This window comes from Oreochromis aureus, linkage group 11, assembly GCF_013358895.1.
Source record: "Oreochromis aureus strain Israel breed Guangdong linkage group 11, ZZ_aureus, whole genome shotgun sequence".
NCBI classification, from domain to species: Eukaryota; Metazoa; Chordata; class Actinopteri; order Cichliformes; family Cichlidae; genus Oreochromis; species Oreochromis aureus.
The window spans coordinates 11781488-11851275 of record NC_052952.1 but is presented as its reverse complement, the minus strand read 5'-3'; the positions used below and the strand labels follow the sequence as shown (position 1 = coordinate 11851275).

Sequence of the window (69788 nt, the reverse complement as noted above, 5' to 3'; positions counted from 1 at the left end):
ACAGGCAGCCACCAGTGTGGTGTGATGTTTCTGTCAAGGTTGATCAGTGACTGAATCTGTGCATCAGACTGTCTCCTTTAAACACACTGTATAATTCTACATATGTCTTGTGCACAGCAGGATACCAGATAATAATAATAATGGCTCCATAAAAGACTTCAGATAGTAGTTGAAACTTCTTCATACTTTTGTATGGAGAGAAATATTTATATTTGTAATAAGGCTCAAAGATGTGTACATTCTGATTTAGAAGCATAAACAAAGATTCACAAATGTAAATTGTATAATAATAATTAGTATTATTGTTATTTTTATCGTTTTTGTTGTTATGTGAATAATCTATTTACAGAACAGTTGTCTTGCTGTGCTCCTGAGAGCTGAATAGGACCCCAGTTTAAACTGAGTAGCTGCTGCATCATGGCAAAAGTCTTATATTATAGTATAATTCTACATATGTCTTGCTCAGCAAGACAAAACATAGTAATAATAATAATAATAATAATAATAATAATAATGGCTCTATATGTCACGGCGAGTGAGATGAGCCGTGTGGAAAATAAAGGAGGATCCAAACGCAGGCACTTGTACAGGAGTGAGGGTGGTTTATTAAACACAAAAATGAAATGGACAAACGGCGAACGGAGCAAAGACTAAACTAAACTGGGAACAAACTGACTACAGAACACGAACCTGAACATGAATGAGAGCGGGCAGAAACAGATGACGGTTGACAGCAGGGAAACACACAGATGAAGGAGGGTGGATACGCAGACGGACCAGCAACTACAATAACAGAGGACACAACTTAAATACATACCGAAAAACACAGGGAGATTACACACAGGTGGGAGACAGCTGGGAGTAATCAACAAGACGAGACAGAGGTAAAACTGAACACACTCACATGAGACGCAGACCTTCATAATAAAACAGGAAACAAGAACACTACACAAAGACGCAGACCCGACACTGAGAGACAGACAAAAAATGACACATGGAGCTAAACCCACACAAAACATGAGAACATAAAACCTGCGAACAAAAACCCTAAACCAGAATCACAGTAATATAATATATCACAAATAATCAAAACCCTAGACAACCCCAAAACACTCAAACATGCAAAATAAACCAAAACATAAGGAACTCAAAATACTGGGTCGAAACTGACCCAGAACCATGACACTATAAAAGGCTTCAGATAGTAGTTGAAATTTCTTCATAGTTTTTATATTGAGAAAAATTTATTTTTAAAAAGGCTCACAGATGTGTACATTATGATCTATAAGCATAAAGATTCACAAATGCAAATTATAATAATAAGTATCATTATTATTATTATTATTATTATTATTATTATTATTATTATTATTATTATTATTTAATGTTTAAACATAGAGGAAGCTGAGTAGCTGCTGCATCATGGAGACATGTACTTCTCTGGCAGTGACTGACTGAGCAGCATCCTCTAACAGCTTCATGCTGTGTAGTAAAGTTGTTCCTCTCTGTAGTGGATTTGTGACAGTGCTGCTCTGGATACTGAAGATTCTCTGGAGAAGCAGAAAGTCTACAAGTTCAGAGGTGACCTGGCTGTGAGACAAGCAAACTATCAGGTACTGTCACTCATTCAATTTAGTCTGTGCTCTCTTACATCAAACACTTCCTGCAGTAACATCCAGCTTAGTTTCAGTGAGACGTGGAGTTCTTTTGTAGCTGGTATTTTTATAGCTGATAAACAAATGTCCATTCATGACCATCAGTTTACATTGTTATCAGCAGCATCAGTATTTGAATATTTCCATGAGACTTGAACCTAGTTTGCTCATTTCCATGTTTCCTATCCAACAAGTCGTCATCAAAAAGGACATTTCTGTCGTTTCATTTCACGCAGCCAAAAGTGCACAGATGTAGTCAGCACTGTGTTACACTGTGTGTATTTATTGACAGTTAAAAACAAGCTGACAAATTTTCTTTTGCCTTTAGTTAGTCATCTAGTTTGTCTTTAAAAGCTAATAAAGTTAAATGTTCAGATTTTTTGGATTTTGTTCTAAACACAGAAGAGGGCTCACACACACAGGCTGAATAAGAAAAAAATAAAATAAAAAAATACTGAAATATTACTGGGTACACATGAGGAATGGGCTGTATGACAATAATAATGATAATAATAATCAAAAATGCAAGAAGAGATGAGTAAGAGTCAGTCAGGGTGTTTGTGTAAGCCAATCACATGACCACTTCAAGATGACAAAGCAACAAGGTGATATATACCAGTTTTTAAATTGTGCTGGGCCACGTAAAACCAGAGTCATGATAAATAATATATACGTGGTGTTTTTTCCTGAATAGTTTCGTCACGTTTACTGTCTAAGGACAGCGCTAGCAAGCACTCTCTGCTTATGACCAAAGCATAAAAAAACAAAACAAAAAACAGCCCATTCGTGTTGGTGGAAAAATGAACAGTGTCGACCAATCAAAAAATGATATGGCAACATGACATTTGGTTGTTTAGGAAGAGGAGCTCTGTGAGCCAGAGCCGGAATTCGGCGAGCGAGAGGAGTGCCCGCCATCGAGAGAGGGGCTCGGCAGGCCGGAGGAGCGCGCACAGCCATCGGAGGTCGGCGGGCGGGAGGAATCCGATCAGCCTACGCGGGGGGTCAGTGTGCAGGGTCCACGCCCTCCACGCCGTCCACGTCCGGTGCGCCCCCCACACCATCCACGTCCAGCGCGCCGTTCACGTCCAGCGCGCCCTCCACGCCGTCCACGTCCAGCGCGCCGTTCACGTCCAGCGCGCCGGGCATCATGGGCTGTTCTACTCTGTCGCCCGCCAGAGCTGCAACACTGCTGCTACCGGATCCGTGGCCACCCGCCAGAGCTGCAACACTGCTGCTACCGGATCCGTGGCCGCCCGCCGAAGCTGCAGCGCCGCAACCATTGGACGCCTGGCAGGCCACCAGAGATGCAGCACCGCCGCCACTGGATCAGTGGTAGGCCCCCAGAACTGTTTCGTCGCTGCTGCTGCACCCATGGCCGTCCGCCGGAGATCCAGCGTTTCCACCGATGGACTGAAGGTAGGCCTCCTGAATGGTCGTCGGCCTCTGCCTATCCATAGCAGGTTTCACCTGTTTTGCTGTCCACTGGGTCAGCCGCCAGAACTATGTTTGCTGCCATTAGGGGCGGGGTTGGCCTGATGAACTGAGTTTTTTCGTTTTGTTGTTTAGTGGTGTGGTTCGGAGGGTTTTGGGGCCCTCCGTCCTGGCCCCCGCCGCCCGCCCTGGGGTGGTTTTCCTGTTTTGCTTTTTGTTTTGGGTCGCCGGGAGCCGACCCTTAGAGGGTACTGTCACGGACCCGGCTCTGGAGGACTCGGGGGTCCGTGAGCAGTTATGGACTGTTGTTGTTGTTATTATTATTATTATTATTATTATTATTATTATTATTATTATTTTGGTGTGTTGTCTGCACTGCCTCTGATCTCTGTCCTCATCTGTATGTAGGCAGGTTTGTGTGTGTTTGTGTGTTGCTGTTTCTGTGGCCAAGTTACAGGCATCTTCAGGCCTGAGGGGCGTGGCCTAGCTCGAGGATTGGCCACACCCAAGCCCTTGCCACACACCTGCTCCTCATCAGGGCTCGTCGGTGGAACTATTTAGAGGAGTGATGGAGCTTCCACCGACGTGGGATTATTGCGTTTGACTACACGTCAGTCTTCTAGCTCGTAGGAAGTGTGAGTGTATGCCTGCTAGGATATAGTGTGTTAACGGCTGCCTCTATTGTTTTCCCTCAGGAGGAATGTGGAACGAGAGAGAGCAGTGAGCACGAGGAGTGCTCGAGACACTGGAGCAGAGAGCACTACACGGGGACTTTTTGGGAAAGAAGACACTACACGGGAGTCAGGGACACTAGGGGATTTATTGTTGTTTACTTCACCACCTTTGTAAATAAACACTGTCGCATTGAAGAGTCCGGCGTTTGGGTCCTATTTCCCCATCTCCCCACGGTCTGCCAGCTCAGACCGTGACAAGTCTTTTATAAGTTTTTACAATTTTTTTCCATATAGGTATGGAACTAACTAACAAAACAAACATTTTGTTTATTAATTTGAATACCCTGAAATTGTATGATACAGTTGAATATAAAATGGCACAGATAATGTATAAAGCACAAAATAACCTGCTTTGCCGCAGTACTCAGAAGCTGTTTGAAGTCAGACAGAGTCAATATGATTTAAGGGGAACAGTTGTTTTTTTTTAAACAAAACAAGATAACGATAAACATAAAGCAGAGATGTGTTTCTGTTAGAGGAGTTAACTTGTGGAATAGTTATGACAGTGATTTAAAAAGGTGTAGTTCATTTTGCTTGTTTTAAAACATGTTTAAAACTAGAGTATTAGAAAAATATATAAATCAAGAATGAGAAGAGTAAAAATAGTAATACTGAAACTCGGTTGTTTTGCTTTGTTATGAAATTTTATTTAATGTATTTACTTATCTAAGGTGGAAGGTTTTTTTGTTTTTTGTTTGTTTGTTTGTTTGTTTTGTTTTACTCTTGTGTTTCGAGCCCTATGTACATGAGCTGCATGCTAAATAATCTTTTGTTAAAAGGGTTGGCACAATAAGCATGTGCTTCAGCCAATACCTTTTGATTAGCCTTGTCTCGTGCTTTCTTACTTTGTGGTAGATCTTTATTCTGTATTCATTGAGATATCTGAATGCTAATCAAAAAAATAAATATCATGAAAAAAAATCTAGGGACCAAGAACAAGTCTGATTACACAAAGAGGAAGATGTACATGAAATAATATAAACCCTAAGACATTTTTAAATTGTCTAGATTTAAAGAAAACAAACTAAAAAGTCCAAAAATCTCAAAACCGCTCTGTAAACAGACCCAGGACCACAACAAAAGCAGAATAAAAGGCAAACATATGAGAGAGAGTGTAATAATTTTTCATGTGTAGTAGAGGTTTATGAACACACTGAGAGTGAAGAAGAAAGGCTCAGTGTATCATGGGAGGCCCCCGTGGGAAGTTTACTATTTACATGTGACATACAGAATGTGAATACAGAGGTTATAGACACGTGCTGTATCTTGTCCTGATGAAATACAACAAAGGGAAAATGTTATATTTTTGATAACCTGCTGAATAAAAGTACAACAGAGTTAATTTAACATGGTAATAAAAATAAAAAAATAAAAACTACTCTTGACTCTCATGTGTACCAAGTAATTTTTCCAGTATTTTTTTATTTTTCATTTTTCGTCATTCAGCCTGCCTGTGCCATCTTCTGTATTTAGAACAAAATACAAAAAATCTTAACATTTAACTTTATTCAATTCAATTCAATTTTATTTATATAGCACCAAATTACAACAGCAGTCGCCTCAAGGCGCTTTATATTGTACAGTAGATCGTACAATAATAGATACAGAGAAAAACCCAACAGTCATATCACCCCCTATGAGCGATAGTGGGGAGGAAAAACTCCCTTTTAACAGGAAGAAACCTCCGGCAGAACCAGGCTCAGGGAGGCGGCCATCCGCTGCGACCGGTTGGGGTGAGAGAAGGAAAACAGGATGAAAGACATGCTGTGGAAGAGAGACAGAGATTAATAACAGATATGATTCGATGCAGAGAGGTCTATTAACACATAGTGAGTGAGAAAGGTGACTGGAAAGGAAAAACTCAATGCATCATGGGAATCCCGGCAGCCTCACGTCTATTGCAGCATAACTAAGGGAGGATTCAGGGTCACCTGATCCAGCCCTAACTATATGCTTTAGCAAAAGGAAAGTTTTAAGCCTAATCTTGAAAGTAGAGATAGTGTCTGTCTCCTGAATCCAAACTGGAAGCTGGTTCCACAGAAGAGGGGCCTGAAAACTGAAGGCTCTGCCTCCCATTCTACTTTTAAATACTCTAGGAACAACAAGTAGGCCTGCAGTGCGAGAGCGAAGTGCTCGGTGCACGGTGGTTAGCACTGTTGCCGCACAGCAAGAAGGTCCTGAGTTCAATTCCACCATCAGGCCGGGGTCTTTCTGTGTGGACATGCAGCTTGTGGGGATGCATGAACTAGTTTTCCAGCGTCACTCCGAGACAGGATATTTCTAATTTTAGAGATGTTGATTGATTGATTGATTGATTGATTGATTGATTGATTGATTGATTGATTGATTGATAATACTTTATTCATCCCGAGGGAAATTGGGTTAAGGCTGCCAGCCGTGCCAGTGGCATCTTACCCTTCCTACCATACATACATTACACAAACATCACATGGGGTAGACAGGTCAGAGAGGTATAACAATGGAAAATGCACAACATGAGGAAAGACGAGGAGAAAAAAGAAACTCCCCCCAGACTGAGCTCCAACAGGGAGATCAGTTTGAGAACAGAAAAAAAACACCTCAGCACATAGCACATGAATCATCACATCTCACAACGTAGAAGAAATAAGCTTCAAAGGAGTTTGGAGGGGGTGGGGGGGTGAGTGTAGGTCTGTGTCAGTGTACATGAGTATGTGTGTGTGTGTGTGTGTGTGTGTGTGTGTGTGTGTGTGTGTGTGTGTGTGTGTGTGTGTGTGTTCCGTGTTCAACCGAGGGAAAGTGTCCCTTCACCCGGTTAAGCAAAAGTCAACAATCTTCGATCAACGCGGATGGCCTTGAAGGAGGGACAAAGAGTTCTGACAACAATCCTGTTATCATGGAGAATTTTGTGGTTCCAGTCAGCTTCGACCTTGGCAGGCCTTCAGCTTGCACCAGTGGGATAGCTGCATGAGTGAAAATGGTGAATGTTTGGGTTTAGTGCGAACAACTGCATCCAATTTTTACAGTTGGTCTAATGTCCATCACTGGTCACCAATTCTCTCAATTCCTGTTGTTCTTCTCCAAGATGTTATCCATATTGCGTTCAAAACACAATCTGAGTACTCACAGCCCTGCCCATCGTCTATCATGTCGGCCAGCCTTATGGGATTTTGAACAGCTGTAGCCACTTCTTGTACTTCGATAAGCCAGGTCCGAGCCAGCTCCAATCAGCCAGAACTCTGTTATCGTGGTTCCGAACTGGTAGATGTCATTCAATGTCCTCCATCAAGAGTGTCGCCAGACACACGACGCAACCGACCATCGAGTATCCGGCAGCAAATATCTCCACAGGACAATCGGGCTCTCCCAAGCCCAGGAAGGTGTCAATTCCGTTGATCAAATCCATAATTCTTTAGGTTTTAGAGAACAAGACTGAGAAACTCTTTGAGGGTTAGAGAATAAGCGAGACTATACAAAAGACATGAGAAGCCAAGCAGGAAAGATAAGGGAGAGGGAGAAGGAGAGAAAGTGCGACCGCCTCCGTCAAGAGCCAAGAGAGTAAATGGAAGAAAACAGTCTTACATATTTGTTTAATATGTGCATTGAAGGACATGTCTTGGTCAAAAATGACTCCAAGGTTCCTCACAGTGTTACTGGAGGCCAAGGTAATGCCATCCAGAGTAAGAATCTGGTTAGACACCATATTTCTAAGATTTTCAGGGCCGAGTACAATAACCTCAGTTTATCTGAATTAAGGAGCAGAAAGTTAGCGGCCATCCAGGTCTTTATGTCTTTCAGACATTCTTGCAGTTTAACTAATTGGTGTGTGTTATCTGGCTTCATGGACAGATAGAGTTGGGTGTCATCTGCATAGCAGTGAAAATGTATACTATGTCTTCTAATGATACTGCCTAAGGGAAGCATGTATAATGTAACCAGAATTGGTCCTAGCACTGAACCCTGTGGAACACCATAATTGACCTTAGTGTGTGAAGAGGACTCTCCATTTACATGCACAAATTGGAGTCTGTTAGATAGATATGATACAAACCACTGCAGTGCAGTACCTGTAATACCTACAGCATGTTCTAATCGCTCTAATAGGATATTATGGTCAACAGTATCGAACGCAGCACTGAGGTCTAGCAGGACAAGCACAGAGATGAGTCCACTGTCAGAGGCCATAAGAAGATCATTTGTAACCTTCACTAAAGCTGTTTCTGTGCTGTGATGAGCTCTGAAACCTGACTGAAACTCTTCAAATAAGCCATTCCTCTGCAGATGATCTGTTAGCTGTTTGACAACTACTCTTTCAAGGATTTTTGATATGAAAGGAAGGTTGGAGATTGGCCTATAATTAGCTAAGACTGCTGGGTCTAGAGATGGCTTTTGAGTAAAGGTTTAACTACAGCCAGCTTGAAGGCCTGTGGTACATAGCCGATTATTAGAGATAGGTTGATCATATTTAAGATTGAAGCATTAATTAATGGCAGGACTTCTTTGAGCAGTTTTGTAGGAATGGGGTCTAAAAGACACGTTGATGGTTTGGAGGAATTAATTATTGAAGTTAACTCAGAAAGATCAATTGGAGAAAAAGAGTCTAACTTAACATCGATGGTACTAAAAGTGGCTGTAGATAATATTACATCTGTGGGATGATTATTGGTAATTTTTTCTCTAATGATTAAAATTTTATTTGTGAAGAAGTTCATGAAGTCATTACTAGTTAACGTTAAAGGGATGGTTGGCTCAGTAGAGCTCTGACTTTTTGTCAGCCTGGCTACAGTGCTGAAGAGAAACCTGGGGTTGTTCTTATTTTCTTCAATCAGTGACGAATAGTAAGATGTTCTGGCTTTGCGGAGGGCTTTCTTATAAAGCAGCAAACTATTTCTCCAGGCTAAATGATGATCTTCTAAATTTGTGACACGTCATTTCCTCTCCAGCTTGCGAGTTATCTGCTTTAGGCGACGTGTTTGAGAATTATACCACGGAGTCAGGTACTTCTGATTTGAGGCCTTAGTTTTCACAGGAGCTACAGTATCCAGAGTCGTACGTAGTGAGGAGGTAAAATTATTAACAAGATGATCAACCTCTGTTGGAGTAGCGTTCAGATAGCTGCTCTGCTCTATGTTGGTACAGGGCATTGAAGATGATAACATTGAAGATGATAACAGTGGGTGGATTATATTCTTAAACTTAGTTACAGCGATTTCAGAAAGACATCTACTGTGATAAAGTCTACTCTCCACTGCTGTGTAATCAATTATTGTAAATGTAAATGTTATCAGGAAATGATCAGACAGCAGAGGGTTTTCAGGAAACACTGTTAAATGTTCAGTTTCTATGCCATATGTTAAAACAAGATCTAGAGTGTGATTAAAGTGGTGGGTGGGTTCTTTTACATTTTGAGAGAAGCCAAGTGAGTCTAATAACAGATTAAATGCAATGTTGAGGCTGTCATTTTTAGCATCTACATGAATGTTAAAATCACCCACAATAATTATTTTATCTGAGCTGAGCACTAAACCAGATAAAAAGTCTGAGAAATCAGAGAGAAACTCTGTGTAAGGCCCAGGTGGACGATAGATGATAACAAGTAAGACTTTATTGGGTCTTGAAGACGAATTAAATGACAAAATAAAGGCGAAAACAAATTGTCAAGTTGTTTTGAACTGTCAATAAATACACACAATATAACACACTGCTGACTACATCTGTGCACTTTTGGCTGTGTGAAATGGAACCACACAAATTCCCTTTTTAATGAGACGACTTGTTGGGTAGGAAACTGAAATGAGCAAACTAGGTTCAATTCTCATGGAAATATTCCAATACTGATGGTGCTGATAAAAATGTAAACTGATGGTCATGAATGGACATTTGTTTATCAGCTATACAAATACCAGCCACGAAAGAACTCCATTAGCAAAGACTAAATTGAATGAGTGACATAGAGTGTAATAGTTTCCTTGTCTCACAGCCAGGTCACCTCTGAACTTGTAGACTTTCTGCTTCTCCAGAGAATCTTCAGTATCCAGAGCAGCACTGTCACAAAACCACTGCAGAGAGGAACAACTTTACTACACAGCATGAAGCTGTTAGAGGATGCTGCTCAGTCAGTCACTGCCAGAAGTACATGTCAACATAATAATAATAATAATTATTATCATTATTATTATTATTATCAGTAGTAGTAGTAGTAGTAGTATTACTATTATATTTATTATTCCCCAAAGGTTGATTCTGTTCATCTGGACGTAGCGTTTTCAGTGGGAGAAACGTTTCGTCACTCATCCAAGTGACTTCTTGAGTCTCAGCTGACGGCAGGTTTCCCCAATATTATAAACAGTACATTTGCATAATGACTGAAACCAGCCCACTGAAGGAACAATGGGCTGGGAGGTCAGTTCCTTCGTCATGATTATGCAAATTCTCATGACCATAAACTTACATCTGTAAGCCTTTTTAAAAAGAAATTTCTCTCCATATGAAAACTGTGAAGACATTTCAACTGCTATCCGAAGCCTTTTACGGAGCTATTATTATGATTATTCTTATTATTATGATTATTATTATTGTTATTATTATTATGTGTTGTCCTGCTGTGCACAAGACATAGGTAGAATGTGTGTTTAGAGTGTGTTTAAAGGAGACAATCTGATGCACAGATGCAGTCACTGAATAACCTTGATAGAAACATCACACCACACTGGTGGCTGCCTGTGTTTCCCCTCCAGCCTCCTCCTAGGAGATGCAGCTGTGGCATAGACTTGAAAATTCGACATCACCTCATTCTTGAGTTACAGTGTTCACGAAGTTAAGTGTCCACACCACAAATCCACCAGGTAATGACCAAGGTTATTATCGTTAACTAAAACTAACGAAATAACGAAAACTAGAAGTGAAAAAACATTTTCGTTAACGGAAATAAAACTAAAAAGGAAAAAAGGAAAACTAACTAAAACTGTAATGAGTGTTCACAAAACTAACTAAAATTAACTGAATTTATAGCAAAAATGTGTTTAGTTTTCGTTGATGTGTGCGTGTCACACAATAGTCAAGGGTAAAAAGAAGTTTAGTTTCAGGTTTTTCTTGCTGTGTCTCATTATGCCAGCAGGTGGCAGTACGTTTGTCGAGTCGTCTGTGTTGCTGCTCTGTCCACGCCGCAGAATCATGTCAGGAAAAGTCTGGAGAAAGCACCAGCTTCCAATTTGGGATTACTTTGAATATGACTGTGTTTTGGATAAAGCAAGTGTCTTGTAGTGGAGCGAGACAAATTATGAGGACATTTCTAAAGGGAAAAAATCCCACAAACCTTAAAGTGCACTTGAAAAGCTCACACAAGAAGGCTAACCTAGCTTACCTTGAGAAGGTAAGGAGCACACTCCACCCTCATCCCCAGAAACAGAAGCTAACACCAGGCAAGGCAGCGTGATGCATCCCGAGACAACAGGACTGGGATATCTACATAACTGTGTGAGTCAATTGCCTTCCAAAGGTTTATCAATTCACTTGAACCAAAATTACGAACACCCGGTGCTGCAAGAGTTAATAGTCTCATTGGGGCCAAGATATACCTTTTATAGTTGCCTGGTATCAACGGTTGTTCATCTGCCCTAATTTATTTATTTATTTATTTAAAGAACCCATAGGTGGGAATGTGAGTTGTCTGTCTCTGCGTGTTAACCCTGCGACAGACAGGCGACCTGTCCAGGGTGCAGGGTATGGTAGCTGGAATAGCAACATACCCAAGGATAAGCAGAAGAGAATGACTGATATGATGAAACTGGGATTTTGTTACACTTAATTATTGCAAACACAACTAAAACTATGACTGAAACTAATCAAAACTAAACGGAAACTAAGGATTTTCAAAAAAATAAAAACTAAACTAAACTAGCAAACAATTGGTAAAAACTAATTAAAACTAATATAAAATTGAAAATCTGAAGTCAAAACTAAATAAAAATAAAAACTAATGAAAATTGCAAAACTATTAAAACCCTGGTAATGACATGGTGAGGTGTGAAAACTAAACTGACAAACATTTGTGTCCATTTACAGTTTTATTTTTAAAGCAGGTTCACACATGACAGACACAAGGAAATCACGTTTTAATAAAAGAATATATAAGTTGAAAATAATATATATTTTATAATCTAAAGATTTGTGAGAAATACCTAGACTCTGATTATTTTAGTTTCACATAACCATCATATCAAAATAAATACAGCAGGAGTTTGTACTGTAACTTCAGACACAAAGAGGAGGCAGTGAGGACAGATTGTTAAAAAATAAACAATAACATGTTTCTCAGTGTTAATATGAAAGTTCTGCTTAATTTCACCACTGTTTGTCTTCCTGCTACACTGAGCCTGAACCCATCACCTTTGATTTAGAGGAAAGTTTGCTACAACCCAACAAGCCACTACTGACACCTGTCTAACTGAATAAACAAAACCAATCCATGGATCTTCTTACACTGCACAGATGAAATTATATTTATCATAATCAGACTTCTTGTACCACAAATGGTTCCCACTTGTATTCATGGCACCACTCATGCTACAGTCTGCTGTTCTTGTCTTGTCTGGAGCCCACTGATCAAAACCTACACAATGATCATCAGCCCAGAACCAGAGGTCCAGGGTGCAGCTGTAGTGAAGACCCAGCCAGACAAAGGGAGTGTCAGCCTTCTGAGCCTCCAACCCAACCCAGCCCTGGGTCTCTTTATCAAGGATGGAAACCAGATCCATGTGTTCCTCTCTGCAGTGGTACAGGGCGTCTTCCCATGCCTTGTTCTCTTTAATCAGTTTAAATGGCTCTAAAAGGATAAACATCAAAAACATGAAACTTAGAAGCATCAAACCAAACAGTGTTTCTGAGTGTCTAACATGCTGTGTTAATTCAAGCACATAATTCTTACTGTCAACATTTACACATTTATATTGACTCTACTGACTGACCAGTTAACTTAGTGGGTAAGAATGTTTTATTGTACCTTTTTTTCTGCCTTTCATCATCACCTCACACAGAATTACAAACCCAGATGTGTTTTTGTACACAGTTACATAACGCCCCCACTTTGGTCCATTTTCACAGTTAAATGTATTATTTTCTCCACTTGTAGTTGTGTTGATTGTTGCACACCTGTAAAAAAAGACAAAAGGTTGGACAGATGTACAGAAAGAGTTGTGTTTCTGTCTCTGTTTGATTAAATCATGCTGTAAACAGTGGAGACAGTCGAACAGCTGGATAATAAATGTGAGCTGCTGTCTGAGAAGAATAGAATTAGAAGATAGACATAGAATTGATTATTACCCAAAACCACATCACATTATATTAGACCTCCTATTTCATTTGATAGAATGGATACAGGGTTATCTGTGTTACTGTATTACTGGGTTTAAAGACATTTAAATATTCATTATAATTATCTAAAAATATTGGACATGCTGGAGCCTGACTGAGAACAGAATGATTCAAAGTAAGATGAAGGTATTACTCAGTGGTGTCAGCAGCATTTCTCTCAGATGAGTTTCTGATGAGGATCCGAGCACCTCTTAGATCAATATTTGATTGATAGTTGTTGTAAATGCTGATGCAGGAAATTTCATATAGACCCAGTAAGTCAACTGTCCACCAGCTGATGGGTTCAGTATTAGGCTCAGTGGGTAAAGTGTGAGAACATCTCGTATTATCTCCGTCCAAAGCTCTGTCAGCAGTGTATTTGACACCATTCTTATCTGTGTAGAATGAAGACTGAAATGCCACTTTGTCATCCAGTTTGATAGTTTCCCAGCCTGGACTACATCCTGATGATGTAACTGAAAGTAAAGTAAAAAAAAAAAAAAAAAGAAAGAAACAAGGTCAGTGGTAATAATACTTCAGACCAGGTCTTCTACTGTTTTTTTTTTTTTTAGGAAAAATCTCCTTTTCACTCCTAAATAATGAATCTGAATTATGGCTTCATAATCTGACTGAATCTTTTGTGGCAAACATATTTAACACACACACACACACACACACACACACACACACACACACACACACACTCACAGATTATTTCCAAGCAGCCTCCCTACATTATAAATGTTGAATAAATGTAGTTGGTGAATAAAAATTCATCAGAATTAATGAAATGAATAATTTGACTCTCAAAACATATCAAAGACTGCACATTTATCACAGCACTTTTTTCTAAATCACAGTGATCATGTTTCATAGAACATAATTCAATATAAATTTGCATTTACAACATTTATTTATACAGATATTTCTAAAATTGCTTCAGTCCAACAGAAAATCCCCACATGAAACATGTTCCCACAGATATGACGTCTACTGTGATGTACAAATAAATAAATGAATTGAAAAATAAAATATAAAAATAATTTAAAAGGCATAAAATTAAATACGCTACTGTTAGGTTTTGTATTGTGATTGTCATTTATGCTTAGAAATATCTACCCATATATGCTTAGAGGTGTATAATCGATTGTGTAGTGATAGGATGTGTGATCTTTAGTAGGCTGTAAAAGGCTTTGTGTGCATTCCAGAGCTCTCTGACTTTCACACCCACATTTTAGGAGCATGGGAGAGGTCGTACCTTGTCTTATTGTTTTATGGTAGGATAAACGTGTTGTAGTCTAAGTGCCTTTTGTTTAGATGAACTGCTGGACTTCCAGGCCAGCAGGTTTAGGGAAGTCATATATGGGGTCATGCTTTGACCCCACACACATATACACACACATACACACATACACACACATACACACACACACACACACACACACACACAGGGTATTCTTCGTTCACATGCATACCTATGTAAGATGTCATATGTTAATGAACCTATGCATATTCATGTAACCACAATAAAAGAGCAGTGTTACGGGAGAGTGGACGAGAGCAACTGGGGTCAAGCGAAGGAACCGCGTTTGTTCGGTTCTCTCCCGTGCACGTAAAACATAAAGAACTTGCCTACTCGTGTCTTGCTTGCTGTGTAATTAAATTGTCTTCAACGTTCCAGCGAATAGGTTCAAGCTACAAACCTATCAGCTACTTTACAAATAAGTATATTCACAACAGAAGAATCATACTTTTTGATATAACCTGAAGAAACTGATTAGAAATGCACTCTCACCTTGATCCTGTTGAGTTGATCTTCCTGTGAAGTTTCAGAGAACGATGTAAGAATGAGTGAATTACTGCCAGCTCTGATATTGTTGTTTGGTAATACAGCAGAAAGCACAGAATGTAAACCATCCTTCAAAACTCAGGCAGAAATGAAACCAGCTTTACTAAAGTCAAATCCTCTTTAAACTAAATGAAATGACTTTTGCTTTATCGAGCAGTTTGGATCAACTCACAGTAAAACTGAACTGTTATATTTGATCTTTTTCATTCTTTATAAGGATCATTGAAACATCACTGTGCCAGGCAGGAACATCAAATGATCCACTTACCAATCAAAGTGATGAACAACAGACTCCACAGCATCTTTACTTTAGACTCTTTGCACAAATGTGTCCTCTAATAAGAGAAAGAAAAGACTTCTACCCTCACTCTGGAGTTTTCTGTAGACACACTGATGTTGATATGATCCCCTCTCTGAGTCACAGCTGGATTTGTACTTCTGTCACTTCCCTCATAGCTGCCAACATGAAAATATACATTTCTCCTGTTTACACTGAGAGTGAGGCTGTTATGTTCATTAGGCAAAGCATTCCCAGACTTTTACATCTGATTTGCATTGTGAATTGCTACATAGCTAGCTTAAACAAACTACCTGCACACCTGAACCTATGTCACATTAATAACTCACATAATGATACGGTGGAGCAATGTCTCACTAAGAACTCCCTCCATGTTCACTGAAACAATGAGCAGGGAGTCGCATTCATCATTCATTTCGTCATGTACAGTCTTGAAGTGTAGTTCTTACTTTGATCTTTGAACATTAGATAAATGTGCTCATTGTGCAGCTGGAGCAGAGAACAGAGAAGCTGCTGGGACTTTCAAAGTAAAGCAGCATCATGGTTTTTGCTGCATTGTAAGGTAAAGACCCTAAAATTATACACAGTTTGCAAAGTAAAACTTAAAAAAAGACTTTTTGATTTACATTTGAGTCACTCGTTTAAATATTCTCTTCCTGTTCTCATTCATATGACCTGCATAGAACAACTGGGTTAAAACACATTGTGCTAAGTAACATGCACATTTTATAGTCAGTCTTCTGCACATTTTAGTTTCAACACAGTGGACACTGTTAAGGAGACCAGTGCAAGGTTGTGCCATTTCTCAGCACATGGCTCTTCTCTTTTCCAAAGTCCTTATCAATTCACCTACTCACCTTTGACCTCAAAAGTCAAGTAAAAAAGGTTAGGAAAATGAGATCGAAAATACATTTGGGATGCAACCGAGGTTAAGAGGGAAGAGGAAACAGGTGGAAGCATAGCAAAAAATTATAAACATGACGAGGCAGGGGAAGTACACACACCAGGAACAGAAAACAACATTTACTGCAAAAACACAGGAAGACACAACTGAACGCAGAACAAGACTTAACTAAACATTGGAGAGAAAAGAAGGACTAAACAGGGAAACATTACCAATGGAGACTTGATGCAAGGTGAGGATACACTGAGGGGGAAGATTATAGTCAAACCTAGGAAAAAAGAACAGGTCTGATAACGGTAAGGGGAAAAGTATATGAAACAGTGTAAATCCTAAGAAAACCAAGAATTGTGTCCAAAAAACTCAAAACCACTGTGTAAAAAGACCCAAGACCACAACAGAACCAGAAGAAAAGGCAAACTACAGGAGAGAGAGAGTTTAATAATTATTTCTAATGCAGTAGTGGTTTATGAAGCAGAGTGAAAAATAAACACTGTGTCCCTGAGGTTCATGTTTTGGTTTACTGTTTGCATGTGACATACTGAATGGAAAAACAGAGGTTACAGTCACATGCTGTACCTTGTCCTGATGAAGGAAAATGCAAACACTGAGCCAGACTCTGTCCTCGCTGAGCTTCACAGTCACCTCCTGATGTCCCTCACTCTCCTGCTCATCTGCTGATTCAAAGCTGTCAGAGGGAAACAAGACCTTAAAAAATATGATTAATGAAAAGCAGTTTCAGACTGAAGCTGACTTGAGCAGCAGGAGGCTGGTTAGGTGACAGACTGTCAGAAAAAAGATGTGTCAAAAGAAATCAGTTCAGTTACATAAACTGCAAAAAACGATTTTCAAGAAAGTAAAGATTTTGCACTCAGTTGCTCACTATTGCACAGGTTACCTGTTGGAAAATCCTGCACAAAAACACAGTTTGTCTTTTAAAAGATATCAGAAACTTCTGGCCTTTTTTTGATGAAATCAATGTTACATTAGTTCAAAACACAGTCGTGGGTGTGGAACCTGATCTCAGTTAGTTTTGTGGCTTTAATGAAGGCTATATTATTAAAACCCTTTAAATGCCTTAATTTACTGCTCATACCGACTCATTCAGAATAATTATCACTGGTTGAAATTCATGGATTGAATAAAAGGGGCATCGGCTGGTGGTCGTTACTGAACTGTCTCCATTTGAAAACATTAAAAAGACACTTTTTTCCAAATGACCATTTTAAATGAAACATGCATTTTACAGTGTAAAAATGATATATGGAGTTATTCAGTGAATTTAAAGTGACAATCTGAAACACAAACGCAGTCGCTGAATGTTTGTAAACTTCACAAACATCACAACAGACACAAACTGAAAAAAAGGCCAAACATTTGTTTCCAATTTTAGTTTTATTTTTTCAGGAGGTTTAAACATGTGTTAAGGTTCAGATATTGAGGGGAAATCCAAAAATAACCACAGATCCAGCCGGGTGCAAATTAGACGGCATTTTAATGAATACACATATGCGGAGCCAATACTGTTCAGATTCAGTATTGAACTGCTTTACAATAGTCAGACAAAGGCTTTATAGAGGTGAGAATTGTACCACCCCTCTTCTGTTGCCAGGCAGACTTAATATAGCATCGTCAACTCAAAACCACAATGACTTTTAACATAGTTTAAAACAGAACATCATCTTGGCGTCGAAGCCAGGTGCTTCCTCTCAGCTCGCCTTCGCTGTCGCTTATCTCTGGGACATCTGGTGTACTTCCTGGAACAGACTAACACGTACGCACCCCACTTTGCAGTTATAAACTCTTACCTATATAAATGAGTTTATCTAATATGTGTGTGCGTGCGTGGGGCGTGCGTCGTGCTGTGTACTGCGTCACGTGTCATGACCTCTCTCACTATGTGTGTCTGTATGTGTGTGTATGGGTGTCTCGCCCTTAAATGCTCTCTCATCTCACCCGTTGCACTTCTGACCTGTCACCAGAACAGAGGCTCATCCTTTCATGTAATACCCTAACTGGAACTATATATGTAATATGTTGAGTAAATGTTTAATCAAGAGCCTCTACTAAAAGCTTAATACAGTTTCATCACCTACTCACAGTACTTGCAGTCAGACTCTGCTTTCAGTTTCACTTCTGCAAGCATGCAACTTCAAAAGCCTATAACTTCCTGTCTCATTTTGGAGTTACTCTACGTGGGGCCTTTTCTTTCACCATGCAGTCTGCATACAAACATTTAAGATTATAAATTCAACTCAACAATTTAAAGTGGTTCTTCTGGACTTGTAATAAAGTCTTATATAGTACCAATATATTTGAACATCTGAATGCATCTGAATGCAACATCACTATTAATAATGAAATGGTAATGATGATTATAAAAATAGCAGCAAATAATAGCAGTAAAATATTTCTATTCTTCACACTCCCTCTCTCGACCTCTGGACCACCAGAGGTCGCCATACATTATGTTGGGTCACTCCTTGGCCCATTCAGCTGCTTCCCTATCCACCCCTGACGTCATGGACATCCCGGTCACTGTTCCTGCTCTGACCCTCTCTAGGCATCCTGTGACCTAACGAACCAGACAACCTCATGTCATCTAGGTGGTCTAGTAATACGACACCAGCTCCCACTTGAGAACACTCATGCTTGAGGTTAATCACACCAAAGTATCACCAAAGTATCAGTGAGCCTAAAGTTGATCATGAGTAAACCAATTCAACAGCCAAGGATCCATTTACAACTAAAGGAAATAATATATATAAAAGTTAAATTCAAAATTATAGAAAATACTGAATGTTTAATTATTTAAGTGTCACATATTCATATCAATCTATCATGAAACACAATCAAAAATAATACATAATAAAATGACTTTTGCTTTATCGAGCAGTTTGGATCAACTCACAGTAAAACTGAACTGTTATATTTGATCTTTTTCATTCTTTATAACGATCATTGAAACATCACTGTGCCAGGCAGGAACATCAAATGATCCACTTACCAATCAAAGTGATGAACAACAGACTCCACAGCATCTTTACTTTAGACTCTTTGCACAAATGTGTCCTCTAATAAGAGAAAGAAAAGACTTCTACCCTCACTCTGGAGTTTTCTGTAGACACACTGATGTTGATATGATCCCCTCTCTGAGTCACAGCTGAATTTGTATTTCTGTCACTTCCCTCATAGCTGCCAACATGAAAAGACTTTTACATCTGATTTGTATCTTTGAACATACCATGATTGTTATGATCACCATGTTTAACCTATATTGTGTGGTCATCCAAGCAGCAGCACATGCAAATACTTTAGCATACCAGGAAATTTACTTCACCAGTGGGGGCTGTGTGACTAAAAAGATATTCAGTGATATTTCAACAGGTGGATATTTGGTCTACTTGATTGGAAACAAGAGACATTATTAACAAACAGTCATTCATTAATAAGCTACTATGGAAAAAAATCCTCACAAGTCCATCATTGTGTCCTGCTTTCTGCTCTGCATCTGTCCGGAGTCCAGCACACTGCTGAGTATTTGTATATGTGTGCATGAGAGTGGGAATGGATGTTTGTGTCTGTGTGTGCCTGTATCTCTATGTCTTTTTTTTTCTTTTTTTCTTTCCTGTCCCATTTCGTTCTTTAGCCATCAGAATTGATGTCCACAGGCCAACAAAGATACCCAACGGATTTACTTTACCAAGTGGATCATCACGGCCTTGCCGTATTGCTCCATTTTAATCGACTTTTGTTGTTATTTTGTATTTTATTTTATTTTATTTTATTTTATTTTATGTTGTTACAGACGGGACAGACATGGTTAGGAAAGGGAGAAAAAAGATGAAGGAAAAGAAAAACAGAGGGGAAGAGGGACAGTGAAAAAGGACACTCAAAAAGAAAAAAACCAGCAGCCACGGAGCAGAAGCCAGAGGGTCTACAGTGACGTGCCCGTAGGCTGCTGGCAGCCAGCTGTGCCAGAGTGGACCGAGCCCCAGGTCCAGAGGCCGGAGGCCTGAGGGCCCCCCACACTCTGGAAGAGGCCCGACCAAGCCACGGGCACCCGGCCCCGCAAAGCAGCCACCGGGAGTGAGCAGATATATACCTGAGCACCCAGCCCCGGACACCGAGAACTACCAACGCACCAACACCTGAGGGCATCAGCCACCAGCAGGGAGTGTGGTGAGGGGAAATAGGCCTCCGTACTTCTGAGAGCCTGAGATGTTCCCAGAGAGGTGGAGTCTGAGACCCGACCTGACATATAACCACAGACAAACAGTGATTGTGAGCAGGAAATGGGAGGCAGTTGGGGATGCGGAGGGAACCCCAGTAGGCACCCCCGCCCTCTGGAACCCACCAAGGCAAGGGGGCCCAGGCTCATCCAGATCAGGCCCACAGCAGCAGCACCGCCAAGCCCCACAGGACCCGGGGCAGCCCACCCGACCCCAGGAGGTAACTGTACCCACCCCATCATTCAATTGTCTCCCAGGCTACACAAGAAAATAGACACCCAGATTAAGTCCATCTCCAACACTCCTATGTCTCTACCCCACCTGCAGAGTAAACTCCTCCAAGGATGAAACAACCCCCCTGCCAGTTGAAGAGCCCCCCCAGTTTCGCCAATGCACCAGAGGCCTCCTGCACCAGGGCTGACCACCGTGCACCCACCTGCCCACAACCTCGGCGACACACCAACGAGGACCAAAGCCCCCAAGGCCCAGCCAGAGCCCCAACATGGAGACGGAGCACCCCCAGAATCCCAAGCCCCCACGCCCGCCCTGGATCCAGGCTACCAGGCCAGTAACCTACGTCTGCCAGCACAGACCCTCCCCCAGCCCTGCTGCATGTAGCCACGAGGAAAACATCATCTAAGAGCCACCAGAGCCCCTAACCAGGTCATGACCACAACCCCCCGGTCAAGTATTTAATTCCCCTGGTTAAGCCCTTGAGGGGCTCTCTAGGAATAACGTCCCTAGGGACTCTCCAGACACCCTAAGCCGGTCCCTACTTCCACATCAAACACAATAGCGAAGGCAGGACCAAACTACAACCCTCCACCCCCTCTAGGTGATGGAACCAATCAAAGAAGCCCAGAGGGACTGATCTAATGTGGTGGCAGAGGCTGTATCAAGACTAGTGTGATCTATTAGATAGTTTCTATATTGGTTAGAGTTAAGATTATTTTTATTTTTCCAGTTCATGAGGACCATTTTCTTGGCAGTGCATAGGGCAGTAAAACCCATGTGGACTGTATTCATTTCTGTAGTGACATCATCCAATTTGCCCAACAGGCACACTAAAGGGGAGGTTGGAATTTTACAGTTCAGACACTTTGATAAGTCTTCACATATCTCACGCCAAAACTTCTGAACTGGTGGACAGAACCAAAGAGCATGGATGTAATTGTCCGGTGTATTGCCTTGACAGTATGAGCAATTGTTGGAAGACGTAAAGCCCATCTGGAACATCCGATGACCTGTATAGTGCACTCTATGTAGTATTTTGTATTGTATTAATTGCAGACTGGGAATTCTAATGAATTGAAAGGTTTTTAAGCATACCTGAGACCAGACGTTTTGGTCTAAGCTGACTGATAAATCTGCCTCCCATTTAGCAATAGGGAGGAATATTGATTCATCTATTTTAGAAAGTGTTCTGTATATTGTAGACAATAATTTTGGGGGTTCAAGAGTAAGAAATTGTACCACACTTGGTGGTGTTTGTAATTCAACTTGACCGGGTTTAAATTTCTTTTTTACTATGGATTTAATTTTTAATCATCTAAAAATCTTTTCTTGTTGATCCCATATTGCATAACTAGTCTGTCAAACGGAATAAAGTCTGTTCCTTCTAATATATGTTCCAAGTATTTAATTCCTTTATAACTCCAATCAGGAAAATTAAACATGTTATTGTTTTGTAATATGTCAGGGTTATTTCAGATAGGTGTACGTTTGCATGGGATCAATGAAGACTCTGTTTTTTTTAGAAAGTCCCACCATGCTGTCAGAGAAGAGCTGATGTTGATGCTTTTAAAGCATTTGTGTCATTTGATGTTTGAGCTGATAAATGGTAGGTATGAAATCTCTAGATTATTGCATAGTGCTTGTTCTACATCTAGCCAAGGCTCATGTAAGAAGGTATGTTTTAACCATCCTGAGATAAATTGAAGCCTGTTGGCTAAGAAGTAGTGTTGAAAGTTAGGCAGATCTAGTCCTCCTTTATCCTTGGTCCTTTGTAGCATTTTTAAGCTGATAAGCGGGGATTTATCTTTCCAAAGGAATTTAGAAATACACAAATCCAGAGATCTGAACCAATTTTGTGATGGTTTGTTCGGGATCATTGAAAATAAATAATTTATAACCTGGGTCTGGGTGCGGTTTCCCCTTCTAGGGGCAAGGGTACCTAGACCTGGGGAGTGTGATTGTGTGTACAGTGTCTATTTATGTCTGTCTCCACGTTGGGTGAGTGCTTAGTATTTGCATATGAGGGCATGAGGGTGTGAATGGATGTTTGTATCTGTGTGTGCCTGTTTGTCTGTGTCTATATGTCAGGTCGGGTATCAGACGCCACCTCCCTAGGGACATCTCAGGCCCTCCAAGGTATGGAGGCCTATCTCCCCCCAACACTCCCCCTGCCGGTGGCAGACACCCTCAGACACTGGTGCACTGGTAGTTATTGGTGTCCGGGGATGGGCGTTCACGTATGCACCAGCTCACTCCTGGTGGCTGCTTGTCGGGGCCTGGAGCGTGGGGCTCGGTCCACTCTGGCACAGCTGGCTGCCGGCGGAGCTCACGGGCACGTCACTGCAACCCCCTCTGTCTTCTGCTCCGCGGCTGCTGGGTGACTCCTCATCTGGGACTCTCCTCAGCTCTTTCCAGGAGAGTGGCACGGTTGCCCCTCCATTGGTCTTCCTTGGTCTCTTGTGCTCTGAGGGTCTCTGGATGTCTGGAGCCTGGATCTCCTCCATACCTGCTTCATGCCCTGGAGGATGGGACTATGGCTCCACACACCCTCTAGCAGATCATCACATGAAGGAACCTTTTAAATACAAGCGCGCTCACGCTCACAGGTGTACACAAGGGTGCTCACAGACAAATACTACACTTTTTTTGGCTGCTACCTCAAAGCACACTGTGTGCTGTAGCTCTTACGTGCTGCACAATAATATTTAATATTTAGTATATTTAGTATTAGTTATATACACATAGATTATCGCGATGATGTTGTTTATTATATTGCTCTCTTTTTTTGCTTGATTTCTCTTTTTTCTTTCTCAACAGGTGATCCAGGTGATTGATATATGTATTTTTTGTCTGTTTGTTTTGTTTGTTTTTGTTTTTTGCCCTTTATCACCATTCCTCTTCCCCGCTGTTTTTCTTTCCCTACCTCTCTTTCTTTCTCCCTTTTCTTTCCCCCAGTCATGTCTGTCCCGTGTGTAGCAAGTGAAAATAAAATAAAATAAACAATTATTTTTTTTAAAAAGGAAAGAAATTATTTATTTTTGGCAAGACCAATATTTTTATAGCGGCGACCCTTCCTATGAGTGATATGGGTAGATATTTCCATCTAGCTAGATCGCCTTCTACTTTCTTTAGAAGTGGGAAATGGTTTAACTTAGTTTAATCTGCAAGCTTAGCAGAGACATTAATACCTAAATATTTAATATTTCCAGATTGTAGTGGGGTAAAAGAAGAATTATGGAAGGAGCAATCAATTGGAAGAACTGTAGATTTTGACCAGTTAATTGAATAATCGGAAACTCTGGAGGACGAGTTTATTAGTGTAATTTCCTCAGAAAGGTTGGTTTGCGAGTTTTGAAGAAAAAGTAACACATCATCCACATAGAGACTGATTTTATGTTTTGCCGTCTTGCATTTTATGCCCTTAATTGTTGTAGCCTGTCTAATTGCTGCTAGTGGTTCGACAAAAATTGCAAACAGTGAAGGGGAGAGTGGGCATCCCTGCCTGGTGCCCTTCAGGAGACAGAAGCTGGAGGATGTTTGGTCATTTGTTCTTGTTGAGTGCCTACCTTCTATGAAGCCAGTTTGGTCAGGATGAATTAAAAGGGAGATTATCTTCTCTAATCTTTTTGAGAGAGCTTTGCAGATTATTTTGAGGTCTACATTAATAAGGGATATTGGATGATAGCTTGAGGGAAATACAGGGTCTTTGCCTGGTTTTAGCAGGAGATTAATATTGGCAGAATTCATATTTTGTGGTAGTCTGCCATTTTCCTTAATTTCCTGCAAGTTTCTGTGGAATACTGGTGCCAGAATTGCCAGGACTGGACCTGGAGCCTTATTATTGGGCATACTTATCAGGGCTTCCTGGAGTTCCCCTGGTGTCAGTGGCAAGTCCAGTGCCATTGCTTGACTGTCTAGTAATTTTGGAAGAGTTATGTTGTCAAGAAACTGATCTATTTCATTTTTAGTCGGGTTTATTTGTGGTGAATATAAAGTTTTATAGAAATCCCAAAAAATGTTTTTTATTCTTTTAGGGTCATATAGTTGTTTTTTATTTATTTATTTTAACTGGTTAGCTAGAAATCGCCCGGATTTATTACTGTGTTCAAAATTCTGCAAGCGAAGTCTTTGTGCTTTGCTTTTTTAATTAATAATTTCATTTAATTCTAGTTTTGTTTTGCGTATTTTGTTCAGTATTTCCTGATCTTGGTCGGACACGTATGCTTCTTCTAAGGATTTGATGGTTTTTTCTAATTCCTGAATATTTTTGTTTTCTTCTTTCTTTTTATGTGATGAGAAATAAATTATTTTACCTCTCATCACAGCTTCCCCTGCTTCCCATAGAACAGATGCTAATGTTCCAGGAGTGCCATTATAGTCTAAATGTATAGTACACTCTTTTTTTAAAATTTTTAATAAAATCTTCATCTTTGAACAGTGATGTGTTAAATCTCCAGTTTTGTTTTTTGTTTTTTTTGTCTGAGATGTCACACAGGAGTGAGCTGCTGACTAGGAAATAATCCAGACGAGAGTAGGAGTGATGGACATGTGAGAAGAAAGAATATTCCTTACTGTTGGGGTGAAGGGAGCGCCATGCATCACAAAGACCATAGTCGCTCATATACTGTTTGATTATATTTGTGGACTGCCAATTGCACTGAGTTCCTTCAGTGTTGAGCCTATCCACTTCTTCATTTAGTCCCAGGTTGACGTCGCCCCCAAGAACAAGTGTGCAATCTAGATGTTCAGACAGTCTACTAAAAAAACATGAAAGAATGAGGGTTCATCAACATTTGGACCACATATACTTACAATACATAGCTTTTTGTTAAGTATTGATAGTTTAATAATTAGGAATCTACCCTCTGGATCTATGACTGTGTAGAGTACTGTAAAATTAGAATTTTTATGTATTGAAATTGCTACTCCCCTTTGTCTAGAATTATAACAGGCTGTGAACACATTAGGAAATTCAGGTGTTTTAAGTTCGTTTAAACCTGTGACAGGTCTGGGAGTCTCTTGTAATAAAACAACATCTGCCTGTAGTTTTTTGAGCTGGTTAAATATCTTTAACCTCTTTTCTCTGGTGCCAGCTCCATTTACATTCCATGTGACAAACCTTAGGGTGCCCATATTTGTTTGTGTATGGCTAATGATGTACGCTGGGTGTTTCATTTTGATGGGTGAAGAAAATGGAAACACATCATTGTGTGCAGATCCATTTATGCAGCAAGCATCCTTGTCAGATGCCCAAACCAACCTCAACTGGCTCCTTTCAATGTGGAGGAGCAGGAGCTCTACTCTGAGCCCCTCCCTAATTGCCAAACTTCTTACCCTATCTCTAAGGGAGAGGCCAGCCACCCTTCAGAGGAAGCCCATTTCCGCCGCTTGTATTCGCGATCTCGTTCTTTTGGTCACTACCCACAGCTCGTGACCATGACCGTGGTCGCCAGTCACCGTGACCAGGTGAGGGTAGGGGCGTAGATCGACCGGTAAATTGAGAGCTTCGCTTTTACACTCAGCTCTCTCTTCACCACAACAGACCGGTACAGCGTCCGCATCGCTGCAGCTGCTGCACCAATCCGTCTGTCGATCTCCCACTCCCTTCTCCCATCACTCGTGAACAAGACCATAATGATCCATTTGGAAAAAAGAATCCATTGGGCATTTTATCTTGGCCTTCAGACAGTCATTCAGATTGCTACAGTACTGAAGGGGACAAGAAAAAAAAAAAGAAAAAAGAAGAAAAGAAAAAAGTGCTTCTCGCACGTGCGCATCTTTTGATCCAAATTTATTCGGTTTGTCCTCCAACATAGTTTTCAGTCATGTGACCGACTTGGCCAGTAGTGGACAGTCGGTAGTACTGCAGGACAGTGTTATTACTGGATCATCTATCCATGGAGGAAAAACGAAGACATCAAGAAAAACTATAATTTTCAAGGATTTGTGAGTCATCTTCTGCCATATTCAGCTTTATCTAAATACCTGAAAGTGACGTCTGCCCCAGAGCTCCAGTTCATTGACATCTATTCTTGTAGAGGTTCCCTCACCTGTCACTGCTGCCAGGATGAAAGCTCACTGAAACAATAAGCAGTGAGTCCCATTCATCACCAATAACATGAATTCCATCATGTACAGTCTTGAACTGTAGTTCTCACTTTGATCTGTGCACATTAAATACATTTGGTCATTGTGCAGCTGGAGCAGAGAAACAGGGAAGCAGCTGGGATTGTCAAAGTAAGCAGCATCATGGTTTTTTTCTGCAAAAGCACAGGAATCTGCATTTCAGACTTAAGTACTGGTGTGTTTTATTAAGTACCGTCTGGAGTTAAGAACTGAAACCAAATACCAATGAAAAGGAACTTTTGATTTGGCTTCAGTCTCAGGTCTGTCACTGTGTTCATGTGTAAAAGAGGGTGAAGGAGTTGTACTGATAAAGCACACAGCTCAGTGAACACAGAGGTGTGTAGAGCCTAATTTGTAACCAAGGAGACAATATTCAACCTCATCTGCTAGTTCATAGCTTTGAGCAGCAGGTGGCAGTGCTGCATAAAATAACGACCTGAGATTCAAACATACAGCAGCTGCTGAGCTGACGAATGCTTCTAAATCCATTTTAACACATGAATCAGCCTTAAGAAGTGATAAGAGGTCCACTACAGACTAACAAGTTTATCTACAATAACACAGCATGTATTAGTAGACTTACATTTTAATACCTGCATGTGTCCAGGACTAAAAATATTTATGATGCATGTTGTTAACTGGCCGTCACATAAAACCATGAAAATCTTTTTGCTATATTTGAGCTTCAGTTATTATTATTATAATTACTATATTATTATTAGTAGCAGGAGGGGGAAGATTAATACTGGTAGTAGTAAAGGAAGTACAGTACAGGCTCAGAGTATATAGCACCACTGGTTCCTGAAGTATTTTTCGCGGGGGGGAAACGAACATATACGAGCCCCCCTGGGTCTTTCACACACATGCACCCTGGTCATGGACGTGGAACACCCAGCTCTGCAGTGTGCCTTTAGAAAAACATGAAAAAATGGTCATTCTAAAGAGCTCACTGAATTGGACCATGGTACTGTAAAGGGATACCGCCACTGCAATGAGTCAGTTTGTGAAATTTCTTCCCACGTACATAGTATTTGAGTATTTTTATTCTTATTTCCTTTTAGAATGAGGTGCTCTGATTTTCATGTTTGCCATTGCATAGGAGCTGTCTTATATTCCAGTCATCTAACCAGAATTATTTATATGAAAGTAAGTTTTCCATCCAGTAATAAATCTAAACCACATAAGTTTGATTCTGGATTTCCACTGAAAACTGAAGTTTGCTTAAAAAACAAAAATCCAGGGAGTAAAAATGGAAAGTTATCAAATCAAATATATCTGCAATGTGTCTCTGACAGGTTTTAGATGCAGACTAAAACTATTTTGTTTGAGCTTTTGGTTCCTAAATTTTTTTATATTTTATTCAAAAGACATTCAAAAATCTTTAAAACTTTTGTCCTGAAGATGGCAGCACAGGCTCTGAAAATGACCTCAGATTTTAAATTTCTTAACACTGTTGTTGTGATATAAAAAAATTAAACACTGGTCACAGTTAATTCAAATCACAGTAACTGGTTCTTCCATTTTAGAAAGAATATCTCCTGGTTGGTCATTTTAAATATTAAAGCAACACCTTGAAAGTCTATCCTCAGTGGAGGCAAACTGAAGACCAAGCTTTGCCTCGTCTACACCAAGGAAGAGTTCAGAGCCTCCTGCGGTGCTGTAGACCTGCTCCAGCTGAACAACCCTGGGGAAGTCTTTTCAGAGACTGTCACTCTCCCAATGACCCATGACTAGAGCAGAAGTTGAGCCTTAGAACAAATGAAGACATTTCTGAGAAACACAGTGATTCAGGGGAGACTGAATATGCTAGCCATGCCTCCATGGAAAAGAGACTGGTGTAGTGTTGCAGACACAGCAGTAATGTGAGTATTACTCATTTACAATGAGAACTTGTTAATTTGCAGTGGGGTAAAGTGATGACTCCAAAAGATCTGTTACAGGATCGCTGTCAGCCACGCTCTCCACATGAACAGGTACATGTTAAAGAAACATTTCTTTGAATAACACCTCAGATTTTACATGCATATCATTTAATTATTGATAAAAATTCAGTATGTATTTTTTCATTTTTCCCACAGCTACACATGCCACTGATTTACACAAACACCCTGACTGACTCTTACTCATCTCTTCTTGTTACATGTTCAGATACCATCTTGACCTGAGCATTATCTCTAGTCTTTGCCATGGCAGAGGGCAGTAAAATAAGGAAAGACTGTTATGAACCACATAACAGGAGGGTGCAAGATGCTAGCATGCAGGGCAAACATGGAACATCACAACCAAGTAGCTGCATAGTGCAGAGGAAGATCTGTGCCGAGTATGGCCAAAGTCAAAATGGAGACACCCCCAAGGGTGTTCGAGAATGACAAGGAGTCCAGTGTCACAGGCTTTTAAAAATGGTAATAAGGTCAACACAGCAGTAAAATAGTTAAATTTATAAGGCTAAAAAATTTGTTTATGTATGATAAACATGTTTCCCAAAAGTGCGAATTATCTTGAAAAAAAATTATATCATCATTCTTTATCCTTGGAAGAAACAGCTTTACTGCTGTACCATTTGCATTCATTATTATTATTATTATTATTATTATTGTCATACAGCCCATTCCTCATGTGTACGCAGTAATTTTGTTATATATTTTTTTCTTATTCAGCCTGTGTGTGTGAGCGCTCTTCTGTGTTTAGAACAAAATCCAAAAAATCTGAACATTTAACTTTATTAGCTTTTAAAGACAAACTAAATGACAAAAGAAAGGCAAAAGAAAATTTGTCAACTTGTTTTTAACTGTCAATAAATACATACAGTGTAACACAGTGCTGACTACATCTGTGCACTTTTGGCTGCGTGAAATGAAACAACAGAAATTTCCGTTTTAATGACGACTTGTTGGATAGGAAACACGTGATGAGCAATCTAGGTTCAAGTCTCATGGAAATATTCAAATACTGATGCTGCTGATAACAATGTAAACTGATGGTCATGAATGGACATTTGTTTATCAGCTATACAAATACCAGCCACAAAACACTTCCATTAGCACAGACTAAATTGAATGAGTGACAGTACCTGATAGTTTCCTTGTCTCACAGCCAGGTCACCTCTGAACTTGTAGACTTTCTGCTTCTCCAGAGAATCTTCAGTATCCAGAGCAGCACTGTCACAAAACCACTGCAGAGAGGAACAACCTTACTACACAGCATGAAGCTGTTAGAGGATGCTGCTCAGTCAGTCACTGCCAGAGAAGTACATGTCTCCATGATGCAGCAGCTACTCAGCTTCCTCTATGTTTAAACATCAAAATAGTAATAATAATAATAATGATGTTTATTCTTATAATTTACAGTTTACGTTTGTGAATCTTTGTACTTGTAGATCAGAATGTACACATCTGTGAGCCTTTTTAAAAATAACTTTCTCTAATATAAAAACTGTGAAGAAATTTCAACTACTATCCGAATTAAAGAGCCAATATTATTATTATTATTATTATCATTATTATTATTATTATGATATGTCTTGCTGAGCAAGACATATGTAGAATTATGCAGTATGTTTAAAAGAGACAATCTGATGCACAGATTCAGTCACTGAATAACCTTGATAGAAACATCACACCACACTGGTGGCTGCCTGTGCTTCCCCTCCAGCCTCCTCCTAGGAGATGCAGCTGTGGCATAGATTTGAAAATCTGACATCACCTCATTCTTAAGTTACCTTGTTCACAAAGTTGGGTCTCTAAATCACCAGGTGGCGTGATGATGTAGTGAGGTGAAAAACTGAATTGACAAACATTTGTGCTCCATTTGCAGTTTTATTTTTACAGAGAGGTCACACATGACAGACATGAGAACATCATGTTTTAATGAAAGAAAAAAATATAAGTTGAATACAATATATATATTTTATAATCTACAGATTTGTGAAAATGTCTAGACTCTAATTATTTTAGTTTCACATAACCATCATCTCAAAATAAATGCAACAGAAGTTTGTGCTGAATGTAACTTCAGACACACAAAGGAGGCAGTGAAGACAGTTAAGTAGCCTGTAGAAGATTGTTAAAAATAAACAATAACATGTTTCTCAGTGTTAATATGAAAGTTCTGATTAATTTCACCACTGTTTATCTTCCTGCTACACTGAGCCTGAACCCATCACCTTTGATTTATTAGAGGAAAGTTTGCTACAACCCAACAAGCCACTACTGACACCTGTCTAACTGAATAAACAAAACCAATCCATGGATCTTCTTACTCTGCACAGATGAAATTATATTTATCATAAACAGACTTCTTGTACCACAGATGGTTCCCACTTGTATTCATGGCAGCGCTCATGCTACAGTCTGCTGTTCTTGTCTCGTCTGGAGCCCACTGATCAAAACCTACACAATGATCATCAACCCAGAACCAGAGGTCCAGGGTGCAGCTGTAAAGAAGACCCAGCCAGACAAAGGGAGTGTCAGCCTTCTGAGCCTCCAACCCAACCCAGCCCTGGGTCTCTTTATCAAGGATGGAAACCAGATCCATGTGTTCCTCTCTGCAGTGGTACAGGGCGTCTGCCCATGTCTTGTTCTCTTTAATCAGTTTAAATGGCTCTAAAAGGATAAACATCAAAAACATGAAACTTAGAAGCATCAAACCAAACAGTGTTTCTGAGTGTCTAACATGCTGTGTTAATTCAAGCACATAATTCTTACTGTCAACATTTACACATTTATATTGACTCTACTGACTGACCAGTTAACTTAGTGGGTAAGAATGTTTTATTGTACCTTTGTTTCTGCCTTTCATCGTCACCTCACACAGAATTACAAGCCCAGATGTGTTTTTGTACACAGTTACATAACGCCCCCACTTTGGTCCATTTTTACAGTTAAATGTTTTATTTTCTCCCTTAGTAGTTGTGCTGATTCTTGTACACCTGTAAAAAAAGACAAAAGGGTGGACAGATGTACAGAAAGAGTTGTGTTGCTGTATTACTGGGTTTAAAGACATTGAAATGTTCATTATAATTATCTAAAAATATTGGACATGCTGGAGCCTGACTGAGAACAGAATGATTCAAAGTAAGATGAAGGTATTACTCAGTGGTGTCAGCAGCATTTCTCTCAGATGAGTTCCCGATGAGGATCCGAGCGCCTCTTAGATCAATATTGAATTGATTTATGTTGTAAATAGTGATGCAGGAAATTTCATATAGACCCAGTAAGTCAACTGTCCACCAGCTGATGTGACCATTTAAAGTGTCAGAACATGTCGTATTATCTCCGTCCAAAGCTCTGTCAGCAGTGTATTTGACACCACTGGCTGTGTAGACTGAAGACTGAAATGCCACTTTGTCATCCAGTTTGATAGTTTCCCAGCCGGGACTACATCCTGATGATGTAACTGAAAGTAAAGTTAAAAAAACAAAAAACAAAAAAAACAGAAACAGTGGTAATAATACTTCAGACCGGGTCTTCTAGTGTTTTTTAGGACAATCTCCTTTTCACTCCTAAATAATGAATCTGAATCATCAGAATTAATGAAATGAATAATTTGACTCTCAAAACATCCTGAAGGATGACCCTGTTTAATATAATCCACTCACACCCACACACCAAAGACTGCATGTTTATCAAAGCATTTATTTCTAAATCAGTGATCACGTATCATAGAATATAATTCAATATAAATTTAAATTTACAGCATATATTTAAACAGATATTTGTAATATTGCTTCAGTCCAACAGAAAATCCCCACATGGAACATTCCCACAGATATGACGTCTACTGTGATGCACAAATAAATAAATGGAAAAATAAAATATCAAAATAATTTAAAAGGCACACAATTAAATACTTTACTTTAGAAATAAGTATATTCACAACAGAAGAATCATACTTTTTGATGTAACTTGAAGAAACTGGTTAGAAATGCACTCTCACCTCGATCCTGATGAGTTGATCTTCCTGTGAAGTTTCAGAGAACGATGTAAGAATGAGTGAATTACTGCCAGCTCTGATATTGTTGTTTGGTAATACAGCAGAAAGCACAGAATGTAAACCATCCTTCAATACTCAGGCAGAAATGAAACCAGCTTTACTAAAGTCAAATCCTCTTTAAACTAAATGAAATGACTTTTGCTTTATCGAGCAGTTTGGATCAACTCACAGTAAAACTGAACTGTTATATTTGATCTTTTTCATTCTTTATAAGGATCATTGAAACATCACTGTGCCAGGCAGGAACATCAAATGATCCACTTACCAATCAAAGTGATGAACAACAGACTCCACAGCATCTTTACTTTAGACTCTTTGCACAAATGTGTCCTCTAATAAGAGAAAGAAAAGACTTCTACCCTCACTCTGGAGTTTTCTGTAGTCACACTGATGTTGATATGATCCCCTCTCTGAGTCACAGCTGAATTTGTACTTCTGTCACTTCCCTCATAGCTGCCAACATGAAAATATACATTTCTCCTGTTTACACTGAGAGTGAGGCTTTTATGTTCAGTAGGCAAAGCATTCCCAGACTTTTACATCTGATTTGCATTGTGAACATCCCATGATTGTTACATTCAACCTTTTCACCCTACATTGTGTGTGCATCCAAGTAGAAGCACATGCAAATACTTAATACTTAGTATACCAGGAAATTTAGTTCACCAGTGGAGGCTGTTTGAATAAGAGATATTCAGTGACATTTGGTCTAATTTAAAGAAGAAGAGAGACATTCTTAACAATCGGTCATTCATTAATAAGGTGCTGGGGAAAAAACTTTTAAAAGTCCATCATTGTGTCTACTTTCTGCTGTTTACACTCAGAGTGAGGCTGTTATGTTCAACCTACATTGTGCGTGCATCCAAGTAGCAGCACATGCAAATACTTTATCATAACAGGAAATTTACTTCACCAGTGGAGGCTGTTTGAATAAGAGATATTCAGTGACATTTGGTCTAATTTAAAGAAGAAGAGAGACATTCTTAACAATCGGTCATTCATTAATAAGCTGCTGGGGAAAAAACTTTCACAAGTCCATCATTGTGTCTACTTTCTGCTCTGCATCTGCATTTAGTCAGGACCTCATGCAAAATTATTTATAGCAAAGTGCTTCTCACACTGCAGAGTATTTGTATATGTGTGCATGAGGGAGGGAATGCATGTTTGTGTCTGTGTGTGCCTGTTTCTCTATGTCTATGTTGGGTGACCTCCCGTCTGGGGTTCTCCTCAGCTCTTTCAAGGTGGGTGGTGCGGCTGCCCCTCTGGTGGTCCCCCTTGGGCTCTCACGCTCTGGGGAACCTCTAGATGTCTGGGGCCTGGATCTCCTCCATACCTGCCTCATGTCCCTGGGGGGCAGGGCTATGGGTGTGGGAAGCCGCAAACGCACTCATGCACACAGATGTACACCTCAAAGCATACTGTGCATTGTCGGTCTTGTGTGCTGCTCAGTAACATTTAATATTTATTATTTACTGTTTGTTGCTGTGGTCTCCCTACTGTGTTCTCTTCTCCCTTGTTTTCTTTTCTTTTTCCCCCAGCAGGTGATCCAGCAGTTTTTTAGTGTCTTCTCTCACTGTCCCTCTTCCCCTCTGTTTTTCTTTCCCTCTCCTTTTCTTAAACTTCTCTTGTCTATGTCTTTCCCTTTCCTATCCCCAGTCATGTCTGTTCCATTTGCAGTAACTTAAAAGTTTAAAAATAAATGATAAAACAAAACAAAATACAATAAAGTAAAAAAGATCATTCCAGTGGACTGTGATGGCATCAGCCACACATGGGTAAAACAGGGCATAGCTGGACAAATGCCTGGTATGCCCGATGGTGATTTTTCGTTTTTATGGGCCGATGGTTTTCTTTTTTCTTTTTTTTTTCTTTTTTCTTTTTTTTTCCGTAACGGTATAAACACTGAAAGGTGATGGATTGGCCAGATGCTGGGAGGTGTGTAAAAATAACTCAATTGTTTGGTGGTGGCTATGGCGGAGCTTCCACAGATTCAGTAACATTAGCAAGTGGTGGAGGCCAGCAGATGCAACACGCTGGCAGGTGGATAACGGAAACGCAGAAGGAGCAGAGACCCGAGGCAGTGAACTGAACTTCAGGTAAGAAGTTATGACCTGCAGTCTATCTGGGTCAGATATAAACCAAGTTTAGGTGGAGTTTATTTTCGTTATGCTGACTTTTTACAGTCAGTTACAATAACTCGTACTGCTTACTAGCTAGCATGACGGAGTTTATACTGCTGGGCGGGTGCTATGATTTTATTGATGTTGAACTTGTTTTATCTTATTTTATTTATAAGGTTAGTTATTAGAGTTGCCAACCGTCCTGTAAAAAACGGAATCTTCTCGTATTCAGAGTAAATATTGCGCGTTTCGTATTGAGGTGAAAAGGAACACAGTTTGTCCCGGACTTCAGCTACAATGGAAAAGACACAAAGCTGAAGCTGCACAGCTGCCTCTTCTTCTCTCATTCTCTCCCCCTCCCTCTCCTGTTTCTACTTCAATCATGAAACTGATCAATGATCAGCTGATCATTGTTTGTTTATCGCCCACTTTGCTCAGAAACAGGAAACCGGATGTCGCGCTAAACAACAGCAGCACGTTTAAGCTTAAACAGCTGTTGTTAGAATTTATTTAATATTAATTTCTAGTATCAGCTGATGTTTGGAGCACAGCTGTAAAAGCTGCTGGTCATGATATCGGTTTGTATATCTGGTGAGAGGGAAACATGAAGATGAAACCAGGAGATGTCCTTACTGAATCATCAGAGCTGAACAGGTGATGGAGAAACAGGTTTACCTTTTAGGTGACATGAATGAGTTGAAGGGAAGTTATGAACTGTTTCTGAGAGACAACACCAGGATCCTTTTCTGAGTAGCTGACAGCTGGTAACTGTGCAGGGGCGGGTCTAGCAAAGTGTTGCCAGGGGGCCAGGTAGGGCATTAACAGGGAAAGGGGGGGACAAAGAAATACTTTTCTTTCTTATTCTCATTTAAAATGCCTAGCTTTTAACAAATAATTATCTGAGTCTTACAACAAACGTTTTCATCTGATGTAAAATGTATAGAAATCCATTATTGTACATAGTAACAGGGCCATTCATTTACTTTATTAGTTTGTACTTGCTTCACTAATATAATTCGTTAACGTTTTTACTTAGTTGACACTGATATTATGAAGCGTGCACATAATAGCATTGTGTGTTTTTTCTAAAAATGTTTTTTGTTATATTAATTATGTACCTCTTTCTTTGAGGTACCTGGTTTGGGAAGGTGGCTGTTTCCTGTGGCCAGGAACAACCAAGTACTTATCAGAAACTGGTGTGTTTTAGGTTTAGTTGCGTTATTTAGTGCTTATAATAATAATAATTTAGTGCTTAGTTAGTGTTAGTGTTTGCTTTTTGTTTCCACTTATTGTGTGTAAATATTTTGACCCAGCAACTATAAAAGCTAACCTCCTGTGTCTTTGTGTTTAGGTCAGTTTGTGAGTTGTTTCCACTTTGTTTAATTTTCTGGAAGAAAAGAGTTATATTTATTTGACAACGATACACAAAATTCACGGTTCGGTTCGGTTCGATACTTTGGTGTCACGGTTCGATATTTTTTCGATACAAAAAAATGTTCATGCCTTTTTAATTTGTCATTTATTAAAATTATAAATATATATTTTAACTCAAAAGTACAGTTTTTAAATTTAATGTTGCTGAAACAACAAAATAATTAAAAAAATAAATCTATCTGATCGAGAAATCACTCATCTTTGGAAAAGAGAGTTTATTACATAGAAATGGCTCTTTCCAAAATAAAAGCTATACTATACCCTTCTTCTGGGGTATATTCTCAGCAGCATATTAAACATATCAGGTCCCCATAAGGAGAATCATGTGCTGACGGCTGTCTAAATGACTCGGGTAAAGTTTGTAGCATGCGTGCTTGTTGTTTTTGTCTGCTTCCACTTGTCTTTGCACTAGGATGATGTCGGCGTAAATGTGCAGTCATATTCGTTGTGTTCCCACTAGTGTTGTCAGCGTTGATCTCGTTAAAATGACATTAACGCCATAATGAAACTACGGATACTGGATGCCTGTGCTGGCATTTCTCCTGCGGTGTTGCTATCAGTGTGTGAAGAGTGGGAGAAGAGGGTTGCATTGACAATCCAACACAATGGGCAGCACATTGAACACATTTTATAAATGGTCAGAAACTTGTAAATAACTCATGAAAGAGTAAAGTTATGTTGAAACCAAGCACACCATTGTTTTTCTTGGGAGATTACCAATAAGTTTGATGTGTCGCATGGCCCTCTTCCTATTGAAAAAACAAAAGTTGTATCCAAGATGGCCGACTTCTAAATGGCCAGCATGGTCACCACCCATCTTGAGGGGTTTGCCCCCTCACATATACTAATGTGCCACAAACAGGACTTTAATATCACCAACCATTCCCATTTTATTATGGTGTATCCATATAAATGGCCCACCCTGTACATATATATATATATATATATATATATATATATATATATATATATATATATATATATATATATATATGTGTATATATGTGTATATATATATATATATATAGCCAGTAGGTTCACGCCTACTGGCTGAAGAAGCTGACTCCACTCCACGAGCGTCTGGCAGCACAAATGAACCAGCTGCTAGTTAACGAGAGACACCCGGAATGGCTAACCGAAGGTCGGACGGTCCTGATCCCCAAGGACCCCAAGAAGGGACCGGTCCCATCCAACTACCGACCAATAACCTGCCTCAGTACTACATGGAAGCTCCTGTCAGGCATCATATCGGCTAAGATGAACAGGCACATGGGTCAATACATGAGCGGGGCACAGAAAGGATTGGCAAGAATACCAGAGGCGCAAAACACCAGCTACTGGTAGACAGAACAGTCAGCCGAGACTGCAAGACCAGACTGACCAACCTGTGCACAGCCTGGATTGATTACAAGAAGGCCTATGACTCAATGCCCCACAGCTGGATACTGGAATGCCTAGAATTGTATAAGATCAACAGGACCCTAAGAGCCTTCATCAGGAACTCAATGGGGATGTGGCACACAACACTAGAGGCCAACTCCAAGCCCATAGCACAAGTCACCATCAAGTGCGGGATCTACCAAGGAGATGCTCTGTCCCCACTGCTGTTCTGCATAGGCCTGAACCCCTCAGTGAGATCATTAACAAGACTGGCTACGGATACCGACTACGGAACGGAGCGGTTGTCAGCCACCTCCTGTACATGGATGACATCAAGCTGTATGCCAAGAGTGAACGAGACATCGATTCACTGATACACACTACCAGGCTATACAGCAATGACATTGGAATGTCATTCGGACTGGAGAAGTGTAGTCGGATGGTAACAAAGAGAGGGAAGGTAGTCAGAACTGAGGGGATTGAACTACCAGAAGGCAACATTGCAGACATAGAGGACAGTTACAAGTACCTGGGGATCCCGCAAGCGAATGGGAACCATGAAGAGACCGCTAGGAAAGCTGAAACCACCAAGTACCTGCAGAGGGTCAGGAAAGTCCTGAGGAGTCAGCTGAACGGTAAGAACAAGATCCGGGCCATCAACACCCACGCCCTGCCCGTGATCAGGTACCCTGCTGGGGTAATAGGCTGGCCAAAGGAGGAGATAGAAGCCACTGACATAAAGACAAGAAAGCTCCTTACCATGCATGGAGGGTTTCACCCAAGTCCAGCACCCTGAGGCTGTACGCTAAGCGGAAGGAAGGGGCCGGGGACTGGTGAGTGTCAGCACCACAGTCCAGGATGAGACAAGAAACATCCACGAATACATCACGAAGATGGCCCCAACTGACAGCGTGCTCAGTGAATACCTCAGGCAGCAGAAACCCAAGAAAGAGGAGGAAGGCGAGGAACCATCATGGAAGGACAGGCCCCTGCACGGTATGTACCACCGGCAGATAGAGGAGGTGGCTGATATACAGAAATCCTACCAGTGGCTGGACAAAGCTGGACTGAAAGACAGCACAGAGGCACTAATCATGGCAGCACAAGAACAAGCTCTGAGCACAAGATCCATAGAGGCTGGGGTCTATCACACCAGGCAAGACCCCAGATGCAGGCTGTGTAAAGATGCCCCAGAGACAATCCAGCACATAACAGCAGGGTGCAAGATGCTAGCAGGCAAGGCATACATGGAACGCCATAACCAAGTGGCGGCATAGTGTACAGGAACATCTGTGCCGAGTATAACCTGGAAGTCCCGAGGTCAAAATGGGAGATGCCCCAAGGGTGGTGGAGAATGACCGAGCTAAGATCCTGTGGGACTTCCAGATGCAGACGGACAAAATGGTGGTGGCTAACCAACCGGACATAGTGGTGGTAGACAAACAGAAGAAGACGGCTGTAGTGATCGATGTAGCGGTTCGAATGACAGCAATATCAGGAAGAAGGAACACGAGAAGCTGGAGAAATACCAAGGGCTCAGAGAAGAGCTCGAGAGGATGTGGAGGGTGAAGGTAACGGTGGTCCCGTGGTAATCGGAGCACTAGGTGCGGTGACTCCCAAGCTAGGCGAGTGGCTCCAGCAGATCCCGGGAACAACATCGGAGATCTCTGTCCAGAAGAGCGCAGTCCTGGGAACAGCTAAGATACTGCGCAGGACCCTCAAGCTCCCAGGCCTCTGGTAGAGGACCCGAGCTTGATGGATAAACCGCCCGTAGGGGCGTGCTGGGTGTTTTTTTATATATACATACATACATATACGTATGTATATAAGCCATGCATTTTTCTAAATACTGTCATCAAGTTTTTTGTTTTTTAAGCATTTTCTAAGGACAGCACGAACACAGTAAAGAAAGGGGAAAAAAGCCACCTCTTTCCTATCGGTGGAAAAATGTACCATGTCGACCAATTAAAAAAAAAAAGTCAACACGTGGGATTTGGTTGTTTAGGAAGAGGGGAGAGTTTTGGGAGTGACGGTAATGGCAGCAGACAGAGCGAGCGAGTGAGAGAGAGCGCGAGTTTTTATTAGTGGGAGATTTGTGACGTTTAGTGTGGAGTTTGTTGTGTTGTCTTGTGTAGTTAGTCTGTGGTGTAGTCATTGATTTTTGTTTTGTGTGTCAGTGAGGGCACTAATGAATGTCACAAAGGCACATTGCACTGTCACCAGGTAGAAAACCAGAGGAGTGATAGGCCTACTGTTTTATAGAAAGGAAGGTTAGAGTTTTAAGTCGTCACCATCAAGGGCTCATCCGATTAGCAGTAGCGGTTTTTGATACGGGCGACACGGGCGGTTGCCCGGGGCGGCATCGTGGTGGGGGCGGCATCACGGGCATCGGCAAAAAAAAAAAAAAAAAAAAAAGAATTGCTCGTACTCATGCTGCCCCGACGTCACGCCAGCGCATACTGGGGATGGCATAGGCACCGATCGGTTTTCTATGGCCTATTTGGTGGGAGTAAGGGCGCCCTCCGTTTGCGAGGTGCGCCTGCTGCTTGCGGCACAGGGAGGAGAGGGCGGGGCGGCAGGGGATTCTCTGGCTGGCTAGAGCGGCATCTAATGACCAACTCGCAAAATAAAACAAAATAAAAACAAACCAACAAACACGAAAACACCGGACATTATGATACAGACTTATAATTTGCACTGATGTTTTTTCTAAATTCTATACGCGAAAAGTGAGCGCGAGAGCCCTCGGTGCGCCTGCTTGCTGCTGAAGTCAAAGTAAACTTTATTGTCATCTCCGCTACATACAGTACAGTATATACAGGGAGTGCAGAATTATTAGGCAAATGAGTATTTTGTCCACATCATCCTCTTCATGCATGTTGTCTTACTCCAAGCTGTATAGGCTCGAAAGCCTACTACCAATCAAGCATATTAGGTGATGTGTATCGCTGTAATGAGAAGGGGTGTGGTCTAATGACATCAACACCCTATATCAGGTGTGCATAATTATTAGGCAACTTCCTTTCCTTTGGCAAAATGGGTCAAAAGAAGGACTTGACAGGCTCAGAAAAGTCAAAAATAGTGAGATATCTTGCAGAGGATGCAGCAGTCTTAAAATTGCAAAGCTTCTGAAGCGTGATCATCGAACAATCAAGCGTTTCATTCAAAACAGTCAACAGGGTCGCAAGAAGCGTGTGGAAAAACCAAGGCGCAAAATAACTGCCCATGAACTGAGAAAGGTCAAGCGTGCAGCTGCCAAGATGCCACTTGCCACCAGTTTGGCCATATTTCAGAGCTGCAACATCACTGGAGTGCCCAAAAGCACAAGGTGTGCAATACTCAGAGACATGGCCAAGGTAAGAAAGGCTGAAAGACGACCACCACTGAACAAGACACACAAGCTGAAACGTCAAGACTGGGCCAAGAAATATCTCAAGACTGATTTTTCTAAGGTTTTATGGACTGATGAAATGAGAGTGAGTCTTGATGGGCCAGATGGATGGGCCTGTGGCTGGATTGGTAAGGGCAGAGAGCTCCAGTCCGACTCAGACGCCAGCAAGGTGGAGGTGGAGTACTGGTTTGGCCTGGTATCATCAAAGATGAGCTTGTGGGGCCTTTTCGGGTTGAGGATGGAGTCAAGCTCAACTCCCAGTCCTACTGCCAGTTTCTGGAAGACACCTTCTTCAAGCAGTGGTACAGGAAGAAGTCTGCATCCTTCAAGAAAACATGATTTTCATGCAGGACAACGCTCCATCACACGCATCCAAGTACTCCACAGCGTGGCTGGCAAGAAAGGGTATAAAAGAAGAAAAACTAATGACATGGCCTCCTTGTTCACCTGATCTGAACCCCATTGAGAACCTGTGGTCCATCATCAAATGTGAGATTTACAAGGAGGGAAAACAGTACACCTCTCTGAACAGTGTCTGGGAGGCTGTGGTTGCTGCTGCATAATGTTGATGGTGAACAGATCAAAACACTGACAGAATCCATGGATGGCAGGCTTTTGAGTGTCCTTGCAAAGAAAGGTGGCTATATTGGTCGCTGATTTGTTTTTGTTTTGTTTTTGAATGTCAGAAATGTATATTTGTGAATGTGGAGATGTTATATTGGTTTCACTGGTAAAATAAATAATAGAAATGGGTATATATTTGTTTTTTGTTAAGTTGCCTAATAATTATGCACAGTAATAGTCACCTGCACACACAGATATCCCCCTAAAATAGCTAAAACTAAAAACTACTTCCAAAAACATTCAGCTTTGATATTAATGAGTTTTTTGGGTTCATTGAGAACATGGTTGTTGTTCAATAATAAAATTATTCCTCAAAAATACAACTTGCCTAATAATTCTGCACTCCCTGTAGAGAGACGAGACAATGAGGCTCCAGTTACAGCAGTGCAAGTAAACAAACAATAAATATAAGAAGAGTAAGAAAATAAATATACACTTTAGGACTAGGGGTAAAGGGATCAATAACAATTTAAAATTTATATTTTATAGTTTGATGATTTAAAGTCTCACACACAACCCGTCGAAAGGGGAGGGGGGCTGGCTGCTTCCAAATAGAGCATATTTCATTCATAATGTTGTAAATCCAAGCCCATTATGTATTCATGATTTGAGTCCTGGGTTGTGCGAAATCCCAGAAATAAACCCCAGACAAAGCGAATCTGTGAACTAAGGTGTAGGTCTGTTAGGTTATGTTGTGATTCTCGGGATGGGGGATGGGTGTTCATACTGGAGTGCAAAATTAAAACCAAGATGGACAAGAAATGTTCAAAGCCATCAGGTCCTCAGTTTAGTAAAAAAGAGAAAAGAAGAGGAGGAGAAACGAGCAAAAGGTACAGGTAAGCAGATGTGTCATTGGATAATGCCAGGTCATGTATCCTGAAACAATCAGAATCAGAATACTTTATTAATCCCTAAGGAAATTATGTGGGTTACAGTTGCTCCAAGAAGAAATGGTAAAAATAGTAACAGTAACAGACTAAACTCCAAACAATACATTATGTTACAGATTTTAATATTAATTAGTCAATTGTTGATTTGTCCTGTTCTCATTGTATGACAAATTATGATGGCTGTTTGGTAGCCATTTGCATACTATGCATACTCTCTGGTGAAATTCAGTATGGTTCCGACAACAGTTTTATGTTAATGTACAATCCTTAATATGTTTTATGCCTGTGTGTGTGTGTGTGTGTGTGTTCGCCCAGGGCGCCAAACAGGCTAGGACCGCCACTGCCGATTACAATGAGAATAAGCAGTCATCAATCATTTACAGGGTTCTCCTTTTATTCTCAGAATCAATAAGGAAAGACACATGGACTGCTCCCGTCCCGTGTGGGAGTGAAGAAAGAGTGAGCTAAAAGTGAATGCAGTCCTTATATAGCGTGTGACAGGTGAGTGCAATTAAGGGCAAGCACCACACCCAATCAAAGGTGAGAGAACTAAACAAGGTGCATCTGGTGAAGTGAGTGGACGTGCTGGGATGTGCTGAAAGGTGAGTCTTTACAACAGATACCGCTCCTGTTGTCAGGCCTGCAGGTTTATTTCTGTGGTGTTCTCTTCTGTCTTGTGGACAAACAGTTTTTTTTTTTCCTTGTACTGGCACATATAATTTGTGGGGCATCTTATTGCGACACCTTATTGTTCTCTCATTTTAGTTAGAGTAATATTTTTAAATGGTTGTACAAAATTAAAAAAACAGCAGGTGTATTGGCTGCATTTTTAGATAAATAGTTGTATATGTTTACAAAATGTGTGCATAAGTTTTCAAAATGTACAATTTATATTTGTATTTCAAGTTATAAAAATAATTTACTCAACATGTCTGTTTTTTTACAGTAAAAAATACGACTAGGATTTTAAGTTTTTTGTGTGATTTCAGATCAGTAATATTAATACAGTATGTCAATGAAAAAAACAACTAAATTCAGACACGTGACGTTGAGCTGAAAAGAATGATACCAAGCAAGGCAAAGAGAAAAAGTTAAAATGAAACAATTTGAAGGTGAAATACAAACGTAAAATCAAAAGGAGTCAAAAACCGCCGCTTATATTTTAGACCTCAGAGGGTTAATCAAACAAATCATGAAAAATTAGGTTTAAATTTTTCTTCATGAGAGTGCAGATTTCTGACATTTTGTGTAATTTAAGCATGTAGCAATTTTATTTTTTTCTAGCAAAAAAAATGTGAAACTTAAGTTAGACATGCGTTTGTAAATGAACCGCCCCATCAGAATCAGAAGACTTTATTTATCCCCAAGGGGCAATTAACAAACAACCGAGCAGCATAACGTTGAAGATAAGGACAATAAGAACAGGCAATAGGAGTGAAATAATAAATACACAGAATATACAGTATATACAGTTTTAAAATTACACAGTTTTAAAATTAAAGTGACTGAAAGGTGAATAAATAACTGTAAGTGACTAAAAGTGAATAAAGTGTCGGTAGTATAAGAAGAGTGTAGTTTATGTTTATGGGTGTGGGAAATGGTCGGCTGGAGTTAAAAAGCAGAGTGGCTTTGGGGGCAAAGGTGGCTCTCCTCCTCTCAGGCCTGCAGGAAATGCAGCGGAGGCGTCGCCCAGAGGGGAGCCATTGAAATGCGGGGTGAAGAATGTGAGAGGGGTAGTTGATGATTTTGGCTGCCTGTCTAAGGGCCTGTTGGCTGAAAACCTGTGCCAAAGTTCTGACATGTTGGCCAATGATTTTAGAGCACACTGATGCAGTGTGCTGCAGTCTGTTCTTGTTCTGAAGGCTGAGGGAGTGAAACAGCAGGTGATGGAGAAGGTCATGATGCTTTTCAAGAAGGCATAGTAAAAAGTCATCATGATGGGTGTTGTGTAGCTTTCTGGATTTTATACTTATTGGTCTACATATTTATTTATTATACAGGGTTATACAGTACATAACATCACGTTTTATGTAACTAAAGGGTTTAAAGGGCTACAGAAAATAATTAAGTTACAGACTATATTTATATGAAAAACGTGTATACTTACTGCATTTGAATCATTTTAACCATATGTAACCACCTGCATATGGCATTGGAAAAAGAGGCTTTAATTTTGCCACCCCATTTGATTTCTTTTCCACCCTAATGGCACCCTAAGAAAATTTCTCAAGATCCGCCCCTGAGTATTTGGAAATGATTTCATATTAAATATTGATGTTAAGAGGCGTAGCTGGCCAAGTGTTTGACTGAGAGTCTGAAGAGGAAAATATTAGACTGGAAATGTTGCAAATGTTGATTTACACTTATTTTAAGTACATTACAATATCATTATGAACAATGTGGTTATATTTTTAATCTCTGAATTCAATTATTTAAAGTTTATGAAGGTTCATAAAGGTTACTGACAACAGTACAGGCTCAGGTATACAGCACCACTGGTTCCTGAAGTAATTTTTTGTGGGGAAAAATTATCCGAGCCCCCCTGGGTCTTTCACACAAATGCACCCTGGTCATAGATGTGTAACACCCAGCTTTGCAGCGTGCCTTTACAAAAAACATGAAAAATTAATTCTAAAGAGCTCACAGAATTAGAGTTTGGTACTGTAAAAGGATACCGCCAATGCAATGAGTCGGTTTCGTGAAATTTCTTCCCATGTAGATAGTATTTGAGTACTTTTATTGTTATTTTCTTTTAGAATGAGGTTCTCTGACATTCATGTTTGACATTGCATAACAGCTGTCTTCTATTCCATTCATCTAACCAAAATTATTTACATGGAAGAAAGTTTTCCATCCAGTAATAAATCTAAACCACATAAGTTTGATGTTGGACTTTTTACTGAGAACTGAACTTTGCTAAAGAAAAAAAGAAGAACGTTCAGTGATTGAAAATGGAAAGTTATCAAATCAAATATGTCAGCAATGTGTCTGTGAGATGGAGACATTCAAAAATGTTTTACACTTTTTGTCCTGAAGATGGCAGCACAGGCTCTGAAAATGACCTCTGATCTGAAATTTCTACTGTTGTTGTGGCATTAAAAAATTAAACACTGGTCACAATTACTTCAAATCACAGTAACTGGTTCTTCCATTTTAGAAAGAACATCTGCTGGTTGGTCATTTTAAATATTAAAGCAACAACTTGAAAGTCTATCCTGTCCTCAGTGGAGGCAAACTAACAACCAAGCTTTGCCTCGACTACACCAAGGAAGAGTTCAGAGCCTCCTGTGGTGCTGTAGACCTGCTCCAGCTGAACAACCCTGGGGAAGTCTTTTCAGAGACTGTCACTCTCCCAGTGATCCCATCGCCACACCCATGACTAGAGCAGAAGTTGAGCCTTAGAGCAAATGAAGACATTTCTAAGAAACACAGTGATTCAGGGGAGACTGAATATGCTAGCCATGCCTCAGTGGAAAGGAGGCTGGTGTAGTGTTGCAGAAACAGCAGTAATGTGAGTATTATTCATTTAGTATGTAGTAAGTATTCATTTAGTATTCAGTATGTATTTCTTCATCTTTCCCACAGCTACACGTGCCACTGATTTACACTAACACACTGACTGGCTCTCACTATTTACTCATCTCTTCTTGTTACGTATTCAGATACCATCTTGACCTGAGCATTATCTCTAGTTTTTGCTATGGCAGAGGGCAGTGAAATAAGGAATGACTGTTATGAACCACATAACAGGAGGGTGCAAAATGCTAGCATGCAGGGCAAACATGGAACATCACAACCAAGTAGCTGGCAGAGTACAGAGGAAAATCTGTGCTGAGTATGGCCAAAGTCAAAATGGAGACACCCCCAAGGGTGCTCAAGAATGACCGAACTAAGATCATGTGGGACTTCCAGATACAGACGGACAAACTGGTGATGGCTAACCAACCAGACATACTAGTGGTGGATTGCACCACTAAAGGTGCACCGTGGGTCGTTAGTGACCTTTTATTGTGATGTTCTAATTTTATTCCAAACCTTATTTTTTCTTTTCTTTTAAAATAGTAAAATTGGATATATCCTTCCTGATATTGACCCCTTGTTCTGTTTATTCTGGGCTCGTTCCTGTAAGATCTTTGGACTGGAAGTTTGTATGAGTAGGATAAAGGCCTTGGCGTGTATTGTGTGTATTGATTACTACACTGATAACATCTTCCCCTCCTAAAACTAATAACTTCTAGAAGCAACTATCACAGCCACTACAGACAGAAGACTGGATTTTATTTGGAGTTAGATTTTGTGGAATTTGCAAAGTAAATTGTCCGCCACAGATTTTTGAATTCGCTTCTGTGTGACTCATTTAAATATTCTCTTTCTCTTTTCCTGTTCTCTTTTACATAACCTGTATAAAACAACTGTGTTAAAACACAGTTTAGTAAATTAAGACGCAAATTTTGTAGTCTGTATTCTGCACATTATAGTTTTAACATGGTGGACATCCGGCACCACACTTTTAAGGATGCTAGAGTAATATTGTTCTAATAAATGCACGGCTTTTCTTTTTCTAGCTCCTTATTACTTCTCCCACCAACCTTTGATTCTGACCTTGATAAAAACATCATCAAGGTTAAGCAAAAAAGAGGTTGGGAAAAAAAGATACATTGGAACACACCCAAGGTAAAGAAGGAAGAGGAAACGGGTGGGAGCACAGCTGAAAATGTAAAAATAAATGGTAAGACTGGAGAAAAGCTCCACCATCTGGCCGAGGTGTTTGCATGTTCTCCCTGTGTTTGCGTGGGTTTTCTCCAGGGTACTCCGGCTTCCTCCTGAAGTCAAACACATGCATTTAGCAGGGTTAGGTTAACTGGTGATTGAAAATGGGCCATTGGTGTGAGTGTGAGAGTGAACAGCTATCAGGAACATCACTGATGAATACTTGATAAAAGAGGAGGAAACGGATCATACCCAAATCTAAATGATATATGTAATGTTTCCAAACTGCTAAAATGTGTATTGTTTGCTGATGATACCACTCTGTATTGCTCAGGTTAAAACCTAGAACAGCCTCTGACTACAGTTCAAAAGGAGTTAAATATATGAAAAAACTGGTTTGATATAAATAAGTTATCGTTAAATATAAACAAAACGAAATTTATTATTTTTGCCACTAGATAAATGAAAAATGTATCTAAAATCAGGGTTAATGGAATTGAAATTGAAAGAGTGTATGAAAATAAACTTCTTGGAGTGATAATTGATGATAAACTTAGCTGGAAGTCTCATATAAACCATGTGAAAACAAAAATGTCAAAACCCATTGCTATTCTCTACAAAACAAAGAATGTCTTGAACAAGAAACCATTACACAAGCATAAACACATTCGACTATCACTAAATCAAATTTAACATGCATACACAAACACGATTTGTAATGACGCAAGTTCAGTTTGCAACAGGGATCATTTGCTCGGTCAGCAGGTGGCGGTATCCTCGTACACTGGGGAGTAAACTGCCATTACACGAAACAGAAGAAGAAGAAACCAGCTGCACATGCGCGGTAGACCCGATTTGTACGGTTCGACTTTGCACATGCGCAGTAAGGATCGGGGAGTCCTGACCCGTAACTTTCTTTTTATTTTTCGTTTTTGTCTACATTATATTGAAATGTTTTATTATTGCAACCATTTTAAGAGATACTTATTAACATCTTCGTAAAATGCTTCAAACGGAAGTAGTGACCTTTCGCACATGCGTGGTACCGATCGGGTTTCCGGTACGGATCGGTTAGTGACAGTCACCACCGATGCATGCTTGATAAAGCAAGCAGAGCAAGAACACATGCGGGAATTTTTTGTGTTCTCGGCTTGATGCGTACTTTGAATTTGAACAGTACTTGGTCTCCGACTGATGACGTATCACGAGTAAACGAGAACGCAAGTATGCACAAGTACCTATATTGAGACAGGCCCATTGTCGAGAGCAGGGGTCACCAACATGGTGCCCTTGGGAACCAGGTCGCCCGCGGGCCTGTTCTAAAGATAGTTCACCATAGACACTTACCAGTAAGCTGCTTTTATTTCTATTTATTGTTGCTATTCTTTTTAAATAACACTTGCATTGGTGTCAATTTGAAAGAGATCTTCTTTTTTCTTTTAAACTTAAAAAAATGTTTCATATTAGATCAGCACTAGCTGGTCTCCATGGAAACATGTCTGAAAAAAGAAAGAAAACATATCATTTTCACAATGAATGGGAGGAAGAGTTCTTTTTTACCACTGTGAACGATTCATGCATGTGTCTCATTTGCTGGGCGACTGTGGCAACGGCAAAGCGGCACAACGTGGAGAGACGTTTCTGAATGTGTCACACAAGCTACCATGCTAACTACCCAAAGGGCAGCACACTGCGAGCGGAAAAGGCCTGCGAGTTAAAGGCAGGTTTGAGCAAACAACAGTCTTTTTTTAAAGGCACAGAGAGACGGTGGTTAGAAAACCTGTGTCTCAAATGTTTCGATACTCCTGACACATACAGGATCACTACAGGTTTTCACTTAGGCAGCAGTTGTCCTTCTCTCCTGGATTGGCTGGAGCTTTCTTTAGGCACCTTCCCAGCTTTGACAAATGTCCAGCTGGAATAATCACATTTACTCAAGGCCTTCTTGATGTGATGTTCTTCTGCTTCCCTGGCCGCTGTGTCTTTGGGGATGGTGTTGGCTCTATGTTGTAGCGCCCTGATGACACCCAGTTTATGCTCCAGTGGATGATGAGAGTCAGACCTTAAATACTGATCCGTATGCGTAGGTTTCCGGTACACATCAGCTTTTAGATGCCCCCCATTACTGTTGTCACCGCTCAGTGACAAAAATACTTATGAGCCCCTGAAATGAGACCCAGGAAGTGGTTAGAGGAAGAGGGTGATAGACTTTCTGAAGCGGTTAGAACAAGACAAGGCTATTGACCGCATCTCATACCACAGGCTGTACCCAGGGGAATGTACACAAAGTCTGTATGGTGTACCGAAGATACATAAATAGGATGCACCTTTAAGACCAATTGTCTGTATGATAACATCTCCAAGTTTCTGGCTTCGATCCTCAACCCATTGGTAGGCGGCTCTGAATATCACATCCAGAACACTTTGGATTTTGTTGAGAAGGTGAGAGATGTCATTATGGAGGCAGATGAAACCATGGTCTCGTACGACGTTACATCTCTCTTCACTTGCATCCCAGTCACGGAAGCATTGGAGATAGTATGTAAGAGATTACAGGATGACACCAACCTCAGCAACAGGACCACTCTCAGCATCGACCAAGTGTGTTTGCTTTTGGAACTGTCTTCATTCCACCTATTTCACATCCAAGGGTCAGTTCTACAGGCAGAAACATAGGTGTGCCATGGGCTCCCCAGTTTCACCCATCGTGGCCAATTTGTATATGGAAGAAGTGGAAAAGAGGGCTTTTCTATTCTACCCTGGAACACCACCAAGTCATTGGTTCAGTTATGTGGATGACACCTGGGTGAAAATCAAATCTCTAAACACAGCGTCTCTGTGGCTTTTAATCCCCAAAACACGCTGCGCCAAAAATTGGTCCACTCCAAGGATCGGGTCCCCTGACACAGAGTAATATAGTGTATGCGGTTAAGTGCCAGGAGGATTGCCAGGACTTATACACCAGGGAAACCAAACAACCTCTGGCGAAGTGGATGGCAGAACACAAAAGAGCTACCTCGTCAGGCCAGGACTCTGCAGTCTATTTACACCTACAGGCCAGTGGACACTCTTTCAATGATGAGGATGAACACATTCTGGACAAGGAGGAACGCTGGTTTGAGCGAGGAGTCAAGGAGGCCATTTACGTGAAAAGGGAAAGACCATCTCTGAATAGAGGAGGGGGCCTAAGGGTACATCTGTCACCAGCTTACAATGCTGTGATTGCAGCCATTCCCCCAACTCTCTGTGAATGGTACTCACGGCCATTGATCAGTGGGTTTTGATAAATGGTCATGAGAATTTGCATAATCATGATTAAGGAACTGACCTCCCAGCCTATTGTTGCTTCAGTGGGCTGGTTTCAGTCATTATGCAAATGTACTGTTTATAAAATTGGGGAAACCTGCAGCTGAGACTGAAGAAGTCACTTGGATGAGTGATGAAACGTTTCTCCCACTGAAAACGCTACATCCAGATGAACAGAATCAACTTTTGGAGATTTACTAACCTGGATGATTGAGATTGCATCAAGACAATATTTATAATTATTTTTATTATACAATTTACATCTGTACATACTTTAAACTTACATCTGTAAGCCTTTTTAAAAAGAAATTTCTCTCCATGTAAAAACTGTGAAGACATTGCAACTATCTGAAGCCTTTTACAGAGCCATTATTATGATTGTGATTATTGTTATGATTATTATTATGTGTTGTCTTGCTGTGCACAACATACAGAATTATACAATGTGTTTAAAGGACCTTGATAGGAACATCACACCACACTGGTGGCTGCCTGTGCTTCCCCTCCAGCCTCCTCCTAGGAGATGCAGCTGTGGCATTGATTTGAAAATCCAACATCACCTCATTCTAAAGTTACCGTGTTCACAAAGTTGGGTCTCCAAATCACCCATCCACCAGGTTGCGTATTGATGTGGTTGAGGTGAAAAAAATGAATTGACAAACATTTGTGCTCCATTTGCAGTTTTATTTTTGCAGCAGGTTCACACATGACAGACACGAGAACATCATGTTTTAATGAAAGAAAAAAATATACAAGTTGAATATAATATATATTTTATAATCTTAAGATTTGTGACAAATACCTAGACTCTAATTATTTTTGTTTCACATAACCATCATATCAAAATAAATACAGCAGGAGTTTGTACTGAATGTAACTTCAGACACAAAGAGGAGGCAGTGAGGACAGATTGTTAAAAAATAAACAATAACATGTTTCTGAGTGTTAATATGAAAGTTCTGCTTAATTTCACCACTGTTTATCTTCCTGCTACACTGAGCCTGAACCCATCACCTTTGATTTAGAGGAAAGTTTCCTAAAACCCAACAAGCCACTACTGACACCTGTCTAACTGAATAAACAAAACCAATCCATGGATCTTCTTACACTGCACAGATGAAATTATATTTATCATAAACAGACTTCTTGTACCACAGATGGTTCCCATTTGTATTCATGGCAGCCCTCGTGCTACAGTCTGCTGTTCTTGTCTCATCTGGAGCCCACTGATCAAAAAATACACACTGATCGTTGACCCAGATCCAGAAGTCGAACCCACAGATGTAGTGAAGACCCAGCCAGACAAAGGGAGTGTCAGCCTTCTGAGCCTCCAACCCAACCCAGCCCTGGGTCTCTTTATCAAGGATGGAAACCAGATCCATGTGTTCCTCTCTGCAGTGGTACAGGGCGTCTTCCCATGTCTTGTTCTCTTTAATCAGTTTAAATGGCTCTAAAAGGAAAAACATCAAAAACATGAAACTTAGAAGCATCAAACCAAACAGTGTTTCTGAGTGTCTAACATGCTGTGTTAATTCAAGCACATAATTCTTACTGTCAACATTTACACATTTATATTGACTCTACTGACTGACCAGTTAACTTAGTGGGTAAGAATGTTTTATTGTACCTTTGTTTCTGCCTTTCATCGTCTCCTCACACAGAATTACAAACCCTGGTGTGTCTTTGTACACAGTTACATAACGCCCCCACTTTGGTTCATTTTCACAGTTAAATGTTTTATTTTCTCCTCTAGTAGTTGTGTTGATTGTTGCACACCTGTAAAAAAAAGACAAAAGGTTGGACAGGTGTACAGAAAGATTGTGTTTCTGTCTCTGTTTGATTAAATCATGCTGTAAACAGTGGAGACAGTCGAACAGCTGGATAATAAATGTGAGCTGCTGTCTGAGAACATTTTAGAAAGAAGGAAAACACCTACAAATAAACAACAAAGGAAAATGACAATAAAAATTTGATATTCTACACATACTTGATTATTATCCAAAACCACATCACATTATATTAGACCTCCTATTTCATTTGATAGAACTGATACAGGGTTATCTGTGTTACTGTATTACTGGGTTTAAAGACATTTAAATGTTCATTATAATTATCTAAAAATATTGGACATGCTGGAGCCTGACTGAGAACAGAAAGATTCAAAGTAAGATGAAGGTATTACTCAGTGGTGTCAGCAGCATTTCTCTCAGATGAGTTCCCGATGAGGATCCGAGCACCACTTAGATCAACATTTGATTGATTTATGTTGTAAATAGTGATGCAGGAAATTTCATATAGACCCAATAAGTCAACTGTCCACCAGCTGATGGGATCATTTAAAGTGTCAGAACATGTCGTATTATCTCCGTCCAAATCTCTGTCAGCAGTGTAGTTGTACCCATTCACATCTGTGTAGACTGAAGACTGAAATGCAACTTTGTCATCCAGTTTGATAGTTTCCCAGCCGGGACTACATCCTGATGATGTAACTGAAAGTAAAGTTTAAAAAACAAAAACAAAAAAGAAACAAGGTCAGTGGTAATAATACTTTAGACCGGGTCTTCTAGTGTTTTTTTTAGGAAAAATCTCTTTTTCACTCCTAAATAATGAATCTGAATTATGACTTCATGATCTGACTGAATGTTGGTGGCAAACATGTTTTGCACACACACACACAAACACACACACACACACACACACACACAGAGATTATTTCCAAGCAGCCTCCCTACATTATAAATATTGAATAAATGCAGTTGATGAATAAAAAATTCATCACAATTAATGAAATTAATAATTTGACTCTCAAAACATCCTGAAGGATGACCCTGTTTAATATAATCCACTCCCACCCACACACCAAAGACTGCAGGTTTATCAAAGCATTTATTTCTAAATCACAGTGATCACGTATCATCAAATATAATTCAATATAAATTTACATTTATATCATACTTCTATACAGATATAGATCTACAGATAAAATTGCTTCAGTCCCACAGATATGACATCTACTGTGATGCACAAATAAATAAAGGGAAAAATAAAATATAAAAACAATTAAGGAGGCATAAAATTAAATACGTTACTTTACAAATAAGTATATTCACAACAGAAGTACCATCGTACTTTTGTTATAACCTGAAGAAACTGATTAGAAATGCACTCTTACCTGGATCCTGTAGAGTTGATCTTCCTGTGAAGTTTCAGAGAACGATGTAAGAATGAGTGAATTACTGCCAGCTCTGATATTGTTGTTTGGTAATACAGCAGAAAGCACAGAATGTAAACCATCCTTCAATACTCAGGCAGAAATGAAACCAGCTTTACTAAAGTCAAATCCTCTTTAAACTAAATGAAACGACTTTTGCTTTATCGAGCAGTTTGGATCAACTCACAGTAAAACTGAACTGTTATATTTGATCTTTTTCATTCTTTATAAGGATCATTGAAACATTGAAAATATACATTTCTCCTGTTTACACTCAGAGTGAGGCTGTTATGTTCAGTAGGCAAAGCATTCCCAGACTTTTACATCTGATTTGCATTGTGAACATACCATGATTGTTACATTCAGCCTTTTCACCCTACATTGTGTGTGCATCCAAGTAGAAGCACGTACAAATACTTTAGCATACAAGGAAATTTATTTAATCGGTGGAGGCTGTGTGAATACAAAGATACTCAGTGATATTTCAACAGGTGGACATTTAGTCAACAACAGCAGACTGTTGCATGAAAAAAAGAGATTATTAATGTTTTTAACTAGCATTTGACCATCAACAGATATATTCTGACACACTGATCAAAGCGAACATCCTGTAACAATCAGTCATTCGTTTAGAAGCTGCTGGAAAAAATTACCCTCACAAGTCCATCATTGTGTCCTACTTTCTGCTCTGCATCTGCATTTAGTCTGGACTTCATGTTTCATGCAGAATTATTTATAGCCAAATTGATCCAAATTTACTGTCTTTGTTCCCAAACATAGTTTTCAGTAATGTGACCAACTCGGCCAATAGTAGACAATCACACTGCAGGACAAAAGTGTTGTTGCTGGATCATCTATCCATGGTGGAAAAACAACGACATCAAGAAGAACTATATTTTCAGCTTTATTTAAATACCTGAAAGTGACGTCTGTCCTAGAGCTCCAGTTCAATGACATCTATGTGTATCTTGTACAGATTCCCTCACCTCTCACTGCAGCCAGGATGAAAGCTTTCTAAGTACAGAAAGCTACATGTATTTTAAAACTAGATGGGTAAATAATGACGCTGAGTGGGAGGTAAAGAACAAGAAATTGTTCATTGCTAAAGCAAAAATAATCGCTACATAGCTAGCTGAAACAAACTACCTACACAACTGAACCCATGTCACATTAATAACTCATATAATGATATGGTGGAGCAATGTCTCACTAAGAACTCCCTCCATGTTCACTGAAACAATCAGCAGGGAGTCGAATTCATCACCAATAACATGAATTTTGTCATTGTAAAGTATGCGACACACGCGGTGATTGTGCTCACAAGTATTTGTATTTATTGATGCTCTGTGCTCACGGGAAACAGTCCGTTCCAGTCCAGCTCTCCCTCCCGCTTGATTCTGCTGTCACTATATAGACAAACGGAAAGAAAACACTGTCAACAAACAAGCACCATTCCTCCCCTGCCGCTGAGCCAGGGACCACTCCCCTGCCACAGTCATGTACAGTCTTGAAGTGTAGTTCTTACTTTGCTCTTTGAACATTAAATACATTTGGTCATTGTGCAACTGGAGCAGAGAACAGAGAAGCTGCTGGGATTTTCAAAGTAAATCAGCATTATGGCTTTCGTGCAAAAGCACAGGAAGCTACATTTCAGACTTTGTACTGGGGTGTTTAATTAAGTACAGTCTGCCGTTAAGATCTGGTTTTGGGTTTTTATGCAGTTTGTAAAGTAAAATAAAAAAAGACTTCTTAATTTACATTTGAGTCACTCGTTTAAATATTCTCTTCCAGTTCTAATTTGTATGACCTGCATAGAACAACTGGGTTAAAAAACATTGTGGTAAGCAAAATGCACATTTTAGTTTCAACACAGTGGACATGTGGCACTGTTAAGGAGACCAGTGCAAGGTTGTGCCATTTCTCAGCACATGGCTCTTCTCTTTTCCAAAGTTCTTATCAGTTTTCCTACCCACCCTTAACCTCAAAAGTCAAGGAAAACAGGTTGGGAAAATGAGATTGAACGTAAATTTGGAATACAACTGAGGTTAAGAGGGAAGAGGAAACAGGTGGGAACAGCTAAAAAGTATAAACATGATGAGGCAGGGGAAGTACACACACCAGGAACAGAAAACAACATTTACTGCAAAAACACAGGAAGACACAACTGAACGCAGAACAAGACTTAACTAAACATTGGAGAGAAAAGAAGGACTAAACAGGGGAACATTACCAATGGAGACTTGATGCAAGGTGAGGATACACTGAGGGGGAAGATAATAGTCAAACCTAGGAAAAAAGAACAGGTCTGATAACGGTAAGTGGGAAAAGTATATGAAATAATGTAAATCAAACTACAGGAGAGGGAGAGTTTAACCTCTTAAGCACCAACACCCCCAGATACGGGGGCAAAAGGGAGGAGATCGCATTTAGGGTTAGGTGTGCGTGCTTGAGGGGTTAATAATTACTTCTAATGCAGTAGTGGTTTATGAAACAGAGTGAAAAAGAAACACTGTGTCCCCGTGGTTCATATTTTGATTTACTGTTTGCATGTGACATACTGAATGGAAAAACAGAGGTTACAGTCACATGCTGTACCTTGTCCTAATGAAGAAAAATGCAAACACTGACCCAGACTCTGTCCTCGCTGAGCTCCGTTGTCACCTCCTGATGTCCCTCAGTCTCTCTGTCCTCCTGCGTGTCCTCTGAGTCACAGCTCTCAAAGGAAAATGAGATCTTAAAAAATATGATTAATGAAAAGCAGTTTCAGACTGAAGCTGACTTGAGCAGCAGGAGGCTGATTAGGTGACAGACTGTCAGAAAAAAGATGTGTGTCAAAAGAAATCAGTTCAGTTACATACACTGCAAAAAACAATTTTCAAGAAAGTAAAGATTTTGCACTCAGTTGCTCACTATTGCACAGGTTACCTGTTGGAAAATCCTGCACAAAAACACAGTTTGTCTTTTAAAAGATATCAGAAACTTCTGGCCTTTTTTTGATGAAATCAATGTTACATTAGTTCAAAACACAGTCGTGGGTGTGGAACCTGATCTCAGTTAGTTTTGTGGCTTTAATGAAGGCTATATTATTAAAACCCTTTAAATGCCTTAATTTCACAGCTCATACCGACTCATTCAGAATAATTATCACTGGTTGAAATTCATGGATTGAATAAAAGGGGCATCGGCTGGTGGTCGTTACTGAACTGTCTCCATTTGAAAACATTAAAAAGACACTTTTTTGCAAATGACCATTTTAACTGAAACATGCAATTTACAGTGTAAAAATGATATATGGAGTTATTCAAAGTCAAGTCAAAGTCAACTTTATTTGTCAATTCTGCCACATGTACAGGACATACAGAGAATAGAAATTTCGTTACTCTCAAACCCAAATGAACATTTAAATATAAGAGAGTGGTTAAAAATGCAAGTAAAATAATTAAAAAGTAAAAATTTAAATAAATACAGTACAATTTTACATATAACAAAAAAAAGCTATACAATATACAATATTCAGGTAAGGGTAAATGACATTGAGTGTAAACCAGGCAAGGTAGTGCAAATAGGCAAATAGTGCAAATGGAGATTTGGTAATGTACGGTAGGAGATAGTGTAACAACAAAGTCTTTATGAGGTAATGGCAGTCCAATGCTCCACAAAGTGACTAATAACTGGTGCAGGCCAGTGAGTGAGTCAGAGAGTGTGTGTGTGTGTGTGTGTGTGTGTGTGTGACAGAGTTCAGTGAGACCGTGGAGGAGAGAGGGGAGAGGGGGCAGAATCGGGAGGGAGTTAAGCTTCCTGACAGCCTGATGGATGAAGCTGTTTTGATGGATGAAGCTATTCAGTGAATTTAAAGGAGACAATCTGAAACACAAACGCAGTCGCTGAACATTTGTAAACTTGACAAACATCCCAACAAAAATAAGCTGAATTGACAAACATTTGTTTTCCAGTTTATGTTTTATTTTTTCAGCAGTTTTAAACATGACAGACACGAGTAAACCAATTCAAAGGTCAACAATCCATTTACAATTAAAGGAAATAATATATATATATAAGTTATTAATTCTAAATTATAGAAAATACTGAATGTTTAATTATTTAAGTGTCATATAATCATCATATCAATGTATCATGAAATACAATCAAAAGTAATATATAATAATAACATATTTCTGAATATTAATAGAAAAGTTCTCCTTAATTTCACCACTGTTTATCTTCCTGCTACACTGAGCCTGAACCCATCACCGTTGATTTATCAGAGGAAAATTTTCTACAACCCAACAAGCCACTACTGACACCTGTCTAACTGAATAAACAAAACAAATCCATGGATCTTCTTACACTGCACAGATGAAATTATATTTATCATAAACAGACTTCTTGTACCACAGATGGTTCCCACCTTTATTCATGGCAGCCCTCGTGCTACAGTCTGCTGTTCTTGTCTCATCTGGAGCCCACTGATCAAAAAATACACACTGATCGTTGACCCAGATCCAGAAGCCGAAGCCACAGATGTATTGAAGGCCCAGCCAGACAAAGGGAGTGTCAGCCTTCTGAGCCTCCAACCCAACCCAGCCCTGGGTCTCTTCATCAAGGATGGAAACCAGATCCATGTGTTCCTCTCTGCAGTGGTACAGGGCGTCTTCCCATGTCTTGTTCTCTTTAATCAGTTTAAATGGCTCTAAAAGGAAAAACATCAAAAACATGAAACTTAGAAGCATCAAACCAAACAGTGTTTCTGAGTGTCTAACATGCTGTGTTAATTCAAGCACATAATTCTTACTGTCAACATTTACACATTTATATTGACTCTACTGACTGACCAGTTAACTTAGTGGGTAAGAATGTTTTATTGTACCTTTTTTTCTGCCTTTCATCGTCACCTCACACAGAATTACAAACCCTGGTGTGTCTTTGTACACAGTTACATAACGCCCCCACTTTGGTTCATTTTCACAGTTAAATGTATTATTTTCTCTACTAGTCTTTGTGTTGATTGTTGCACACCTGTAAAAAAAAGACAAAAGTTTGGACAGATGTACAGAAAGAGTTGTGTTTCTGGCTCTGTTTGATTAAATCATGCTGTAAACAGTGGAGACAGTCGAACAGCTGGATAATAAATGTGAGCTGCTGTCTGAGAACATTTTAGAAAGAAGGAAAACACCTACAAATAAACAACAAAGGAAAATGAGAATAAATAAAGATTTTATATTCTACACATATACTTGATTATTACTCCAAACCACATCACATCATATTAGACCTGTTTTATTTGATAGAACTGATACAGGTTTATCTGTGTTACTGTATTACTGGATTAAAGACATTTAAATATTCATTATAATTATCTAAAAATATTGGACATGCTGGAGCCTGACTGAGAACAGAATGATTCAAAGTAAGATGAAGGTATTACTCAGTGGTGTCAGCAGCATTTCTCTCAGATGAGTTCCCGATGAGGATCCGAGCACCACTTAGATCAATATTTGATTGATTTATGTTGTAAATAGTGATGCAGGAAATTTCATATAGACCCAATAAGTCAACTGTCCACCAGCTGATGTGATCATTTAAATTTTCAGAACATGTCAAATAGTTTCCATCCAAAGCTCTGTCAGCAGTGTATTTGACACCATAATAATTTGTGGCGTCTGAAGACTGAAATGCCACTTTGTCATCCAGTTTGATAGTTTCCCAGCCTGGACTACATCCTGATGATGTAACTGAAAGTAAAGTTTAAAAAAAAATCAAGGTCAGTGGTAATAATACTTCAGGTTGAGGCTTTTGCTGTTTCTTTATCAAAATCTCCTTTTCACTCCTAATGAATCTGAATTATGACTTCATGATCTGACTAAATCTCTTCTGGCAAACATATTTAGCGCGCACACACACACAGATTATTTCCATGCAGCCTCCCTACATTATAAATGTTGAATAGTTATGCAGTTGGTGAAAGAAAATTCATCAAAATTAATGAAATGAATAATTTGACTCTCAAAACATCCTGAAGGATGACCCTGTTTAACATAATCCACTCCCACCCACACACCAAAGACTGCAGGTTTATCAAAGCATTTATTTCTAAATCACAGTGATCACGTATCATAGAATATAATTCAATATAAATTTACATTTATATCATACATTTATACAGATATTAATATAGAGATAAAATTGCTTCAGTCCCACAGATATGATGTCTACTGTGAGGCACAAATAAATAAATTGAAAAATAAAATATAAAAACAATTAAGGAGGCATAAAATTAAATACGTTACTTTACAAATAAGTATATTCACAACAGAAGTACCATCGTACTTTTGTTATAACCTGAAGAAACTGATTAGAAATGCACTCTTACCTGGATCCTGTTGAGTTGATCTTCCTGTGAAGTTTCAGAGAACGATGTAAGAATGAGTGAATTACTGCCAGCTCTGATATTGTTGTTTGGTAATACAGCAGAAAGCACAGAATGTAAACCATCCTTCAATACTCAGGCAGAAATGAAACCAGCTTTACTAAAGTCAAATCCTCTTTAAACTAAATGAAATGACTTTTGCTTTATCGAGCAGTTTGGATCAACTCACAGTAAAACTGAACTGTTATATTTGATCTTTTTCATTCTTTATAACGATCATTGAAACATCACTGTGCCAGGCAGGAACATCAAATGATCCACTTACCAATCAAAGTGATGAACAACAGACTCCACAGCATCTTTACTTTAGACTCTTTGCACAAATGTGTCCTCTAATAAGAGAAAGAAAAGACTTCTACCCTCACTCTGGAGTTTTCTGTAGTCACACTGATGTTGATATGATCCCCTCTCTGAGTCACAGCTGGATTTGTACTTCTGTCACTTCCCTCATAGCTGCCAACATGAAAATATACATTTCTCCTGTTTACATTCAGAGTGAGGCTGTTATGTTCAGTAGGCAAAGCATTCCCAGACTTTTACATCTGATTTGCATTGTGAACATACCATGATTGTTATGATCACCATGTTCAACCAACATTGTGTGTGCATCCAAGTAGCAGCACATGCAAATACTTTAATCGGTGGAGGCTGTGTGAATACAAAGATATTCAGTGATATTTCAACAGGTGGACATTTAGTCAACAACAGCAGACTGTTGCATGAAAAAAAAGAGATTATTAATGTTTTTAACTAGCATTTGACCATCAACAGATATATTCTGACACACTGATCAAAGCGAACATCCTGTAACAATCAATCATTCGTTTAGAAGCTGCTGGAAAAAATTACCCTCACAAGTCCATCATTGTGTCCTACTTTCTGCTCTGCATCTGCATTTAGTCTGGACTTCATGTTTCATGCAGAATTATTTATAGCAAGGTGCTTCTCACACTGCTGAGTATTTGTATACATGTGGAGGGTGGGAATGCATATTTGTGTCTGTGTGTGCCTGTTTCTCTATGTCTATGCGTCAGGTCAGGCCTTAGACTCCACCTCTCTGGGAAAATCTCAGGCCTTCTGATTGCTGTAGTACTGAAGGGGACAGGAAAAAAAAAAAGACAAAGTGCTTCTCACATGTGCACATTTTTTTATCCAAATTTATTGGGTTTTTCCTCCAACATAGTTTTCAGTAATGTGACCAACTTGGCCAATGATGGACAGTCGGTAGTACTGCAGGACAAAAGTGTTGTTGCTGGATCATCTATCCATGGAGAAAAAACAATGACATCAAGAAAAACTATAATTTTCAGGGACTTGTGATTCATCTTCTGCCATATTCAGCTTTATTTAAATAAAGTTCAGTCTGTAGGCTTAATGACGACCACATTCACTGTGCTGCTTGTCTGAACCATCTTCAGCTGGTTCTTCACTTCCTTCCTGTCTGTGTGCACCTTTGTAAACAGTCAACACTGCAGCATGAGGATATTGTGTTTCATGCTGCTGCCCGTCAGTCTCTAACACGCCTGTCAGTAAGATCTTATTCCACCAGCGCTGTCTGAAGCTGTGCAAAGAGACACTGGTCAGGCTCTCCCCATCCTGGTAGTCCTCCCTCATCTTCTCTGGGATCAGGTCCTCTGACATCACCTGGAAGACCAAAGAGAGATAATGTTGGTGTGTAAAAATGAGCCAATTTAACCCAAACTGCCTGGAATTTAAGCCTCCTCAAGCAGGTCTTGTAGTCCAGCTAGACGGCATGTCCCGTCTACCTGCAGAGAGCCAAGTTGCCAGATGGATGCAGTCTAAGTATGTGGTATAAATGGTCTGTGGGCCACTGATGCTCATGCTGTTGTTGGTCCCCCAAGCCAACCGTGTAGAGGAGCAATGATATAATATACAAAGACCTGAAGTGAAACTGAAGTAAAGTCTTAAAAACAATGAACTGTCTACTCCAGGCACTGTCTTTGCTTTTCATGCCATATTTTTTTTTTGTCTTTGAACTTCTCCATATTCCTGTAAATCCACTGTCACCACTTTCTTTAATCAAGCCCGCTTGTCAACCAGTCAACATTCAGCAGAAGCTTATGTTATCCACTTCCACTGACACCCAATCAGGATCTTGACGAACTGCACAGGAGTAAGTCTGGTGTGTGAAAACCCCTCCAACCAGAATCGTGTACGCTGACCCATTTGTAGGACTATAAAAACTGGTTTCAGAGTATGTGTGCAAGAAGGTTTCTCACCTCAGTGAGAGCCTGCAGGGTTTCTTGTTTGGGGTTTAGCCGCTGTAACGCCTCTTCTGTCATCTGTAGGACTCTTTCACTACGCTGAAGCACAAAGGAGGACTGCTGCTGTCGTAGGATTCTCAACAGGAGTCTGTAGGAGGCAGCAAGACCATGTGATTTACCCTTTAGCTTAAAACTTTGTAGAGTACTATTATATCTAATATTATACCCTGTATTATTGTATTATTGGTCTATACTTGGTCTTTTTTATTACTAAACTTGACAGCTGGCACAGACATCATCCAAAAAACTGTGGCTGTGGATAATTAAAGGATCCATACAACACTCTGCACCACTTATTGGACATGTAGCGGAGCAGTTTCTCTAATTCAGTCACCTGTTTCAGCTCCACTTCACACCACAATCACTGCATTTATTTGTTACCGTCTTAAATTTTGGTTTTCATTAATTGAATTCTTTAATTTTTATTTTTTTCCATTTTCTATTTCACTAATGTCATTATTTACTGCAAGTGTCAGATTTGTTTGACCTATTTTGTGTTGTCATATTGTATATATTTTAATTAGTAAGAGTTAAGTCATAATTGTTTTGGCTACTGTAATCCAGCAACTTGCCCACTGTTAGGATAAGAAGAGTATATCTTATTATATTCACACTAGGCCAGGGGTCTCAAACTCACGGCCCGGGGCCACTTGCAGCCCACGTCACCCCTACTTGCAGCCCGTATTTTGACGTAAAGAAATATAATGAAATTTGGCCCTTGAAGTCCTTGAAGGATTTGTCTGTTGTTGAGTGCAATGTTAAAATACGTTCTTTAAAAAGCAAAAAAAATCATTTAATATGAAGGCAATATGAGCAGAGAAGACAAACACGTGTTAGTTCAGTGAGAGTTATTTGTAAAGAAAACAATTTTCAGTAGCAGTCAAAAACTAATGTGTACACTTATGTCACTTACACTTATGCATTTCTATTTTGTTAAATATGAACACAAATATAGCAGAAGTGCTGCCACGTGTCTGGCATGAAAGAGAGTACCAATTTGTTTATGTGGTAGTTCAATGAAAGGCTTCAGTTAGCTTAAAAAAAATTTTTTTAAAAATTGCATTCACATTTGCAGCTTTGTCTTGTTATACAATATTTGAAATAAAAAACAAACAAAACACTACATTTTCAGAAATATTTGTGGGTGTTTGTTTGTTTTTTGTACTACTAAAGTGGTCCTCCAATGAGATGACAGTGCCAGCAGTGGTTTGTTTGAGACCCCTGATCGAGGCTGACGATTTCTTTCAGTGTGATGGCTTTTAAAACAAGTGAGGTTAGGGCACATTACTTCTTTATGTTCAAATGGGTTTTTTTACCTTTTTTAATCTCACAAACTCCAGTCATTCACCAAACATCAGGCCAGCTCGTCTTTCAAGGAAACTTTGACTATTATAATTTGTCTGAATATTTTTAGCTGGCACTTCTGTGAAGCTGGCATGTGTTTTGGTTTATATGAACATACAGAATGTAAATACAGGGGTCAGAGTCACATGCTGTACCTTGTCCTGATGAAACAAGTGCAAGCTTTGAGCCAGACTCTGTCCTCGTTGAGCTCTGCGGTCTCCTCCTGATGCCCCTCTCTGTCCTCCTGCTCATCTGTTGATTTGCAGCTCTCAGAGGAGAAGGATTCTTCAAAAACATAAATACAGCAAAGGAAAAATGTTACATCTTTGATAACCTGCTGTAAAAAAGAGTGCATTTAACATAGTAATACATCAAAAATTTTGACACTTGAAGCAGGAAGTCAAGTAAATACTACCTGTGGTTCTGTTTCTGTCCAGCAGCTGCAAACACATCTGTCCCAGGCTGAACCAGTGCCAGGGGTTAAAGGGCAGCAGGCTACACAGCTGCTGCAGAGACGACATCTTTGATCCTACAGCTCCAAAATGCTCGTAGATGCTGACCTTGGAGAAAAGGTAAACATTAGATTTGTACAAGAATACTGGGAGCAAAACAGTGGAGCTGATTCTTCGATATTTAAATTACTCATTTTGTAATGATTTCTAAAAAAGTAACAATGATAAAATGAAAGAATAATACAATATTAATCACTTCCAAACATTTTTTTTCAATAGGTAGCATTGTTGCTTCACAGCATGAAGGTTGTAGGTTCGAATCTATCATCTAGTCGCGGGTTTTCTGTGTGGAGTTTGCATGTTCTGCCCGTGTCGGGGTGGGTTCTCTCTCAAGCAGTGTTAACTAAACTGGTGAATCTAAATTGCCCATATGTGTGCAGGTGCATAAGTGTGAATGGATGTCTCCCTATGTTAGCCGTGCCACAGACTGGCAAACTGTCCACGCTGTAACCCGCCTCTCGCACTATGGTAGTTAGGATAGGTTCCAGTCCCTCTGCGACTGATGGGTGGATATTCTTTCTCCATATTATTTGTTCTTTTTTCATTATTGCCTTCTGTGCGTGTGTGTGTGTGTGTGTGTGTGTGTGTGTGTGTGTGTGTGTGTGTGTGTGTGTGTGTGTGTTTCAAGCTGACCTTGAGCAGCAGGAGGCTGGTTAGGTGACAGGTGTTGGAGGCGTCTTTGCTCTGTAGAGAGATCATGTACATATTACTACTCAGGTCCAGATTAGAGTTAAACCAGTTCACACTAAATCTGGTCTGCAGGCTTTTAGCCTCTGAGGACAAACTCTGGGTGTGTTTCAATAGTCCATTTTGCTTATTAAGGTCCTAACTGAGAAAAGTGACTCTTCAATCCTTCCTTTATTGCTTCCTGGAACATCCTTTATGAAGGGGAGAAGATGGCATACCATAATTCAGAGCTGCAGACCATCCGACTGTTAATGAAAACAATCGACATTATAAACAAAGTGGTGCAGAACATGGAAATGTTAATTATAACTGCATTTTATACTTCATGAAGAAACAACTCATCAAGAAGTAGTTTTTAATCCAGCTGTGTGATGTTCAGAGTTCAGCTGTGACTTTAACAGGTTGCAGTTAAAATGTAAAACTATATCAGCAGATTATGGCATGAAGGACATGGATTTATATAAGCTCTGTAAAGATTATGAGCTCGTCCTTTGCTGTATTGAAGACTTTAGGATTGTCTTAAATTTATTTTTACTTCAGGTCAGCTGGTATAAGGGAGGGATGGAGGGATGGATGGATGGATGGAGGGATGGATGGATGGAATTTTATTGCAGTCACAGAAATCCTAAAAAAGGGAGAAAGAAGTATGTTCCACTGGATCACAGCTGGTAAATATAAGACAAAAAGATGAGAATTTATTTTATAGGCTATGGGACAGTTTTACTAAGTGGAGCTAATTATTGTGATGCCGCAATTGCAGCGTGACCTACTCACAAGGAACTAAAATTTATTTACAAAGATGCAGTGAGTTCACTTCAGTAAAATCCACCATTCTGCGGAGATTAGTCTCTTTATAATATTACAAACTGTTCCACCATATAAACCTGAAATGTGAGTGGAACAGCTGACGTGTACAATGTGCAGAGAAACACAAAAAATGTGTCCATCCCAGTTACTGTGTGACTGTGCCACGTGTGTAAATGCACCTTTAAAATGTCAAAAGAAGGCCTAGCAGTGCTGCAGATCGTTAGTAAATCTGGCCCTAAATGTTCCTTCTTCTTTATAATTTCCAAAGAGATATTTCTCACAGGCTGTTATCATTTAAATGACAAGCAGAGTGAGGTTAGAACACATTGTGGTGAAATAAGATGCACATTTTGTAGTCGATCTGTATGAGTTAGTTTCAACATCCGTCTAGAGTAAGGTTGTTCCAATTCTCAGCACACAGCTCTTCTCTTTTCCTAAATGCTTTTCAATTATCCTACCCACTTTTCCTTGATCGCAATGTTTTCATCAAAAAAAAGAGGAAGAGAGGTTAGGAAAAGGAGATAGGAGGGTCTTGTGGAACACACCCTCAGTGTTCAGAGTTTATAGTGCAGACAGGGTCACTGTTAAGGAAGACAGATAGATTTTTAAAAAGTAGATAAAAAGTCACAGGATGGTCACATGACAGCTGACAGTATTCACTCTGACTGTTCCTCATGGAAAACCCAGTCAGGTAAAGAATTACCAGTAACTGGGCCAACTCCAGCGCTCTGTCTCTCTGTCCCAGTCTGGTGCAGCATCGGGCCATCCCCTCCATTACATCTCGTCTAATGGTCAGGTTGTTGTCAGCGATCCACTGCAGGCAGTTGCTGTACGCCTCCAAGGCTTTCTGACCCACACACACCAAACAAAGAGAAACCAAACAAGACTTTTAAAGGTTACAAATGTTAAGGTGGAAAAGTGAGAGTGGCAGGAACAACAACAGGAAGAGTCAAACCCTTAAACAGTTTGATTTGGTCCAACCCTTAAACAGCTTCTGTAGGTTTTATTATTTCAAAGTACTGAAACAGAAGTTTCTTCTTAATATTTTAGGAAATCTTTTCCATGTCTGGAAATGTTGCTGCTGTGTAAACCACTGCTGACTACATCTGTGCTCTTTGGCTGTGTGAAATGGAACTATAGAAGCTGCTGTTTTCTGAGGTGACTTACTGGGTAGGAAATATGAAAATGATCTAACTAGTCTTGTTTGTTCATAACTTTACAACAGTCTTACAGAAATATTCAAATACTGATGCTGTTGATAAAGCAACAAAGTGATGGTCATGAATGGACAATTTTTTTTATTGCCTGTTAGTTTGCATCAGCTGTACAGGAGGTTTATCAGCTATACAAATACCTGCTACAATAGGCCTCTTTGTCCCAGTGAAACTAAGCTGGATACTATTTGAGGAAGTGTTTGATGTAAGAGAGCACAGACTAAATTGAATGAGTGACAGTACCTGATAGTTTCCTTGTCTCACAGCCAGGTCACCTCTGAACTTGTAGACTTTCTGCTTCTCCAGAGAATCTTCAGTATCCAGAGCAGCACTGTCACAAAACCACTGCAGAGAGGAACAACTTTACTACACAGCATGAAGCTGTTAGAGGATGCTGCTCAGTCAGTCACTGCCAGAGAAGTACATGTCTCCATTGTTGCCATGATGCAGCAGCTACTCAGCTTCATCTATGTTTAAACGTCAGCATAATAATAATGCAGTTTAACTTACAGCAAGCACCATAAATATCAGTGAGGAGCAATATTAAAAACTTAAAAACTAGGATATCCGATTTATCTGCTTGTTTCTCTCCATGTAAACGAAACATGTGACCGACTCAGCCAATTACAATAACATGGGAGACGTCTGGCCTCTAGAAATGCAACAGGGTACTTATTTGGGCACTTATTTAGAGGCATGAACTTCATTTCCTTTAATTTGTGTGTTTAAAAACTGTCTGTAATCACCAGCCTAATTTGACACAAACGCTTTAAGATGACAAACCATAGTTACAGTTATTCTCCCGTATGAGCTACATGTCAGTTCGTAAACGTTACAACAGAAATTCGCACTTTAGTGTTTTAGCTCCGTGTTTGTTCTTCACATAATGCTCTGTGTTCGTGTTCACCACGAAGGATAATCTAAACAACCTTCATGTCTATCTTTTCACCGTCGTCAAATCTCCGAAAGTGTCGCGCTTCATCTAGTAACGTCTCTGTGTAAGACTCTCACCTCTGGCTCACACAGTTTAGCGCTGTAAGAAGACAGAGACACACACACTCGGTCTCTGACCTCCGAAAACACCGAGTCGTCAAACGTGCTTCCTAATATCTCCATCTGGGGCTAAATACATACAATTTACTCCACAAATACAGCCTGCCCATACAGCAACTACTGTGTGCTTGGTTAAACAGCCCGACGAATTCATTTCCGGACAGAAAGGTTCCGGCTGATGACGCAGTAACCACTCAGCTCCCTGGATATAAACACAGATGCAATCACTGAATATCTGTAAACCTGACTGAAACATTACACCACACTGGTGGCTGCCAGCGCTACCCCTCAGCCTCCAAGTTGATGCACATATGGCATCAATTTTAATAAGCTTATGTCACCACATTCTTGAGTTGAGCCACAAAGTTGAGTCTCCAAACCACCCACCAACCAGGCGGCATGATGACGTGATGCAGGTAATTGACAAATATAACCAAATAACAAAAAGTCTACTGATTTTAGTATCACATAATCATCATACCAAGGTTTTATGAAATACAATTTGTACTGTAATGTAACTTTAGAAACATTGTCCATTGTTAAAAATGAATAATAACATGTTTCTAAGAGTTTTAGAGGACAGTTTGCTACAACCCAACAAGCCACTACTGACAACCGTCTAACTGAATAAACAAAACCAATCCATGGGTCTTCTTACACTGCACAGATGAAATTATATTTATCATAAACAGACTTCATTTACCACAAATGTTCCCACTTGTATTCATGAATCTACTTATGCCACAGTCTGCTGTTCTTGTCTTGTCTGGAGCCCACTGATCAAAAAATACACACTGATCGTTGACCCAGATCCAGAAGCTGAAGCCACAGGTGTATTGAAGACCCAGCCAGACAAAGTGAGTGCCAGCCTTCTGAGCCTCCAACCCAACCCAGCCCTGGGTCTCTACATCAAGGATGGAAACCAGATCCATGTGTTCCCCTCTGCAGTGGTACAGGGCATCTTCGTATGTCTTGTTTTCTTTAATCAGTTTAAAGGGCTCTGAAAGGAAAACCATCAAAAAAAATGAAACTCAGTTCCACTTTCACTGAGCTGTGTACTTTATCATTATCCTTCACACCTCCTTTCCACAGTGACAGAGCTAAGACTGAAAATAAGTGTCAAAAAAGGTAACTCTTAGTGAAAAAGACTGAAATTGAGAGAAAAAAATCTTAATATTGTGATAAGAAAACCCACCGGTACTTAAAAGACAATGTTATAGTTAAATATATCAAAGTTGAACTTATTTAAAGTTCATCTCTGTCTGATCCAGCTGTACAATGTCCAAATGTATTTAATGTGCACCGATCAAAGTAGTTACTAGTTTTATAAGCAGGTATGGATTCTTAGTGAAACATTGCTCTTTATGCTATTATCTGAGTTATTGGGTGACGTGGGTGAAGGTGTGAGTGGGGGCTGAGACACCTGGGAAGGGATTTAGAAACTGCTATATAGGTGACTAAGAGTTCACCAGCCAAGAATAACAAGAACAAAAAAACATTTCACCTGAATTTTTTTTAATCCTTTATTTTAATGAAATATTATATTTCCTTTGTACCATTTTCCTCTGTGGTCCCTGAACTCCACAGCATTCAACCAGCTGCGAGACATGAA

At 39.9% G+C, this 69788-nt stretch overlaps 3 protein-coding genes and 1 long non-coding RNA gene across 6 annotated transcripts; all 4 read right to left on the bottom strand.

Moving 5' to 3' along the window:
• Positions 1 to 13518: 13518 nt before the first annotated feature.
• Positions 13519 to 15467, bottom strand: LOC120442712. The gene is made up of 3 exons (XR_005614888.1): positions 15268 to 15467; positions 14946 to 14969; positions 13519 to 13614 (listed from the first exon to the last, which is right to left on the bottom strand). It is a non-coding gene; the product is annotated as an uncharacterized LOC120442712 (long non-coding RNA).
• A 15370-nt stretch (positions 15468 to 30837) lies between these two features.
• On the bottom strand, positions 30838 to 33244 carry LOC116314934. The gene is made up of 5 exons (XM_039619825.1): positions 33047 to 33244; positions 32725 to 32748; positions 31881 to 32172; positions 31569 to 31717; positions 30838 to 31391 (listed from the first exon to the last, which is right to left on the bottom strand). The coding sequence occupies exons 1-5, from the start codon at positions 33078 to 33080 to the stop codon at positions 31045 to 31047; spliced, it is 846 nt and encodes a 281-aa protein (XP_039475759.1). The 5' UTR covers positions 33081 to 33244; the 3' UTR covers positions 30838 to 31044.
• Positions 33245 to 51602: 18358 nt separating this feature from the next.
• LOC116314933 (snaclec agglucetin subunit beta-1-like) lies at positions 51603 to 61069 on the bottom strand. Of its 3 annotated transcripts, none has more exons than XM_039619822.1 (5): positions 60540 to 61069; positions 60218 to 60241; positions 53035 to 53125; positions 52264 to 52412; positions 51603 to 52086 (listed from the first exon to the last, which is right to left on the bottom strand). In XM_039619822.1, the coding sequence occupies exons 1-5, from the start codon at positions 60571 to 60573 to the stop codon at positions 51740 to 51742; spliced, it is 645 nt and encodes a 214-aa protein (XP_039475756.1). In that variant the 5' UTR covers positions 60574 to 61069; the 3' UTR covers positions 51603 to 51739. The 3 variants fall into 3 exon arrangements, with proteins under 3 accessions (XP_039475756.1, XP_039475754.1, XP_039475755.1); XM_039619820.1 differs by lacking the exons at positions 51603 to 52086; positions 52264 to 52412; positions 53035 to 53125 and adding exons at positions 58051 to 58537; positions 58715 to 58863; positions 59273 to 59579; XM_039619821.1 differs by lacking the exons at positions 51603 to 52086; positions 52264 to 52412; positions 53035 to 53125 and adding exons at positions 58051 to 58537; positions 58715 to 58863; positions 59273 to 59567.
• Positions 61070 to 61413: 344 nt separating this feature from the next.
• On the bottom strand, positions 61414 to 68335 carry zgc:101716 (uncharacterized protein LOC492784 homolog). Its single transcript, XM_031733131.2, has 8 exons — positions 68135 to 68335; positions 67367 to 67468; positions 66613 to 66756; positions 65049 to 65099; positions 64319 to 64463; positions 64059 to 64188; positions 62515 to 62647; positions 61414 to 61918 (listed from the first exon to the last, which is right to left on the bottom strand). The coding sequence occupies exons 1-8, from the start codon at positions 68237 to 68239 to the stop codon at positions 61646 to 61648; spliced, it is 1083 nt and encodes a 360-aa protein (XP_031588991.2). The 5' UTR covers positions 68240 to 68335; the 3' UTR covers positions 61414 to 61645.
• Between the last annotated feature and the right edge of the window lie 1453 nt (positions 68336 to 69788).

Bases quoted from the DNA above. Each gene is read 5' to 3' on its own strand.
- LOC116314934 (XM_039619825.1), bottom strand. From the start codon at position 33,080: ATGCTGTGGAGTCTGTTGTTCATCACTTTGATTG. The intron at 32,749-33,046 runs GTAAGTGGATCA...GAAACTTCACAG, and splicing joins GTTGTTCATCACTTTGATTG to GAAGATCAACTCATCAGGAT. The intron at 31,392-31,568 runs GTACAATAAAAC...TTATCCTTTTAG, and splicing joins GATGAAAGGCAGAAACAAAG to AGCCATTTAAACTGATTAAA.
- LOC116314933 (XM_039619820.1), bottom strand. From the start codon at position 60,573: ATGCTGTGGAGTCTGTTGTTCATCACTTTGATTG. The intron at 59,580-60,217 runs GTAAGAGTGCAT...CTTTACTTTCAG, and splicing joins ATCAACTCAACAGGATCCAG to TTACATCATCAGGATGTAGT. The intron at 58,864-59,272 runs GTAATACCTTCA...TTTTTTTTACAG, and splicing joins AATGCTGCTGACACCACTGA to GTGTGCAACAATCAACACAA.
- zgc:101716 (XM_031733131.2), bottom strand. From the start codon at position 68,239: ATGGAGATATTAGGAAGCACGTTTGACGACTCGGTGTTTTCGGAGGTC. The intron at 67,469-68,134 runs GTGAGAGTCTTA...TCCTCTCTGCAG, and splicing joins CTAAACTGTGTGAGCCAGAG to TGGTTTTGTGACAGTGCTGC. The intron at 62,648-64,058 runs GTACAGCATGTG...TGCCTCCTACAG, and splicing joins ACTTGTTTCATCAGGACAAG to ACTCCTGTTGAGAATCCTAC.